At 42.4% G+C, this 72,089-nt stretch overlaps 1 protein-coding gene across 1 annotated transcript; it reads left to right on the top strand.

Annotated features, from left to right (window-relative positions):
• The first annotated feature begins 2,925 nt into the window (after window positions 1–2,925).
• On the top strand, window positions 2,926–21,824 carry tmc2a (transmembrane channel-like 2a). The gene is made up of 20 exons (XM_020707858.3): window positions 2,926–3,099; window positions 7,491–7,529; window positions 7,611–8,022; window positions 8,920–9,075; window positions 9,160–9,250; window positions 9,349–9,430; window positions 9,506–9,612; window positions 9,701–9,799; window positions 12,196–12,338; window positions 12,696–12,843; window positions 12,926–13,114; window positions 13,198–13,377; window positions 17,157–17,315; window positions 17,482–17,610; window positions 19,761–19,828; window positions 20,220–20,459; window positions 20,765–20,890; window positions 20,972–21,050; window positions 21,289–21,406; window positions 21,495–21,824. The coding sequence occupies exons 1-20, from the start codon at window positions 3,066–3,068 to the stop codon at window positions 21,689–21,691; spliced, it is 2,796 nt and encodes a 931-aa protein (XP_020563517.1). The 5' UTR covers window positions 2,926–3,065; the 3' UTR covers window positions 21,692–21,824.
• Window positions 21,825–72,089: the final 50,265 nt, after the last annotated feature.

Here is a 72,089-nt window from a genome sequence, read left to right on the forward strand (position 1 = left end):
AAAATGTTCCGACGCAATGCATTGTGGTATGAAACTGTGGTATGGCCCATGTATGACAGAGTGCAATATAGCACCACCCCTAATCTGTCACTATGTGCAAACTGCAGAGGATCTTGGTCATGCTGTTCCTGTGGTTTCAGCTGCTGCAGCTCCAACCACTCAAAGGTCTTCATTACTGGTGAGGTCAGTGAACAGGCCGGTAGTCATTATTGTCCTTGGGTTTCCTGACCTTGGGGAGAGGAATAATGCATGAGGGCTTCAAAAGTGATGAAACATGTTCCAAGAGTAAACTCAGATTGAGGACATGGGACCTCTGCCTCATTTGCACACATTCTAATTAGTCGTGGGTACACTTTATCTGGACCTGCTGCTTTTCTAAAGCACAGTCTGCTGTTCCCCTCTCACCCGATGTTCTGGGATATAATCTGGAGCTGAAGGGGATAATGAATGTTTTTTTTCTTAAGGGAAAAGAGAAGGAGCAGCCAGGATATCAGCTCTCTGGTCATCCAAACAAGCCCAGGTTTCACACTGAGAAGTGAGAAAAATTAGATTGTAAATGATGTTTATTTATGTAGCACTTTACCCTCCTTGAAAGTCCAAAGTGCTTTACAGTCACAATCCCATTCACACACTAGTGCCAACCTATAACCACCAGGAGCAATGTGGGCTTCAGTGCCTTGCTTAAGGACACTTTGACACATGGGCGGGCAAGGCGGGAACCGAACCTGCGATATTCCGATCAGAGGTCGACCGCTCCACCTCGTCATTCAATTCGTAATTCAATTCAGATTGTAATTCAAGATACTTTAACGAGACCAACACACACCAAAAAGGTTTTTCCATAAACACACTATGTAATCAATGCATGTCCAAAGTCCGGCCCTCAGGAAATTAATAAAATGCCTGTGTGTTTGCATGAATGGGACTGAGACTGTGACACGCTTTGGGCCATGGGAGAAGGTAGAAGAGCGTATGACCTGCAGATCTTTCTAAGAAGTGTGTGTACGATTTCTTGATTGTGATTGGCTAAACAACGCTACAAGCCGTTGTAAACTGTGACAACAACCTGTGGCCCCTTGACCTTCAGAGCCTTAAGAGCCAAATGAGATAAACAGATGTACTTGTTTTTTAGTGATCATATGTACTTCTGAATGAGATACTGTTTGGGTTATTTTCCTGCTCATGTGATGTAAATGTATAAGTTAACAGTAATTGTAAATACGGTAATATAGAAGATTTTTTTATGAACCTAGATCTTAAGTTGATGAAATTCTTTTTCAGACTTAATTATTTTATTTCTGGTCTTTAAATATGAAATTCACAGTGATTTGGGTAAAAATATACTTGTATAAAAATGTATTTTTATGTATTTTCATAAACTAGTTGTTTTGCTTTTGCTGTTATGTGATTGGTTGGCCCTCACACGGTCTCACCTCACTAAATCGGGCCCTCCTTGCAAAACGTTTAATGTAATCTGAAATGGAATCTGTCATGGGTTTCAAATCAAGCAACGATGAGACCCACTAGAGGAGGTCCAGCACCTAACAGGATGGTGTGCCGACAAAAACCTCGTCCTGAACACCTCCGAGACCAAGGAGGTCATTGTGGGCTTCAGAAGGTCTAGAAAGGTGGTACACCCCCCCCCCTCCCCTCGTCAATCATAGGGAGGAGGTGGAGCGGGTGGAACATATCAAATTCCTGAGGATCCGCATCACATCTGACCTCACCTGGTTGCTGCACACATCCCACCTGGCGAAGAAGGCTCAACAGAGACTCCTCTTCCTTAGGTAGCTAAAAAGGACTGGACTCTCAAAACAACTTCTGGGAAACAGAGCAGCCATTGAGAACATCCTCTGTCTGAGTGCTTACTGTGGGTTACGGGAGCTGCACCGCTCAAGACAGGAAGGACTTGGCCCGGGGGTGGTGAAAACCGCACAGGAGATTGTGGGAGGACCTCTCCCACAACAGCCGGGTCCGACGGGAGGCTGGTGGTATAGCTGCAGACCCCGCCCACCCGGGACACCAACTTCCCTCTGGAAAGAGAAACGGGAGCATCAGAACCCACACGAGCAGACTGAGAAACAGCTTCTTCCCCAGAGCTGTGAGGTCCATCCACCCCCTCCATCCCCCCAATCACACAATTGTGCCCCCCCCTCCACACACACAGACTAAATATAACCCACTAATCCCCCATCACTACTCTGTCACTTTAGATTTGTGCAATTATTTAATTATTTATTGAGAAAGAGCTTCTGAAACCAATTTTGTTGTGCGCTGCATAATGATAACAAAATACTCTGATTCTGATTCTAATAGGCTTTGGGATGGTGGGGGTTTGCTGGCGTTTTTAAGGGACTGGTTTTTCTTTCACACTGATCACATGTTCAGCTTCTCGTGTCTCCCTGTCATCCGTCAGTTCACCTGTGTGGCTCTAAAGAGGCTCTCACCTGAGGGAGTACACGAGCGTGTAATGGGATCATTATGGACGGAAAAACGAGCTCCACTGTATTATTCAATGAGGTGGAGACGTTAGGCTGCGGGCTGAGCCGATCCGCACCTTCTGCTGTCAGAGTTCCCCTCACCCCCCACAACCCCCCCAGCCGTGTTTCCAGGAAACTCCGATTAGAAAGAAGGAAAACGTTGCACCTGTGCACGTGGAGCTTGAATGGGCTTGGCCCGAGGAAACCCAAACCTTCATTAAATGTTCAGCACGTCTGGAGTTCTCAAGTGTTTGGTCTCCAATAACCACATGAGTGAGAGTGTTTAATGGCACATTTAGAATAGCACCACTCCTGGAAAAGCATCCCGTAGGATCCAGAGCCTGGAAATCCATCACAATCCCACAGACTGTCTGCTCACCTCCAAAGATTTGGGTTGAAATTAAAGTCGGAGCTTTCATCTCTCAGGTGTGGAAGCTCCTGATTATCCATCAAGTGAGGAGCTGCAGCCGCCGTCTCCATGGAGACAGACCAGTCAGATACTTGAGTTGGGTGTTGGTGGGGAGCCAGAGCAGAACAGACAGCACACAAACGGACCCGGAGGGAAGCTGCTTTTGACGTTCCACCATGCCGAGGAAGGGAGCTGTGCGGTCTGATGATGGTGAGCTTCCTGTTTGTGTCAAAACTGGACTTTTCATCCACTTGAACAGAGTTGAGTTGGAACGGGGGTTTGGTTGTGTCAGACCCATTTGAAATGGGCAGCAGAACCTCCAGAACTTTACTGTATTCATTTTTTATCCAACTTTGATGTATACATTAGTGAACGTCAGGGCTGAAGAAATACATGTCTCAATCTGGTAACAAAAAATTAGGTTTTGCATCTAATCCTCTAACCAGCATGGAGACGGCTGGACAGCACAGGTTTCCACGTCTTCCTACTTCTAACACTTGAGGAGAAGCTAAAAAAATAAATAAAAAGATCTCATTCGGTCACAGAGAATTCCTGTGGGGAAAGGGGCAAATCCTTCCTGTAGCAGGAGAGCAGCTGCAAGAAAAGCAACTGTTTGTAGGAAAGTCAGTCCAGTCTGACAGGATATTAATTCATCTGGAAGGTTTGTAGTTTAAACTGAAAAAAGATTAAAAACTGGTGACTGCATCACAAAGGCACAGCAAGGAGGAAGAAAACATTTGGCAGAAAGCTCATCACCGGGAATAAAACACCACGCAGCTGGGACCTCAGGGGACCCTTAAAAGTTTTGATTTTCAGAATGTATTTTTACTTTAAAAAGTCAGAAAAATAGTTTTTATGCAAACTCTTTGGTTTCCTTTGATATTTATTTTCTGTACACAGGAACATCTTGTCGGTTTAGAACAGGGGTGTCAAACACACGGCATGGGGGCCGGATCCGGCCCGTCAGATGGCTTCATCCGGCCCAGTCGTGAAGAGAAAAAAATCACAACGATGTTTAAAAAAAAAGCATATTTCTATTCCGTTCCTGGGGCGAATTATTTGTTGCTGTTTTTGTTTGTTTGAGAAATATCCAAAATGCGCAATTTCGCCACTAGGGGGAGCAAAGAACGGCCTGACAACCAAGATAATACAACGTCTTTGCAAGCGCGTGCCACGTCTAAACTTCAAACTTTATTGATTTGTATAGCGCCTTTCATTTTAGTTAAAACACAAAGCGCTTAACATAAAAGCAGATAAAATAGTCATAAAGTATGAAAATTATTTAAAACAGAAAACACAGGACAATCACACACAGATGGGACCCCTCCCTCACCAGATTCCTACTTCCACCCACCCAGTTCCCCCAGTAGAACGAAAAACGAAGAACCGCAGCATAAAGAAAAGGTCTGGCTCGGTTCTGCTGTGAGGAAACGGTATCATGGGGATCCATTCATTCCACGGGGGTCATTACCACAGCGCCCGCCCAACACAGAGCAGCCTAGGGCCCACTCCACGGCTATTAGACCACAGAGCGGGACCCCAGGCGGCCCAATGAGAACGGGCACTGCAGCAACAGCACCCCCTACAGGCGGAGGCGGTAGTGCCCCAAAACAATTGATCCACAAGAGGAAACACTGGATTATGAAACATCAAAATAAGTATTTGTATTATATTCATAAATAATATTAATTATTAATTATTTATATTTATTAATATATTATAATAAAATAACAATAACAACAATAATATAAGACATATCAATATTAGTAAATGTGAAGAAACTGATTTTGCTAGATTGGACTGTAAATGATAAAAAGGTTAGGTTCGTACCCTGTTCAGTTTCTTGCACACAGAAATGAATGAATAATGACTCAGTGACAGTTACTTATCTTTTGTGGACGTTTTACTTCGTACAAACACGAAGGGGACAGACAGATGAACATGGTGCATTCAAAGTCTGAACCACGGGGCTCAGAGATGGGCTTGGTATATAAACCCTGTATTTGCATTTTCAGAAGATCATACACTGGACAATGGTGTGAAAATCACACCCACAGGTTGTTGCTGGAGAGAAGCTCCAAGGTTGCAATGGAGTTATCTCTGAGGCATCACACACACACAGAAAAAGGGAGTATGAGAAGAAACTGTGAGAAAAATAGCTTGGCTGTGCTGTCTTCAAATGTAATATAATTTTGAGATGATAATACACGATGAATCAAGTTTAAACCATTAGTGTAATAAAAGTAAGAGTTAGTGTTAAAAGTAAAAAGTAAACGGGAGTTTCTAACTATTCTGTTTCTAATTATTCTTAACAGTAATTTAAAAAATACAATAAAAAATATGTAAAATGATTAAAATGTAACCTTAAATATCATAAATATAATAGTAAAAAGGGTAGTATATTCATTCATTCATTCATTCATCATTCATTCAAATTCAAATTCAAATTCATTCAAAAAAATCATTATAATAGTCCTTACACAATTAAAAAAAAAATAAATAAAGTAAAAACAAATGTATTAAGTAGAGACAATAGATAAATCAATCAATAAATAATGAGTAAAAGAATTAAGCATTTACCAAAGTCCTGTAAAAGCCAGATTGAAAAGCTGGGTCTTGAGCCTCTTCTTAGAAACCTCTGTAGACTCTGCAGCCCTGAGGTTCTCCGGCAGATTGTTCCAGAGACGAGGACCCTAATGGTGGAACAAGACCTCACCCTGTGTTTTGGTCCTCACTTTAGGAACAATAAGAGGCCAGTGCCAGAGGACTTCAGGGTCTGCTAGGGCTCATAGTTTGATTTGAAATTTTTGATTTGTTTTGAAATGGTTTATTTCAAGCAATCAAATAAGAATAGTACACAAAAAACATTACAATCATCAGTTATACATTCATACAATGACGTATCAAACTTAGGATAATTAGACATATTAATAAATATTGCTGAAAAGGGAGTGGAAGGAAGTGAATTTATATAATCCCAGCCCTGTTCTACTGTAACCATTTTATTACATGATTGATCATTATCCGATCATTATCATAACTTTATCAGACAGAATTAAGAATCCTTAGGTATCAATAAAGCTTTAAAATAACATCATTGAAATAAGAATTCCCAAGACCATTAAAACATTTATAAACCATTAAAATAAATTTAAAATCAATCCTGAAACGCACAGGGAGCCAATGGAGCGATTTTAAAATGGGTGTGTTTTGGTCCTTGCCAAAAGTAGTGCCGCTGAGTTCTGTAGAAGTTGTAAGTTTGAAAGTGACTTTTTTGGTAAGCCAGAGAGCAGGGCATTACAATAATCTAAATGACTAAAACTAAAAGCATGCAGTAGCACCTCTGTGCTGGCAGGAGAGAGTCTAGGCAAAGCGCAGTTTGGTTCCTTGGCAAGCCTCACTGCTGTTAAGTTGCCTTAAAAACTAATCAGATGTGACACCCTAATGACCAAGATGTCGTTGTCAAAAAGAAGAAAGGTGGACGTGGTGTCCAGAGCTTTACAGCAAAAAAATGGAAAGAGTATGATTTATTTATTTAACCCTTGTGCTATCCTAGGCACTTTAACGTTGGGAGTTGGGTCATCTAGACCCACTAGACAGTGCTCTGAACCTTTTTTCTTCAATGATTTGTGATCTTCACTGGTGTCCATGGATTAAATGAAATCTTTCCACCTTTATCCACCTTTGTCATGGTAGGGAGAACACGTCAATGTAAGGGTGGGGTCATAGGATAGCACAAGGGCTAAGGACCTGGATGCCAAACCCGCTTGTTTGGTATGTCATCTACAGGTCACAGTGCTCAAAGAATATAACATTCAGCACCACTATGAGACTCACCAAAAAGAAAAGTTTCACCATTTGCATGGGCAGTTAAGAAAAGAGAAGATAAACCAACTGGAACATCAGCTGGACTGAAAAATAAACAACCGTCTGCATTACTGCAGCTGTGACATCAGTGATGGAGCAGTGAAAGCTACCTTATTGCAAACAAGTTGGTGCAAATATCCAAACCATTTTTGGTTGGTAAACTTGTGAAAGAAAAAAAAAAAAGCAAAACCCGACGTTTTTGAAGCTGTTCTTCCATCTCATTCCATTCTTTCTGGATGTCTGCAGGTTCTTGAATCTTGTCCTTTTGGTAATCTGCTAAAGTCCACAGTCGTCTCTTTTCCTGCCACGTTTGGTCCTTCCACTAGACTTCCTGTTGATCTCTGTGGACACAGCGCTCCGGGAACAGCCAGCCTTTTTATTGGAACTTTTGCCTTCCCCACATTGAACCAAACTAAACCAATTTAATGCCATCTGGAGGACCTGTGCAGGTGCTTTGAGTTTAGTAGATGATAGGCTGATGAATCTCGGTTTAAAACATTCATGTCCTGAAAATTGTGGGCATCTTCTCCAGTTTTCTAATTTTTTTGAAATCTTTTTTTTTTTTTAGCATGAGCTCCAATTTATATATAAAAAAAGATCAAATACATAATTGAAATCAATTAAACAGTGTACCCTGAATCTATAGTACAAAGGGAACACTAAGGTCTGAGCGTTCAGGAAAAAGCTGATGAACGCTATTTGAGCTCCTGACTGTTCTCTGTGCTCTTCCTCAGTGAGTGTGGATGTAGAAGATGAGCAGAGCGACAGCGACGGTGAGGGAATCCAGCAGCTTTCATCAAGATTCATGAAAGAATGAGATGATAAATAAACTGATCTGCATGTTTGTGATGCAGACGGGGACACCAAGAGGAGAGGAAACAGGAGACAGGCAGGGGGGGGAGGAAGAGGAGGAGCCAGAGGGCGAGGTCGAGGCAAGAAAGCAGACAGTGATGAGGAGGACGAGGAGGATGAAGCTCCCAAAGGACGCAGAGGGGCACAGAACAAGAGACCAGCGAAGAAACGAGGTGGCAAAAATGAGGATGATGAGAGTGAGGAAGAGGCTCCCAAAAACAAGAGAGGAGGCGCAGCCAACAAGAGGAAAGGAGGCAAGGGCCGAGGAGGAGATGATGAAGACAGCCCGGCTGAGAAAGGAAATAAAGGGAAGAAAGGAGGAAAGAAAGGAGGAAAAGAGGAAGAAGACAACAAGGGCAAGAAAGGAGACAAGGGAAAAGATGAGAAGAACAAGAAAAAGAAGAAGGATGACAGGTATGATGATCACACAACCAGAATCTGTGAGAGAAAAAAACTTTCTTGTCACTCAGAAAATGCAAAGGTTGAAAAAGTTTGGAAATTAGAAAATTGGGCTTAAAATCGCATTTCTGAGTGTTTCTTGACTTGATCATTGTGAATCAGTTACAGACAAAAAAGGGTTGTTTGAAAAAGCTTCAGTTGGGACGCAGAAGCTACAATCTGCAGATAAGAGGCTCCCTGCTCTGCTCCATTCTGATGCATCCACTGTCAGACAAATAGATCCATGTACGTCTCTGTTTTCCTCATCTGAGCTGGAATCTGGATCTAGACTGTACGGCTGGATAGCTCTGATATTGCTTGACATTTTTCGTTGCACTGCTAATGTTAGGTTGATGTTGTGAGGGGCTGCAAGCTAGTGGGAGATACAGACAGGTAGTTCACGGAAAGTGGGCTTACTCTGCAGCAACAGTCTCTCAGAGGTGAATTTCCTATGAACTCCCGCCGCTCTGCAGAAACTACATCCAAGAAAGCAACACAGGTTTTTGGCTAAAAACGACATAATTGTACTCAAAAGACCACTGGGTACGCTTTTACAATAGATCAAACGAATGTCGGAGAGTCTCTTTAACCTTTGTGCCATCTTGTGGGGTCCAGATGACCCCACTCCCAACGTTAACGTGCCTCTGGCTGCACCAGACAACACTTCTGCCCCTGTCCAGAAGGTGGCAGCAAACCCTCCAAAAGACTGTTCCTAGAAGGTGTTTTCCTTTGGCTCACCCCTCATTGTCATGGTGCACTTAAGAAGGGTCCTTGGGCCCTGTCTGTGAACCCCTCCTTATTTTCTGAGTCGGTCTGCACATCCTAGTCCAGAACCTTGGGTCCATCTCACTCAGTGTGTCCTCTCTGCTCCAGCTCCTCTGATTCCAACTCAGACTCAGATGAGGAGGAGGACTCCATGTCGGAGGGAGAGATGGCCCGGTTGATGGAGGAGGTAGAGGAGAAGAAGAAGCTGATCGCCACCATCAGAAACAAGCCATGGAGGATGAAACGAAGGCTCGTCCTACTGAGGTAACCCCGTTCTCGAGGGTCCACACTGTAACTATTAGACATTTGTTGTGTTGGTCCAGTAAATATCTGACTGTGTGCTGACAGGGAGGCCCAGCAGTTTGTGGATAAATTTGAAGGAGCTTTGGGGAAAGGCAAAGGCAGGAAGTGGTACGCTTACAAAGTGATGATGACAAAGGTTTGCAGCAGGAGTTCAGCCATCTCTGGTTTTTCTCAATGTTCTCAGCTTTCTTAATTCCTTAATAATTGTGATTCTGTTTCGTTTTATTATCTTAGAAATGGATCAAGTTCCAGAGAGATTTTGAGAACTTCAGGACGGCGTGTATCCCTTGGGAGAGGAAGATCAAAGAAGTGGAGAGTAAGTTTAGTCAGAGCTCATCACAGCAGCAGAAAGAGATTCCGGGGAGATCTGAAATATTCCTGTTCCCTTCAGGCCACTTTGGCTCGTCCGTGGCGTCGTACTTCATCTTCCTGCGCTGGATGTACGGCATGAACCTGGTGCTCTTTGGTCTGACCTTTGGACTAGTTGTCATGCCTGAGGTGAAGTGATGCACATCATAGATGAACCACAAAGAGTCAGACCGTCCCGAAACAATTGATTTGATGACCACAGCGCTTCGTTTTCCAGGTCTTGATGGGTCTTCCGTATGGGTCAATTCCCAGGAAGACTGTGCCCAGAGCCGAGCAAGACACCGCTCAAGACTACTCCGTCCTCATGGATTTCAACGTGAGTCTGACTCTTGGAATTATTGTATTTTTATGCAGACCTTTACTTAACGCTGGGATTTGAAGACGGAAAACCCCAAAACAGCAATAGATTGTGACATTTTGAGAGGTAAAAAAAAGTGAATATTTGTTTAATTGGAACACCATTAGCTTCCACAGAGTGGTCGCTAGTCTTCCTGGGGTTTATAACCATAAATTGCATAGATTTGACCAATTTCACAAAAAACGAAAATGATTTAACAAAATTCACAAACCAATTCATCATATTTACCTTAAAAGCTTTGCATGTTAAAATAAGTTAAAAAAAAATTCATTTTAGTACTCAAAAAACACATACCAGCATATCAACACCACATACATTTCATAGCAGCAAATCATATAAATCTTTAGTTATTGTCAGCAGTCCATGTATTTAGTTTTATAAATCTTTTTCAAATGATATTTGTTACTAATAAGCCTTGTCCTCCCAGAAAGTTGATTCCATGCAACAGAAGATTGAAATAGCAATTGGATGTTGGAAAAGGAACCATCAAATCACCAGAGCTGACCTGACGAGTTTGATATTGATGACAATACCCACTGTATAATACTTTATTTAGCAAAAATTGTGGACATTTTTTAAAAATGGCGTTATGCATTAAGCATAGAAGACTTAGTTGTCATTTGTCTTTTACCCTCAACCAACCTAATGACTCCGATCCAACCTAGTGGTGTGAATCTCATTCACATTGGTCCAATGAGTGACACCAATATGACTTTCAAATTTAATGAGGCAAGATTTCATTTAATTGTTTCTCTCATCCATTAAATGAACTCATTTCTAACCTGAAACCACATCTCTGATGACAAAAGCCAAAGACCCTGAAAGGTCTCCTCTTCGTCAGCTTGGAGGACACAGTGTCTGTGGTTACCACCAAGACTCATCTGACCTAGAACCCCGTCTCCCTTTGACACAGTCCATTTGTAGGGAATCTGGGTCCACAGGACACCACGGTTCTTCTGGATTAAGTTCAAAGATGGCTTCCATTCTGAAGACAAAACCTCAGTTTCAACTGCAGACAAGGAGGATGGAGTTAACCAAAGGAAATTTCAGGAAGTTTGCTGGATTATTCTGAAATGCCCCCGACACCATCATATCCATGAGTGATGCAGAGCCCTCTGAGGGTCCAAAAACCACTGACATGTCCCTGACACAGAGATTTCTCCATTTTCCCACAAACTTCTGCCCTGTAGAGGATGAGATTTGAAAAGCCTTTGCAGTTTGATGTTGAAGAACTTTGTTTTCTATATACAGTGATCTCTCGCTATTACGCGGTTTACTTTTCACGGTTTCGCTACTTCACGGATTTGCATCGTGCATTGTGTTCTGCATTCTGATTGGCTAAAAAGTCACTCCGCTTCTTTTCTACCTGTGCGTCAATAACGTTGCAGTTTAATATGTACACGTATGTAAAACAGCTTGCCAAATTTACATTATGTACGTGCAAATCATCTTGCAATTTCGAGTTTCTCTAAAACCCATAGAAAAAGAGCGACAACAACTGCCTATCACTATGTTCTTCTCCCAAACAAACACAGCTGCACCGCGGGCTTCAAAAGAAGAAAACACTGCAGAGCGGAGTCAGGATGCAGCGGCTCAGTCTGTAGAGCAGTGAAATACACCTGAGTCACTATTTGTCTGACTGTACTTTGTATTTTTTTCATAATCATTTTAAATTTTCTCCTGTTTAATCCAATTACTTGTGTCGCGGTGGGCGGGGCTAATCTCCACCATTTGAAGCCTTCTGTTCACATTGAGGATTAAAATTATTATTTGACAGTACAGTACAGAAGTTATTTGTTGAAAAAAACGTTTCTAAAGTAATTTTATTTGTGAAAGAAATGCTTGAGCCTGTAAAATGGTTTGTTCTTTCTTTTCAATGTATAATAGAGTATTTAATTGAATAATTGTAAAAAAAAATAGAGGTTTCTACTTCACGGATTTTGCCTATCACGGATTCTTTTTAGAACGTAAGCCCCGCAAAAAACAAGGGTTTACGGTATTCAGAATCTTTTCACTTGATGGGTGGAATTTGAACACAAATTGAAGATCATCTGTTGTTCTTTACTATTTGGAGAATCCGTCTCTCTCGGACATTCTTGTATTGATAATCATGTTACAGACCTGATAACTGCATTATTTTAGATATTTGAGCTAAATCTTTGAAACGTTTTTGGCTTTTTGTCCATTTGTCTCATTTGTATTCTGAGACCTGCGTTTTAAAATAGTTCATTTGGTGGATAAAAACGTTCACATTTTTAATATTTGGGAGGTCGTCTATGTGTTGGATAAAATGTTTTCAAAGTGTGACTTGCACATGGACATGACCAGAAGAATAACTGTTCTTTCCTTCACAGGGCTACTGCAAATATTCAGTGCTGTTCTATGGTTATTACAACAACCAGAGGACCATCGGTCTGTTGAAGTTCAGGCTGCCTCTGGCCTACCTCATGGTGGGGCTCGGCACATTTGGCTACAGCCTGATGCTCGTCATCCGCACGTACGTTTGCAGCTCAGGATGACTCATTTTAAACATTTAAAAGATGTTTGAGCAAAATCCGTTGACTGTGTAAGAGACCTGGACTGAGTGAGTGTCACGTCAGCGTAGAAAATGACTTATTTACGGCTCCAATTTAGTCGCCGTTTTTTCACAACTCGGATGCCGCCATGTTGGAACCAGTAATGATGAGTAGGCCGTGATTGATCAGAGTCAGTTTTAGTCATCGTTTTTATGGCAACCACTCTCACCAATCAGGAGTGGGCTTGTTGGAAAGCCACACCCTTTCCATTGACAGGGAGAAGTCAGTCCTGACAGAAACTTCCCTGTTGGTTTGAATTTTCTTTGGGATTTTTCCAGAATGGCAAAAAATGCGGATGTTGGTGGTGGAGATGGAGATGAAGGAGAGTTCACGTTTGCCTGGAAGATGTTCACCAGCTGGGATTATCTGATCGGCAACGCAGAGACCGCTGACAACAAGTATGCCTCCATCACCACCAGCTTCAAGGTAACCACGCCCAAATTTCGTCTCCTTTCTTCTCCTCCCCTCTCAACGACGCTTCATCAACTCTCCTTTGCGATGACAACAGGAGTCCATCGTGGACGAGCAGGAGAACCAGAAGGATGAGAACATTCACCTGCGCAGGTTCCTCAGAGTCCTGGCCAACTTCCTGATCACCTGCAGCCTCGGTGGAAGCGGCTACCTCATTTACTTCGTGGTCAAACGGTCTCAGGAGTTCGCCAACAGGGATGACCTCAGCTGGTATGAGAAGAACGAGGTACCAGGGTCCACACGCCAAAGTCTGGAGCTTCAGTCAAAGCTGCAGCGGTCCATCATGTTGATCTCCGCCTGTCTTTGCAGCTGGAGCTCATCATGTCTCTGCTGGGCCTCGTTTGTCCTCCTCTCTTTGAGACCATCGCCGAGCTGGAGGACTACCATCCTCGAATCGCCCTCAAGTGGCAGCTGGGACGCATCTTTGCTCTTTTCCTAGGGAACCTCTACACCTTCCTGTTCGCGCTGTTCGACGAGGTCAACACAAAGGTACTGAACATTTGCACATTTGCATTTGCAAACATTGGCAGAATGTTTGTACAGGAGAAGCAGCTATAAAGTCTGTAAAGATGAGGTGATAGAACTGCAACAGAAGAATTTCAAAGGTTTAGTCATCCCATCACAAACTTCTAGCTGTTTCGGTGTCCCGCCCCCATCCCCCTGTTCCTGTGCCCCGCCAACCGCTCATTGGTGTTAGTGCCCTTTTCCCAGGGCAAAACGCCACAGCTGTTTCCAGCTTTTCCCCTGAACTCTCCCCAAACTAGCTTTAGTGCTATCCTGTTATTCTAAATGGGCGAACACAGTATGATGCTTCCGCCACCGTGCCCCACAGTAGAGATGTCCAAAAGTTCCTCTTTTGTGTTGAAATTCCAAAACTATTTCCTGTGAACTACTAACTAACTTTTTGCATTTCTTTTGGAGGGAATCACCCCTTTCCCCCCAAAATCACTGTTACCGAGAGAGAGCAGTTATGTGCACAAGAAAAGTCTGTTTTGGACATGTTGTAACTTTAAAGACAACAAGAAAATGCCACAGTACATTCAGTGATGTCCGTCTAATCTAGCCACAGGGGTTGCAAGCCAGTTGCCTCTGTGCCGGTCCCAAGCCCGGATAAATAGAGAGGGTTGCGTCAGGAAGGGCATCCGGCGTAAAAATTGCCAAAATAACCATGCGAATCATCCACACCACTTTAGACATACCGGATCGGTCGAGGCCCGGGTTAACAACGACCGCCACCGATGCTGTTAACCTACAGGGTGTCGGTGGAAATTTGACTACTGTTGGTCGAAGAAAGAGAGGAGGCAGAAGGGTCCGTGGCCAGAGAGAGAAGGGAAAAGGCAGGAACATAGGTTTGAGAATAGGGACTCTTAACGTTGGCACAATGACAGGGAAAGGCAGAGAGCTGGCAGACATGATGGAGAGAAGGAAGGTAGATGTACTGTGTGTGCAGGAGACAAGGTGGAAGGGCAGCAAGGCACGTAGTATTGGAGGAGGATACAAACTTTTCTATCATGGTGTTGATAGGAAGAGAAACGGGGTAGGAGTGATTCTGAAGGGGGAGTTTGTTAACAGGGTTCTAGAGGTGAAAAGAGTCTCAGACAGGATGATGAGCCTAAAGTTAGAAATCGAAGGGGTGATGGTGAATGTAGTCAGTGGGTATGCGCCACAGGTTGGCTGTGACTTAGAAGTGAAGGAGAGATTCTGGAGTGAGTTGGATGAGGTCATAGAGAGTATCCCCAGAGGAGAGAGAGTTGTTATTGGAGCAGACTTTAATGGGCATGTTGGTGAGGGCAATAGAGGTGATGAGGAGGTGATGGGCAGGTTTGGTGTTAAGGAAAGGAATCTGGAGGGACAGATGGTGGTGGACTTTGCGAAGAGGATGGAAATGGCTGTAGTCAACACTTACTTCCAGAAGAGAGAGGAACATAGAGTGACATACAGAAGTGGAGGTAGGAGTACTCAGGTGGACTACATCCTATGTAGACGAGGTCATTTGAGAGAGGTTTTTGACTGCAAAGTGGTGGTAGGAGAGAGTGTAGCCAAACAGCACCGCATGGTGGTGTGTAAGATGACCCTGGAGGTCAGGAAGAAGAAGAGAGGGAAAACAGAAAAGAAGACCAAGTGGTGGAAGCTACAGAATGAAGAAACTTGTGAGGAATTTAGGCAGAAGTTGAGACAGGTCCTGGGTGGTCAGGATGAGCTTCCAGATGACTGGGAAACTACAGCAGAGATTATCAGGGAAACAGGTAGGAAGGTGCTAGGTGTGTCATCTGGAAAGAGGAAAGACGGTAAACAGACTTGGTGGTGGAATGAGGAAGTACAGGAATGCGTCCAGAGGAAGAGGTTGGCTAAAAGGAAGTGGGATGTAGAAAGGACTGAGGAAGGTAGACAGGAGTACAAGGAAGCGCAGCGTAGAGTGAAGAGAGAGGTGGCAAAGGCCAAACAGAAAGCTTACGATGAGCTATATGACAGGTTAGACACAAAGGAAGGAGAGAAGGACTTGTACAGGCTAGCCAGACAGAGAGACAGAGATGGGAAGGACGTGCAACAGATAAGGGTGATTAAGGACAGAGATGGAAAGGTGCTAACAACCCAGGAGAGTGTACAGAAAAGATGGAAGGAGTATTTTGAGGAGCTGATGAACGAGGAAAATGACAGGGAAAGAAGGGAGGAAGATGTGGTTGTTGTGGAGCAGGAAGTAGCAGAGATTGGAAAGGATGAGGTTAGGAAGGCTCTGAAAAGGATGAAGAGCGGAAAGGCCGTTGGTCCTGATGACGTACCTGTGGAGGTATGGAAGTGCTTAGGAGAGACAGCAGTTGAATTTCTAACGAGGTTGTTCAATAGGATTCTAGAGAGTGAGAAGATGCCCGAGGAATGGAGGAGAAGCGTTCTGGTTCCGATCTTTAAGAACAAGGGTGACACGCAGAACTGCAGCAACTATAGAGGAATAAAGTTGATGAGCCACACAATGAAGCTGTGGGAAAGAATAGTGGAAGCCAGGCTTAGGAAGAAGGTGGAGATCTGTGAGCAGCAGTATGGTTTCATGCCCCGTAAGAGCACCACTGATGCCATTTTTGCTTTGAGAATGTTGATGGAAAAGTACAGAGATGGTCAGAAGGAGCTGCATTGTGTGTTCGTAGATTTAGAGAAGGCGTATGACAGGGTGCCGAGGGAGGAGCTGTGGTACTGTATGAGGTCGTCTGGAGTGGCAGAGAAGTATGTCAGAGTAGTTCAGGACATGTATGAGAGAAGTATGACGGTGGTGAGATGTGCTGTAGGTCAGACAGAGGAGTTCAAGGTGGAGGTGGGACTACACCAAGGATCAGCTTTGAGTCCTTTTTTGTTTGCTATGCTGATGGACAGGCTGACAGACGAGGTAAGACAGGAATCTCCCTGGACAATGATGTTTGCAGATGACATTGTAATTTGCAGTGAGAGTAGAGAGCAGGTGGAGGAACAGCTAGAGAGGTGGAGGTTTGCTCTGGAAAGAAGAGGCATGAAGGTCAGTCGTAGTAAGACAGAATACATGTGTCTGAACGAGAGGGATCAAGGTAGAAGCGTTAGGTTACAGGGGGCTGAGGTGAAGAAGGTGCAGGAGTTTAAGTACTTGGGGTCAACAGTTCAGTGTGATGGGGATTGTGGAAAAGAGGTGAAGAGGCGAGTGCAGGCAGGTTGGAGCGGGTGGAGGAAAGTGTCAGGAGTGTTGTGTGACAGAAGAGTGCCAGCAAGACTCAAAGGAAAGGTGTACAAGACAGTGGTGAGACCAGCTCTGCTCTATGGGTTAGAGACGGTAGCAGTGAGACAGAGACAAGAGGCTGAGATGGAGGTAGCGGAGATGAAGATGTTGAGGTTCTCCTTAGGAGTGACCAGGTTAGACAGGATAAGGAACGAGTACATCAGAGGGACGGCTCATGTTGCCTGTGTTAGGGACAAAGTCAGAGAAGCCAGACTGAGATGGTTTGGACATGTTCAGAGGAGGGATAGTGGATATATTGGTAGAAGGATGTTGGAGATGGAGCTGCCTGGCAGGAGGGCAAGAGGACGGCCAAAGAGGAGATATATGGATGTCTTAACAGAGGACATGAAGTTGGCTGGTGTTAGGGTAGAAGATGTCCATGATAGAGTGAGGTGGAAAAGGATGATTCGCTGTGGCGACCCCTGATGGGAAAAGCCGAAAGAGAAAGAAAGACATTCAGTGATGTCCGTCCCTGCTGCTTCTTCAGAAAAACAGAAACCTCCTGGCTGACTGTCTCATTTGGTCTCCTCAGCTGGAAGAGGAGGGATCCATTAAGAACGCCTCCATCTGGGCCATGAAGGAATACTATGCAAACTTTTCCCTGCCGGTGAATGACAGCGAGGCCACCCCACCCCCCATGGACCCAGGAGACGTGATCCGAGGGCCCTGCTGGGAGACTGCTGTCGGCATAGTAATGAATTTGAAGCTGATTTGAGCTTAAATACGTGTGGTTTTCTTGTTTCTAAGGCTAGAAGGAGTTTAAAGGTGAAAGGAACTCCTCTGATGCCGTTACACTCGGACGTACAGAGCTGGTTTCGGTGTAAAAAGAGAAGAAGCATGAGTCTGTTGTGCTGCAGGAGTTTGTGAAGCTGACCGTGTCGGACATTCAGGTGACTTACCTCACCATCCTGATTGGTGACTTTGCCAGAGCTGTCATTGTTCGTTTCCTCAACTACTGCTGGTGCTGGGACCTGGAAGCTGGATTTGTAAGTCTGAGCGCTGACACATAATTTTTACTGAAATAGATGATCTTTTCCTCATGTTACACTGTCATGTAACATGTAAACTTTTCTCTAAAACAAAGTGAAGTACATGAAACTTGTCCTCGTTTTTGTACAAGTGATTGTGTTTTTGCACTTAAATATTTTAGTTAAAGACCTACGACTAAGATCTAAACCAGGGGTCGGCAACCTTTTTTACTCAAAGAGCCATTTGGGACCGCCCCTAACGGAAAAAAAAGCACCCGGAGCCACAACCCGTTTTGACATCATTATATATATTATGCATGTATATATTATATCAAGGGTGCTCATTACGTCGATCGCCATCGATTTTCAAGGACATAAGTGTAGATTGCGGGCCAGAAAAGATAAAAAAAAGTACTTCTTTCTTTTCATCTTCATGTTTATTTGTTACATGTTTATTTCAACATTATTGTTTATGTACTGATGATTAAAAACTACACAGTGAGTTTACATAAAGATACTTTTGTATTAACAGATGAGGCGTTTTATTACAAAGACAGAAAGCAGCGACCATCGTGTTCATGCTCTGCTGTAAACGGTGCAATGCGGGGAGCGTGGCATATTGTGAGGCATTTGGCGCTGCTGGCTCCGTATTGATCAGTATTGATGGGGAACAACGACTACTAATTTAGTGCTCCGTCCTCCGAACACACAATATATTTCACGCACACACCTCCGCTCCGTGCTCACACCCCCATCTCCACCTGCACGCGCCCCTCCCTCGTGGCACGCGCGCCGCTCAGCACAAACACACACTCCGCAACAGTATAAAGCGCGTGCCTCACAGCTTCCTTGATGAGCTCGTATTAATCGGGCGAGGACTGCAAAGCTTACAGCAGGAGGAGAAACGCGGGGCGGCTTTAATAAACTCCGGTTGCTGGACTTCTACCGGAAGTGGAGAAAAAGACGTTCTGAAGGCAGAGTTTGCGCTGAGTGGATTTAAACTCGCGTCTGCAGTGACGTATGTGTCAGAGGATGTCCGATTGGCCATTCTGCATGTCAATCAAGTCCCGTACTTTTCGGTGAGGATTTTGATTGGCTGGTGGATTTTCAAGAAGCACTCTCTTCCCCTTCAATCTCCCCCACGTCCCCGAAGATGACCCGTCGATCGCGACCGACGCAACGAGCTCCCCTTCTCTGAAACACACATCACCGCACACGGGAGTCCAAAACACCGGCGCAAACTCTCCGTCACCAGAAAGCCGCTCCCCGTTCCGCGCCACGCCAAGCCCCCGGCAGAAAATCACTCCAGACCCGGAGTGTTTATTGAAGCCGGCCCGCATGTCTCCTCCTGCTATCAGCTCCGCAGCCCTCGCCCGACAAACACAAGCCCACCAAGGAAGCTGTTTTTTACGTGGCACGTGCCTCGCACGGAGCCAGCAGCGCCTTTGAAATGCCATGAAAAATGAACAAACTAAAATAAACTTGAATTTTTATAAAATACTCATTTTATAAATACTCATTATTTTCCAAAGTCATGGGAGCCACAACAGAAGGATGAAAGAGCCACATGTGGCTCTGAACCCATGGGTTGCCGACCCCTGATCTAAACTGAATAACTCCAATATTGTTGACCATTTTTGTTGTAATGCTAATGTTAGGTTGGGGTTGTGAGGGGCTGGAGGGAGAGCGTGTAAACAGAGAGCTCTCAGTAGAGGGGAAGGGAAGTGGGGTCAGGCGGCAACAGTCCCGCCCACAACTGGGGACGCTTTTACAATAGATCCAAAGATGATCAGAGTTGGACTTCAATGTTGCATTCTATTATTCATTTAAAAGTTTTAATAACTGTTGAAAAGTTGACAGTCAGCCATGACTTGTGGCAATTAAATTCTATCCTAAACTAGATATATTATTCTTAACGATTTCGGTCATTTACTTGTTTTAGTAAATTTACTAACAAAAATGAAACAATATAAAAATAAACAGAATTTACAGTCTATCAATTTCATAGTCAACAGTGTCTATTTGAGTATTTTGACACCTTTTTCATTAAAAGCTTTCAAAGTTGTATTTTGTTCAGCTCCAGGCTGGTTTGTGGTTTCCTCTGGGTTTTCTGAGGCTGTGCCTCCTAAAGCTCTTACGGTGTTCCTGTTGTTTGGTGTCATTTTCAGCCGTCTTACGGAGAGTTTGACATCAGTGGGAACGTCCTTGGTCTGGTCTTCAATCAGGGGATGATCTGGTAAACCTTCACTCTGCACATGCTCAGTCTCCTCCCTGCCTCCAGGTGCATGAGCTCAGGCTGCAGGTCCAGGATCTGTGGGGACAGGATGATGCAGCAGAACCATTCTGTGTTGGAACAGAGAAGAAGGCATTAGTTATGTATGAGGCATTGATATAACAGTAGCTGTAGATTTGACCACATTGCAGTGCAATGTAAGTTCAGTCATGTGATAATCGGTGTTTTTCTGCAGTGGTTTACCTTTCAGCTGTTTGCTTTGTCTTTGAGTTTGACTCCTCGTTGATTTCTGAACATGAATAGATAGTCATGAATATAAAAAAAAGGTTGTTTAAGGGATTTCTCAGAACCCTGAAGATGAAAGCGGGGTGACGTCATGATGGTTCTGTTTCAGGATGGGAGCGTTTTACGCCCCCGGCCTGGTGGGAATCAACGTGCTGCGCCTCCTCAGCTCCATGTATTACCAGTGCTGGGCAGTGATGGCCACCAATGTCCCCCACGAGAGAGTCTTCAAGGCCTCCAAGTCCAACAACTTCTATATGGGTCTCCTGCTCCTCGTGCTCTTCCTAAGTCTGCTGCCTGTGGTCTACACCATCATGTCCCTGCCCCCCTCCTTCGACTGTGGCCCCTTCAGGTTGTACCATCACGCCGTCTGTGGCAGGGCTGCTTCGTCCTGGTCTTCGAGATCTACCACCCTGCCTTTTTCCAGCTTTCCCTGCACTGCTTGCTGATGATTACCTGGACCAGGTGTGTTCATTGTATCAAAATGTGGAGGCATCTGATTAAGCAACTGCTAATCAGCAACTAGCAGGGCTTGGAGGCCTGGAAAACAGATCTCCAAGTGGTAGATCTCGAGAATCAGGAGAGCAGCCATGGTCTGTAGAATCCCATCTGTGCCAGCAAGCATGCTGATATGAGGCTGTGTGTGTGAACGAGCAGCGGGAAGGAGAAGATGTTTGACGTGATCATGGAGACCATTGACCTGGATCTGCCGGCCTTCATGGGAACGCTTTTTAGCTACGCAGCCAACCCCGGCCTGATCATCCCAGCCGTGCTGCTCATGGTGTGAGTGTGCACAGACATGTTTGCACATCCTCTCAGGGTTGCATATGTGCCAGACTCTAACTGCAGCAAATGATCTTCCAGACTGGCCATCTACTATCTGAACTCGACGTCAGAGGCTTACCAGAACGCCAACATGGAACTGAAGAAAAAGATGCAGATGGTGAGTAAAAGAATATGTGGAGTCCCTTCAGATGAGGACTTCAAGCAGCTCTGTCTTTGATAGAGAGGAACATCCAAACAGTCAGCAGCAGCTCTCAGAAAAGCTGTGGAATGCTCTTCTGTAATACCTGCAATGATTGGATTATTCTGGAAAGTTAGATTGATAAAACATTGACTTCACTTTGGGATATCAAAAAACCTTCAGCTCTTTAGGTTTTTTCGCTCTTTTCTGTGCTCAGGCTCGAGATGAAGAGAAGAACCGAAGAAACAACACAGACAGCACCAACCAGGTGATGAAGGACCTGGAGGACCTGCTGCCCAATCGCTCCCTGGCCCCGCCTGCCCCGCCGGAGCCTGGTTAGTATCCAGTCGAGCTTTGTGCCGCTGTGGGACTCCAGAAACAGGGACAGACCAACCTCCTGCCCTTTCTTTGTGGTCTGAGCAGAGAAACCCAAGGAGCCTGAAGGAAAACCGACCAAGACCAGAGGCGGAGCCGCCGGGAAGGGTGTTGACCTGCAGAAAGACGTGAGCCTGGCTTCATCCAACCCAAACGCTAGAGAGCCCGTGACCCGCGCTCCCGGGGCCAGAGGCCGCGGACAGCCTCCCGGGGGCCGGGGAAGAGGAGGACCCCCTCCAAGATGACATCCTTTTTCTTGTACTGGCAACAGTTACACCGTCAGATGAGGTCAATTTAGAATCTACAGTCTTAAAAAACAGAAAAAAAACTGTTATGTATATTTTAAGATCCACTCCAATGAAAATTGTGTTTTTAACATGTTTTTCTGGCATTTTTTTCTGACGATGGAGGTGATTTGTAAACAGTGGCGGACTTAGCAGTTTGGGGCCCTGGGTGAACAATAACATAGGGCCCTCTGTATTAATCTTTTTTTTTTTTTAATCCTTACCTAGGGTAAATGTCCATCCAATAACTTCACTGGTCTACTTTTAACCTATGTTCACACTTTCAAGAACGCCTGTTTAGCCCATGGTGTTCACACTGGTCAGGCAGGGAGGGACTTCATCATTCTTTCTTTTTGCTTCTGTTTACTAGCACATGACCACCACCTACATTTGGAAGTGGCTTGGTGCGACATGTTGATGTGGTGCAAATCTTGCAATTTGGGGACAAAACTGAAACGGTTTAGTTCAAATCAAATCCAACTTTATTTATTAAAACAAAACGCTTCTCGTGCATTGTAGAACTTGAAGCACTTTAACATTTAGAACAAAAAACACAATAATACGATAAAAACCCAACCCACCCTTCACCCTTCCCACTCCCCTCCATTAAAACATACGACCCATGACCCCACATACATTGAATACTGATAAAAGTAACTTCTAAAAGAAATGTAAGGCTTGGCTCTGCTGTGAGGAAACAGTATTTGGGAATCTCTTCATACCAGGAGTCAGCTCGGCCGTGGGAACATCGCCACAGTGCCCACCCAGACCGGGACAACAAGGGGTCCAATTCCCAGCCGTGAGGCTCCAATGTTAAACTCCAGCTGCCCCAGCAAGGGCGACAACCGCGGCAACAACCACCAACCCAGCTGGCAAGTCCTGGCAGAAAAGATCCCCACAAGAAACACTGGAGCTAAAATCATGACAAAATACTAAAATTAAAGACATACAATGAATATGAAGACATAAAATTTAGAAAAAAGCATTTATAAACCATTAAAAGAATGCTTGATGAATGAATGGACATCAAGAGGGTGGATGTGTACAGGTGTACAAACTGGACTGGTCAGACAACAAAAGGGTCCTGCACAAAAAGGGTCAGAGTCGCCTCCACCTCCTGAGGAGACTGAGGTCCTTTGGTGTGTGTAGGCCACTACTTAGGACTTTTTACGAAACTGTGGTTGCATCCATGACTTTCTATGCAGTGGTCTGCTGGAGAGGAGGAATTACAGACAGGGACGAGAAGAAACTGGACAAGCTGGCCAAGAGGACTGGCTTGGTCCTGGGCTGTCCCCTGGACTCAGTGGACTCTGCTGGTGAGAGGAGGATGCTGACCAAGCTATCCAGCATGCGGAACAACCCGTCTCACCTTCTGAATGAGGCGGTGAATACCATGAGCAGCTCGTTCAGCCGCAGACTGCTGCAACCTCAGTGCAAAAAAAAACGCTAAAGGAGGTCCTTTGTCCCAACAGCAAGACTGTACAATAACTACTGAAACCGCTGCTGTATTTACTTATTTATTTATGATGTGTACTTTTACCACCATTTTCACTATTACTTTGGTCTTTTTCTCTTGCTATTTGTTTTCCCAACTGTTATATTTCTTTTTTGGTGCTGTAACAACTGAAGTTCACACTGGGATCAATAAAGTCATATCTTATCTTATTTCTTCTGAAAAATGGTGGAAGTAATATCATGAAAAATGTGTTAAATCAAACCAGGAAGTAAGAAATAATGGATGATTATTTTCTGCTAATTAATCTCTGATTAATATTTTGGGTGGTTTTTGTTGGGTCTTATGGTCTTTAGAATTCTTTTAGGCTGGAATACCTTGACTCTATCTGGCAAAACTGGCAGAGATTAAATGATGATTTAAAGCAATTTCTAACAAGTTGTCAAATGAAGCAGAGTGATCCGAGGGGCTGTGAAAAGAGGAAAAGGCAAAGATGAAGCAAGACTTCTGCTGCGATACTTCCGAAAGTGCTGGAAGACATAATATAGGAAAAACAAGAGCAAAATAAAAAAACTCTGTTCTTTTGCTTATTTTGTAAAAACTGAAGAAAAGAAAGAAAACTGTTAGTTTTCCCTACTAAGAAGTGAGGGATTAACAAATTAGCACATTTAATAAATGTAATATTTTTCCAACTAAAATAAAGTATATAAAATACATTACTTTAACATTTAAATGTGATTTCAGAAACGTACAGTCATTGTATGTTTCTAAATAGGAGGTAGAGAAAATTGATGGCTTGTTGATTGACAACAGAAGACACATAATTTCCATAAACATTATTAATCAGCTACGGCTCCTTCCAGGTGCCAGTGGTTAAAAAAATAAAAGATCAGATAAACCAAGCGCACAGATTAATCAATTGTGCTCGTACTGTTGCGCAATCGTGCACGTGCACACGCTGCATGAGCATGTCTCTGAGCAGAGCAGCTGGACTAGTACCTCTTACCCACCAGCTGGACACCCCTCTTCACCTCCAGACCCTAAAGTCCTCCACCTTCTCCGCCTCTGCTCCCCAGAACCTCCACCTCTCCAGTGGAGCCTCCCAGGTGTTGTTTTGTTTCTCGTAGAGCTTTTGCCTGGCGATTCTCCAAATGTTCGCCGGTCAGGGTTGGGGGAGGGGGCTGCATCATGTGTTCCTGGTCTGTTGTGCCAGTCAAGGATAGAGATGTTTTCAGCATTCAGAGGTTCAGTGAAGGTCATTCAGCAGGAACTCAGCCTATGCAGACTATTCAGTCATGTTGGCTATGAAGAGGAGTTCATGTAATCCATGGACACCAGTGAAGATCGCAAATCATTGAAGAAAAAAGGTTCAGTGCACTGTCTAGTGGGTCTAGATGACCCAACTCCCAATGTTAAAGTGCCTAGGATAGCACAAGGGTTAAGGAGGACAGGTGTTTCAGTATTGTTCCTTCCAGCATTAACGGGTTCAGGTTTTTCTACTTTGGTTGTTGTCCATGGTGCTGAAACAAACCAATACTGACAGATAATAACTACATAGATAACCCATAGAACATTTGAATAAACAGATGTAGCCAATATATGCAGAAAGACGACTAAACCTGTTACTGAATATTTGTCTTTTCTTGAGTTAAATCCCTTCAGAAATCAAAAAAAACTTCTTCAGTCTTACTATAGTCTAGTAGACTATTAAAATTATGTCAAACTGGACTACATATGTACACAATACCTTCCCTGCATTTAATAAAAGTCAAACTGTTCAAAGAAAAGCTTGACATGAATTGAAAATTAAGCAAATCATGTTTGTTTAAAACGTCATTTGCTGTAAATTTTTAGTTTTGAACAGATGAGTTGGTAAGAAATTGCTCTCTTCTGCCACCAGTGGTCTTTTAAGGAAGTCCATCAGATCTTTCTGGGTTTGTGTTGAGTTCAGGCCATCAAGAAAAAACAAGAGTTGTCCAAGAATAGAGCACTGAAGAAGATCTGAAAAAATGCTACCACATGTTTGACAACAAAGTGACAGAGATCTTTGGCCATTTTCTAGGATCTGAATCAGGTTCTAGCATCTCTGCCTCTGTGCTGCAGCGTCTGAAGGCTCTGGGCCACATGGAGGTGGCGGCAGACAGCTACAGCAAGGTGGTGGAGATGGTGCCGCAGCATCTGGAGGCACAAGTGTCCCTCGCAACCCTACAGCAGCAGCTGGGCAACCTGGACTTAGCCCTGAAAGCCCTGGAGTCCATGTATGACAGCGACACCCCAGCACAGGACTCCAACGCTGCACAGAAAGTGGGCTGGACGCTCAGGAGACCTTCAAGCTGCAAGAAAACATCAGTCAGGATCAAATAAACACAGAGGGAACCGACTCACCAGCAGCAGAGTGCTTTCCCCAAGAGACTGTCACAGAATCTAGGGAAAATGTTGCTGAGGAGCTTTCTGAGGAAATGACAACACTGCAAGCATCTGTCCAACCTGAGGAGTGTGCTGGCCCAACCGAGGGTTTGCTTGAAGAGAGTGTCCCACAACCACAAAGATCTGAGAATGTGACAATAGATGCATCATTGGATGTTACAGTTTCAGATCCACAAGCAGTTCCAGAACCTTCCAAGAAGCGCAAGAAGCGTAAAAATAAGAAGGGAAAGAAAATTCCTGCCCTGGAGGAACTGGAAACTTGCGAACCAGTCAGCATTCCTCTGGCTGACCAAAAAACCCCACAAAACAGCAGTCTGGATCAAATAAACTCAGAGGAAACCGACCGAAACTTGGACCAGGCTCTAGTCCAAGTCCAAGTTTCAGACCAAGCGTTTGCTTCTGAACAACCAGTGACTGCAGAACCTTCCAGAAAGCGCAGGAGACCTATGGAGATGGACACAACAGAATGTCCTCCCATCAAAAAACAGAGGATCTGTAAACCAGTCCTTGTAAGGACTCGTCTGGCCAAACGAAGGAGTGCAGTCAAGGCCAAACTTGAGGAGACAACAGACAAAACTGCCTTAGGACTGCCATGGACCTTTATCAGTGAGAATGACCCTGAAACAGAGGAATCAGTTGTGTCTGAACTTCTCAGAGAAGAAGCAGACGCTTCCAGTCAACCAGAGCCACCCAAAAAAGAAAAAATCTCCCTGTGGAGGAGATTCAAGAAGGCTCTCACACCTGCAGGATGGCGCAAGTACAAGAGCAACACTCCTGTGGTCATCCCAGATGAAAGATTGACAGACACTGCAGAGGCAGTTGAACATCTGCCTGAAAGTCCATCTGTGGATGATCAAGACAGTGACTCGCTCACCTCTCTGTCTACTGATTCTGGACTGACTGAAGAGGAAACGTCAGATGAAGATGAAGCTTCAGCTGATGAGGACGAAACTTCATATGATGAGGACGAAACTTCAGATGATGAGGAAGAAACTTCAGATGACCAGAGAGTCATGCCAGATGAAGAGGAAGATGAGTCTTCTCATGGTCAGAGGATTTCTGTGTGGAGAAGATTTAAAAAGGCTCTCACACCAGCAAGCAAACGCCAGTATAAAAATAGACTGGAAATCTAAATTTTAGCCAAAACAAACTTGGGTTTTCTCCTGGTGCTCAGGTTCCCCCTTAAAAAAAAATCTTCATCATTTGTATTATTTTTATTGTTAAGAGATGAAGAGCAAAACCTTTTTTTTGTTATTTGTGTTTTATATGTTTGGGTTTTCTCCTGGTGCTCAGGTTCACCCTTAAAAAATGTATTATTTATTTCAATGTTATTCATAAATGTTGTTGTGTTTTGTTGAAAGATGAAAATGTAAAAAAAAAAAGTTTTATTTAATGTTTGTGGAGTTTCTAATGGTGCCTTTATTTCACCCAAAAAATGCATTATTCATACATCAATGTTGTTGTGTTTGGTTAAAAGATAAAAAAATTGAAAAAGAAATGTTGAAAAAAAAGTTTTTGTTTAATGTTTGTGGGGTTTTCTAAAAAACAAAAAAAAAACAGTGTGTGTGCGGTTGTTAGTCTTTGTGTGTCCCTGTGATTGGTTGGAAAAAACTACAGTGTCAATGAATGAATGAGTAAATAAAGAAATGAATGATGGAATGAAAGTGTTTTGTAAAAAAATAAAAAAGTGAAAAAAACATTTTTGTTTAATGTTAGTGGGGTATTATAAAAAAATAAATAAACAGGGTGTGTGTGGTTGTTAGTCTTTTTAAATAAAGGAATGAATTAATGAATGATTGAATGAATGTGTAATGCAACCACAAGGGGGAACAATCCAGTGCCCACTTGTGCCGGTCCCAAGTCCGGAAAAATGCAGAGGGTTGTGTGAGAAAAAAACTCAAACTGAACATGTGAACCACAGAAATGAGTTAATGTGTGTGTGTCGGTGTGTGTGTGTGTACATACATGTGTGTACGCATACATTAACTCATCGTGTGTGTACATATATGTATAGGTATGTACACAAGTACATATATGTGTGTACATACATATATACAATATGTACCGGCATATATACACACGGCAAGGCACAGGGAGTGGATGAAGTCCCCCTGGGGAACCCCCTGGTATTTCTCTAGTTTCTCATGTTCCTTCTTATGATTCCATCACTTGGTACGACCACATCCTCCACAACGGCTTTCCTCTGTTCATTATCCACTGCAATGTCAGTTTGGTTCACCATTACCATCCTGTCTGTTTGTATCTGGAAGTCCCACAGGATCTTTGCTCTCTCATTCTGTACCACTTTTGGAGCTGTTTGACACTCTGACTTGGGGTTTTCAGACCATATTAAAGTTTAAAGTTTAATATTCATTAAAGCTATAAATGACATATCCGAATCCCTTGATGACGAACACCACTGTGCCGCGCTCTTCATCGACCTCTTCCCCCCGCGGTGGAGGGGAAGCGGTGAGGAACCCGGGGCCGCAAGGTGCGTTTGAAGTGTTGTCGATGCATCTGGCGGGCACACAACGGACAGCCAGGGAAAGACAGCCTCCCCCACCGCAATCGGTCCTCCGCGTCCGGCCGTCACAGAGGCTCCTTGTCATCCCTCGGCGGAACAGCTGAAGCCGGTCGGGCGCCATGGCGGAGGAGAGGGGGAATTGCGCGGTCGTCCGGTGGTGGCGGCCAAGCCTGCAAAAGTAGCTGCCCGGGGGCAGCCCGCTGGTTTTCCCTGGGCCGTGTGTGAGCGCGCCGTCGAGTGCCGGGGCTCCGAGAGCTGAGGGCAGGCGAGGAAGAAGGATGAGAGTCTCACCGCATCTCCGTCTGTGCTACCGCTGGAACCCGGACGCCCTGGGCACGGGACCCGTGCGTTCAGCCAGCAGCGAGAGGGGAGCGGCGGCTACTGCTCCACGCCCCCTGCGGCAACCCGCGTGGGCTGCCTTGGCGGGCGGCGGAACCCCTGGGGGGCCCCACCTATGTAAAGACCTTGATAAAGGTATCATCGATAACCTGCACCTATGCTGATGATACCATCTTGTACACTTCAGCACTTTCAGTTGAGCTCGCCATATCAAAGCTCATATCAGCTTTTAATCCACTGCAGAACACTTTTTATTATTTAAAACTGGTTTAAAACTCTAACAAGACTAAATATCAGCTATTCTCTTAAAGCAAAGCCAAACTCCAAAAAATGCCCCCAATTACTACAAAAGAAGGACATTTCAGTCAGACAACTCTTGCAGAAGAACATTTATTTCACGACATCTTTAGGTTTTCACAACATCTTTAGGATGACATTCACAATTTGATTCACAACTTCGTTTTGGCATAAGGCTCCGTTCAATTCCTTGAGACAATTATTTTTCCATCCACTTTCGGGTAACAACCCCCGTAACGGAGCCCACAGGTGGAAGCCGGGGAGGAGGGAGGGGCAAAGAATGAGCGCTGAAGGTAAGAGAGAATGAACAATTGTACACCTGACTTAAATAGGACGCTAAGCAGGTGGGTTAATTAACAGACCCGCCCTAGGGGAGTAACCTGCAATTCTGCCGAGTGTCTGCCCGAAATGCGACGAGTCGCTTATTTAATTGAACTGGTAACAGAAAACAGCTACAGCCTGCGCTCTAAGGACATGCTCCTGCTCTCTGTGCCCAGAGTGCGCACAGAGATGGGAAAAAAGGCTTTTAGATTTGCTGCAGCACAGTTTTGGAATAAACTCCAGAAAGAGTTTGAATTGAAAGAATTGATCTCCTTGGGCTCTTTTAAAAAACTTTTAAATGAAAATGAGACAAAGCTTTCAAACTGTAAATGCTTTATTTAAGACTGTCTGTTATGATTGAGTGTGAGTGTAAATAAGAGTTGTGTGTTATTGTTTGCTGCCTCCTCTTGGCCAGGAAACTCTTGCAAAATAGATTTTTAATCTCAATGAGTTTTTTATCCTGGTTAAATAAAGGTGAAATAAAATAAATAAATAAAAATACTATATTCTGCACAAATGTTCCTTAAGGTATCCTCTGCTCTCCATTGCCTGAGACATTCACCGAGCGCACTGTCAGTTGGGGCATTGTCCTTGCTGTTTTCATGCATCTTGGATGTTTCATCCAAGATAGGGGCTTCCATGGTTGTTTTCAAAGTGGCAACAGCAGAAAATTTCACAAAGATAGGACGTATTATGGAAGCAGAATGCCCACAGCCTTCTTTCCTATGAAAGGATGCTCCCCCACCAGGCCCAGCCGAATTCAGGGAGTGTCTGTGCTGTAAACTTCATCCTCAGGGGGGAGTCTGACGTGATTTCAATGAACTGATCCTCCTCAGCAGAGCTGAAATCAGCAGCTGCTGTGTTAAATGGATCTCCAAATATTGAGCACTGTTGTCTGGGAAATACTTGAGAAAGAATTCTGGCAGGGAAGATAAATTAAATAAAGGATCATTAACTTTGCGTGCGAGATCAGACACCCTGGTTTCAGCTCACATACACACACAGTCATTTTACATCACATGCATGAGAAAGGCAGATAAAGGTATCCAATCCGTACCTGTCGCGTGTGCAGAATCCGGGCGGCATTACCGTCTAAAGACATAATTGAGGTGGCCAAAAGGTGCAAGACGCATTTACTTTTAAGATACGACCAAAAAATGACCAAATACCGAATCACAAAACCAATCTCGTTACAAGCACAACAATGAAAGTGGAGAAACAGCTTCTAACAGTAAAGGAACGTCCTGAATCCCGGAAGTAACGTAATAAAAAACTCATTATATATGATTTTTTTAAAGTATTTTATTGCTGTTTTTTATGTGGACATGTTAAATACATGAGACAGTACAAAAACATTACAACTAATTACAATAAAAATTGCAACAATGTTTAGCAAGGCAAAGTTTTTTCCGTCCAGCTTGCAAAACACCACAGCAGAAAGAGAAAATATGAACAAAAGCGAGCAGCTGCTAAAAGAAAGGGATTACCCTTACTAATGAATGTGATGCGAAAACACAAACAACATTTGATTTCTTGTTTCAGGGTTCTGTTAATTGTTTTATTGTTTGCTGTTGTGTTTCGGTATTTGTTCTGGAATTTTTTGTTGTTGTATCTTAAATGTAAGCGTGTCTTGCACCTCTCAGCCACCGTACCTAATTAATGTTGTTCAATCAATCAATCAATCAAACTTTATTCTCATGCATTGCACTCGAAGTGCTTTTACATTTCAAACAAAAAACAAAAACACAATATTACAATAAAAACCCAACCCACACTTCACCCTAAAATAAATTTAAGGCTTGGCTCTGCTGTGAGGACCATGGTTACAACCACCAACCAAGCTGGCAAGTCCTGGAAGAAAAGTTCCCCACAAGAAACACTGGAGCTAAAATCATGACAAGATACTCAAATTGAAGACATACGACCAGTGTGCCACGACAGATGGTCAGGTGTGCTGTGGAAATTACCCATTCACTGATCTGAAATCATTTACCTCCTCCAGGTTGTTCATCCAAACAGGCCCTGATAAAACACTGAGTAGTTGGGAATATGAAAGATCACAAAATACTTTTTTTCTTTGTGTTTATTTGATTCTATTAAAGACATTTTGATAAGAATGGTGGAACCGCGATTTAGCCGCAGCTTCAGCTCTGTTTTAGGAAAAGTCCCGCCCTTCCAACTGTCTCCACCAATCATTCTTGGAGGCTTAATCACATGTCATCAGTCTGACCAATCAGAAGTGGTTAAAGTTTTCACTTCCTTGTTTCGATTCTGCTCATAAAGTCTCTCATTTCCAACAAAAATACCAGCTAAAGCTCGTCTTTGGCGGTGTAGCTTTCCACAGAATCCGGTGTCAGACCGTGGAACAAGTGAACAAAACACAGAAGCTCAGAGAAGAGAGTCTGTCTGCCACTACATCTCCCATGATGCATTGTGTTAAAGTGAAAGCCACTCTGCGCTACAATGAGTCTTCCCTGTTAAACATCTTAAAAACCACAACAAACACACATCAAACAGTTTTTAAATCTTCTTGATGAAATCGGAGGTCAACTGTTTAGTTCTCCTTCAAGGTTTGTGTTTATTAACAGCCAAACATCCCAGAGTTTGGTCCAAGTCATCTTTCTAACTGAAATGACGATTTATCGTATTTCGGGCAGATACTCGCTGCAGTGTTTTACAGGTAAATACTCTAGGGCGGTTCAGTTAATTAACTCACCTGCTCAGAGTCCTATTTAAGCCAGGTGCGCAGTTGTTCATTCTTTCTTACCTTCAGCGCTCATTCTTCGCCGGTCTCAGTGCCCGCGGGTCTCCGTCTCTTTCGGCGTCTTGCTGTGTTCCCACCGTTCTTCGGATGGATGATCCCCGTTTTTTTTATGATGTGGGGTTTTCGTTTCGCCGCGTCTGCTCTGCTTTGCAGTGATCCGCGGGCGGCTGACGGCGCACAGCGCGTTCGTTTCGCCGCGGTCGCGTGCATTTGCAGGGGGTGTGCTTTCCGCGATGTTCGGGATGTCCATGGCCCCCGATCAGGAGCAGTCCGGGTCTTCTCGTCTGCCGTGGTCAGCCGACTTTCTGCGGTGAGCGGCAATCAGTCCTTTCCCGTGTAGTTTTCTAAGGCTGCGTTTTTTCTTCCTGTTTACTTCGGTGACGTCACGCCCCTAAGGACCCTGGGAATTGTAGTTTTTGTCTCCGGGTCCTTCTTGATGCACTTCTGATTCCTTTTCTGCTGCGTAGTTCTGCGTCGTCCGGTTGTTTTTTTTCAGGGGTTGTGGGGTCCTTTCTGTGGTTGTGAAGGCTGGCAGTCCTCGTTTGGACAGGTTTCTCATGCTGGCTGAATTTATCGTGGCTTTTAGCATTTGTTTTCTGTTGCTGTTTTGTTCTTTGGGAGCTGTGTGTAAATCTTATCTTTAATTTGATGCTGGCTTTATTATTATGGCGGTTCTTCTGTTTGTTTTCTTCGTTGTTGTAGCTGCTGGTTAGTTAGAATGTGAATCGGTGTCTCTTGGACCCGTCTCGGCTCTGTGGATATTTTTCCCTATGATTGGTCTCTCTTATGCAGCGTCTATGGCTCATTTTATTCACTCAGCGATCCTCTTTCATTGCCCCCGCACCTTCTGCATCTGGTTCTGCTCCGCCTGTGTTTTCCCTGCTCTGTGTACCCCAGTGGGTCCTGCCCTGTCCTCAGGGACTTGCGTCGGCCGCATTAGTGAGCGTGTCGGTCTCGTCGCGGCCTTGTTTTCTCGGCTGGACAGTTAATTTGTTATTCTCTCTCTAGTTTGGTTGGAGGTTTGTGGGTTCTATGTGATGGATTCTTCCGGGGCATCGTTTTCAAAGCCGCCACTGAGGGTGGCCCCTGGGAAGTGTTCAGGTTGACGTGACTTGATCTGGACCTGTTAGCGCCTCGCAGTTTATCTTCTGGGCATCAGTGGCCTGGTTCCCCATGCGCCTTCAGGATTATTATATGTTTTCTTCAGCTCCCCATGCTGTCTCCACGAGTTTCCTCCGAACGCGATATAAGGCTGAGGATGACTGTCACTGATGGTCTCACTGTTCTGCCTCTATGCCTCTCAGTGGCGTCTCTTGGCCTTCAGTTGGCGCTCGAGGTGTTTGCCGGTTTACCTTTCCGTTGTCGTGGCAGTCCTCATAAAATCGACTTTATCGCCCTGTACTGGATATTTGTAGGCGATGGGTGCCCTTCATTTTGCATGTTACTGATGATTTCTTGGTGGCCAACTTTCCTCTGTATCCCTGGTCTTTTGAATCTCTGTGGAAAACTTTATTTTCAAAATTGGGTTTCCACGTTATCTATAATGTACGGTCCTCCACCCGTCCGGATTTATTTTTCTTCTATAGTTTTTGGTGGTTCATTGATGCTTGTCTCTCCCCATTATGTCATCTCTAGCTTTTGTGCAGCATGTCGTTTATTCAAATTCTGGTTGGATATAATTCGTCAATGATTGGGCCACCTGACATTTGCTGTAGCTTTGGTCCTATGGTCATCCGTTCATTTTGTGTTCTTGTTCTGGGTAGTTCGATCCTGGGCCACGTGTTCCTGTTCTGGATTTTCGTGTTTTGCGCTTGATCTTTCCCTCTCTATGCCTGGAGTGGTTTTGTGATACCTGTTGTGTCTTCAGGCTCCCTCCACTTGTTCTCCTGAGTCTGCACCTTCTGGTTTGGGGGACAGGATTTAAGAAGAGTGGTTTGTGTTTGTCCGGCCGCCAGAATCTACAGCTCTGATGGTTCTTAAGGGGTCGTCCGGTTATTTCATCCTTGGAGATTATATTAAGGCTGTTTCAATATTGAATAATAGTATTGTGTCATCGGTTGACTTGGTTAATGTTTAAATAACACCTTGAGCAACTTCTACCCTGACCGTAGGAAATATATCACTTGCGCTCTCAAGCTTAGTTCAAGGGTTAAATCTTGTGTCCACAAGTCAGTCTTCTATCTGCCTTTTTTAAGCAGATGACACTCTGCTAGATGCATCCCCATTTAGAGGCTTGTTATACTCCGCCTCTAAATGCTTAAGGTTCAGTCTAGCAAAAATACTATCAAAACCTATGATCCCTCATGGCTCTCAAGTTCTCTTTTGCAGTATCCAGTCACCCTTGGCTAATTAAAAAATTTGAGAACCACTAATATCATATACAAGGCATCAAATCCAGCCGAGCTGTAATCCTCTGCTACGTGGGATGTTGACCTTCCTCATCTACAAATCTCCTTGGCTACTCTTCCCATCTACTACTCCTCGATGGCCTCCTGAAGGTGCGTCCCTCTGAAACTGTCAAAGGTTACCTTTCTCATCATTGGAATATATAAAAAATTGGTGTTAAGATTTCGTGCAGGTCATATATTTTACTATCATTTCACTGTTGGAATTTGTAATTATGGTGATTTCTAGGGTGCGATAAATCCACAATGGGTCTTTACCTTAACTATCTACTAAATTTCACTTTCTCAGATTTGTTTTTTTTTAAAGCACTGTTATTTAATTTATCTCAATCATTTTGAAACTGATCAGTTTCTGGGTTATTTATATATTCTTGTCAAGACTAATACTGCTTTGTTTTTATCTATGCATCGCATCCTGAGCCTGCAAACCCCTACGCCCCGATCAGCTTCTCCGTTTCCAGGAAATGATGTCACCCATGCATTCCTTGATTTGATGCTGCAACGATGACTGCTCGACGTACCTATTGCTGCACTGAAAGTGAAAGGGCGGTGGACCTCCTCTGCATTCCAATGACACTTCTGACTGAATGAATTAATCAATGTCAACCGCAGAATGAATGTAAATTCTTCGATTATAGATGTTAAAAGAAAATTATAGCCAGGTGGAAGCCTCAAAATTTGGGTTGCTTTAAGTTGTATCATAGTATCCGCGGAGCTCGAATCTGGTTCTTAAGCTCATTTGTTTGTAGTATGCCAATGAAGCATAGTAAATATGGGCGTTGAACTCGTTCTTAATATTGGGATGGAACCTCATTTATATGGATGTTCCTTGAGCGCTTATAATTGGTATGCCAAATGGAGAAAATTATGGCTATTAAGCTCGTTCGTGGTACTGTCGTTGGGAGCTTCAAAATAATGGATGTTACTTAAGCGCGTGTATATATAGTTGCCCAAATGGAAGAGTTTATGGCCATCAAACTTGTTCTTAGTTTAATAGAAGTTTGAATAATGGCTGTTAAGCATGTCATACGCCATCGGAAGCTTTGGATTGGATGTTAAGTTAGTGTATCATACGGGTTGTTTGGCGGTTTAAATTATAGTTCTGCACAGCGTTTTGCGGAAGTGAGCTTACGTTCTAAGATCAGGTATAAGTAATTTTATGTTGGCTCCCCTTTTATTTCTTTCCCTCTCTCTTTCAGATAGTATGTTCATCTAGTGGTTTCCACGAACGGGAGCGACCCTACGGTCAATGGTGCCGGGTCACACATAGCAGATCCACTAGATAGCATGTCCCCTTCGTGGCGCTGTACTCGAACGGGGCGGCCCAACGGTCAATGGTGCCGGGTCACACATAGCAGATCCACTAGATAGCATGTCCCCTTCGTGGCGCTGTACTCGAACGGGGGCGGCCCAACGGTCAATGGTGCCGGGTCACACATAGCAAATCCACTAGATAGCATGTTCCCTTCGTGGCGCTGTACTCGAACGGGGGCGGCCCAACGGTCAATGGTGCCGGGTCACACATAGTAGATCCACTAGTTAGCATGTTCCCTTCGTGGCGCTGTACTCGAACGGGGGCGGCCCAAACGGTCAATGGTGCCGGGTCACACATAGCAGATCCACTAGATAGCATGTTCCCTTCGTGGCGCTGTACTCGAACGGGGGCGGCCCAAACGGTCAATGGTGCCGGGTCACACATAGCAGATCCACTAGATAGCATGTTCCCTTCGTGGCGCTGTACTCGAACGGGGGCGGCCCAAACGGTCAATGGTGCCGGGTCACACATAGCAGTCATACTGGGAAATGAAATGAAAATGGAATGCTGCCGAAAACACACCCCATTTTATTACACATTGATTATACATTCACACTTTTCTTCTTCTGGATGATTTTAGTGTTGGGGGTTTTGTTACCCGAAAGTTTTATGGAAATTTTATGGAAGTTTTATGGAATTGAACGGAGCCTTATGCCAAACGAAAATATGTGAATGCCAACTTAAAGAATGTGGAAAAATGTCAAATAAATATTTCTTACTGCAAGAGTTGTCTGACTGAAATGACGATTTATCGTATTTCGGGCAGATACTCGCTGCAGTGTTTTTCAGGTAAATACCCTAGGGCGGTTCAGTTAATTAACTCACCTGCTCAGCGTCCTATTTAAGCCAGGTGCGCAGTTGTTCATTCTTTCTTACCTTCAGCGCTCATTCTTCGCCCCACCCTCCTCCCCGGCTTCCACCTGTGGGCTCCGTAAAGGGGGGTTTTGTTACCCGAAAGTTTTATGGAAATTTTATGGAAGTTTTATGGAATTGAACGGAGCCTTATGCCAAACGAAAATATGTGAATGCCAACTTAAAGAATGTGGAAAAATGTCAAATAAATATTTCTTACTGCAAGAGTTGTCTGACTGAAATATAAATTTAAAGTTAGTCTTTTGGTGTAAAATTTATCAAACATATGATGTGATCATATGATTGTTCAAAAAATACAGTTGCCTTTGCACTAACATTGAAAAAATATATTTTTTAGAAATATATAAAACACAATTTAGAAAGAATATATGTGTTTTTTTTAGATTACATAAAATTCCATGTTAATAAACTGAAGGGAAAAACAACTACCAGTGTAAAATGTCAAATAATTTAGTTGAAAATTATTACTGAAAACTAACTTTACTTTTATTACATCTTTTAGAAAAAACATTGCAGAGAGACTGTACATCAATAAAGACCATAGATTTTCTCCTTTTTTAATTTTTGGATGCTGGTGTGCCGTGGGATTTTTGTCAAGGATAAAGTGCCTTGGCTCAGAAAAAGTTAAAAAAACATTGATCTAAACAACTAAAAATAAAAGCATGCATCAGCATCTCTGTGGTGGCAGGAGAGAGGAATGGACGGACTCTGGCAATGTTTTTAAGATGATCAAATCCTGTCTCAATCTCTTGTAACATATTCTGCCAATCAATGTTGAGTGTACTATGTAAACAGGCTCCGTGTGAGAAATCACCTGTTGCAACAAATCCATATTAAAAGCAGGGGCCTGTTTCAGAAAGGAGGTTCAACCAAGTCTGAGGTTAAACTTGAACTCTGAGTTGGTCAATCGAGAGATTAACAACTCTGAGTTTTCTGTTTCAGAGAAGCTGATCGGAGTTAGGTTAATCAATTCTGAGTGGACTGATTCGGAGGTAAGCGTGCGCACCGCGACTATAAGAAGCCATTATCAATGGAGCTCAGATATCACGAGTCACAATGGCAACCGTGGAAAATAAGAGGTCTGCATATTTTTCGCCAGCTGAACTTGAGGTGCTGCTGCAGAGTTACAGTGAATATGAGCACAGATTCCAGAAGAAAAGCAACACCGCTGCATCTGCAAAACAGAGACAGTTAGCGTGGGAAAACATAGCTGCTCAAGTTAATGCGTAAGTTTGCATTTAAATCATTGTTATAAAATATTGGCTGTAATAACTTTTTAAATAGCGTAAGGTGTGAAATAAAAAATGGCGATATTTAGGTGTACTTTTGAAGTGTTATTCCTGGTGTAATTGCATGAAATGCTGCATAGTGTACAGAACCAATCTGGGGGAAAATGCATTTAACGTCGGTAATGTTTAGAGGACTTTTTTGTCAACCTTCCCCTCTTGCAAACGTTGGTCAGTTTTATATTAATACATGCAATTGTGTTTTTTTTTTTTACTTTTTTTTTTTTGAACTTTTGTCTACCCTTGTATTGATCAAGTGGTATAGGTTTATATGGGATTAAGAAAGTAAGCAGTGCTAGCAAATTGTGTTTCCAAAAAGTAATTGTTACATTAATCTAATTCAATGTCCCTGATTTCATTTTCATGTAGATGCAATCCTGCAGGAATTAAAAGAACATGGCAGCTGCTAAAAATAAAGTATAAAAACATAATTCAATCAGGTCAAATTTGAGCATGTCATGGATGGTAGGCTTTGTTGACAATATTTGACATATGAAACATCTACATAGCAATACATATCTAATGTGGTTTTCATTGTATATATGTAATTGACTGCAACGAAAAACGGTAACGCTCAAACAAAAACATATGGGGAAATGACAAAAAATCGAGTCTAGGTCTCAAAATCTTCGCACAACGTAAATGTAATTCTCTACGAATTAATGCAGCCTCCTCGTCTATTGGGTCCTCCAGAAAAGGACAAGCCATTCTTGTCACTTAGCTTGTCTCTGTGTGACGGAAATGTGGGCAATGAAGGTTAAAGCGAAAAATACCGCTTCATCTTTAAAAAAGGGAGGGGACCGGCAGAAACCTTGAGTTTAGAGGATAAAACCTGCTCCCGACCAGGTTAGGTTCACAGCGTAAGTAACCATGGACACTGACTCTGAGTATAAGTTACCTCTCTTTCAGAAACGGGTTTGACTTACTCTGTTTACTCTGGTTTAACAAACCTCCCATTCTGAAACGGAAAACCCAGGTTTTCCCTGATTTCAGGGTTAACCCACTCAGAGTTTACACTTAACCTCCTTTCTGAAACAGGCCCCAGGACTCCTGGTAGCCTGCTGTTGTTATTTTTTATTTTGTCTTGAAGTCGTGGCCCGTTCTTCCATCTTTTCTTCTGTCCTTGCGCTTATCCCTTATCCATTTGCAAGGAAACGTTCCACATACAACTTTTATCGTGTAGCACGCCGCCAAACTACTTTTAGCGCTCAACTGACTGAAATGTGACCGACGAATTCCTGTCCATTTTCAAAACCAACTTTTTTCAGAATAAAGATCGTTCAAATGTTGTAATTTTTCCTCCACTAACCCATTTTACAGCTCAAGTGATAGAAGGTGTGGCTGAGTGAATCCATCCATCCATCCATCAATCATCCATCCATCTATCCATCCATCCATGAGTATAACCATCCATCATCCATCCACCCATCCACCCATCCACCCATCCATCCATCTTCTTCTACTTATCCAGGATGAGGGATTACTTTTAAATAAGAATTCTGTAATGCATTACGGTTTAAAGGTAACTTGCATAATACTGTTAATGTGTATATACATATTGCTAATAACTGTATTGAAATTGCCTTACACTACTTTTCTTCATAGTAATCTGGTTCTGTCATAGTTACTTCGGTAATATTAGGTAAAGACATAAACTGTAGTGCAAAATGTATGAATTATTATTTGTCCCATTAAAAGGAGAAGAAAATTCAGTTTGGAAATCAAATTTTTTTAAATTCCGAACAAAATGTTCATGTTTTTTGTTTGCAGTTTGGGAACATTTTATTTCCAATCTGACTTTTGTTCTCATTTCAGTGACGCAAAATTTTACTTTTTATTAAACAAGGAAAAAAAGAACAATTTAAACACTTCTTCTTTGTTTGTACCATAAAATAAGTCAGTTAAGCAAATTGATGTAGTAGAGGGCTGCAGACCAAAAGTGAAAGCTTTTGACCCTTTGTCTGATACTTCTAGTCAGAAACAGAACAAGACTTATGAAAACTATTCAAAGAAAATCCTATTTAAACGAAAATCCTGTTTAAAGTATAATTATTATCTAAAAGGTTTTCAAACGGCAATTTTTCGTCTGCTCCTCATTCAACGATTTGAAAGAAGACTCATAAAGAGGCTCCCAAAAGCTTTGCTTGTGTTATTTAGCTTAAAAATAATTATTCATAAGAACTTCAGGTCTCCTGCATGAAGCTAAATGCTTCTCTCTTCTGGTTTAAACACTGAATTGTTTTAGTTTCATCTTCTGATTAACAAGCAAAAGTTTCTGACTTTTTCCATTAAAGTCTTTGTTCTTACTTGACTTTAGAATTGACAAACTGACAGAAACCTTTAAAAACAGAAAGGTTCTTTGGTTGTGGCTTCTAAAATAGACGTTTAAGGTCTGGAAGAGACCAGTTTGTGTCGTGGAAGAACGTGGTCTACCTGCAGTTTTCAGGAAACCTGCATGGCTGCATTTCGCCTGTCTTCTCTCCTGCAGCCGCATGGATGGATGGGCGGTTCCAAAATATTTCCAGAAGATTGGTTTTCATTTCAGAAATCCCGCTCAGCGTGTCCGTCTCCAAAATCAGTAAAATGCTTCTGGAAGCTGCTGTTTCCCCACACGCGTGCTTTTCAATCCGACTCTTCACGTGTTTACCTGGACTGTACCACTTCGGTCACCACCCCCCTTCCCATTCTCAAGTAATGGCATGATCCTCGGCTGTGCTCACACGTGATTGGCTAAATGCTTTGGTTCTCCTCAGTAGGAGTCAGCTCTTTCATCCGCATTGAACGGCACAATGACGTCAAATGACATCATCGGTGATGAAAGACACAATGATGTCATTTGATGTAATTACATCATCAAATGACATCACTGAGCAGTGGCCAAAAAGTTCCTAAATATGAGTCAAGAGTCCTGTTTCAGAACTCAACAGAGACTCAAAGATCTCAAGAGATTTCACACACGTTGGTTTTAAATCGGTTCTCACATTTACATTTTCACCGACTTACACCTCAGAGACATGAAGAAAAACGGCAAAACGACTAAACCTGTGGCATCTGAAACCAAACCTCCAGCGGTTCCACAAGTTCAGAAAATGTCTGATGAGGAAAAACCAAAAGGCCCGTCTGTCAAAAAGGATTTGTCTGCTCTGATCCGAGAACGGGACCTTTTACTGAATAAACTGTATGAAAGGAATGAGCAGTTATCTGAACTGAAACAGAGAAGAATTGCCACTGAGGAGAGCTGTGTCCTGCACTGGGAGTTGCTGCAAGACATGGAAGTGGCCTTGGAAGAAAAACGCCGACTCAGACAAAGACGTGAAAAAGAACTCCAACATTGCAAACGGTTGATGAAGGCAAAAGCCCAAAAAGTCAAGCAGGATCTGGAGGAACAGGCCAGCTTCAAGCATCAACTGTGTACAAAATTGCAGTTGGAGATGACACTGGCAAACCAACTTGAGTCCCAGGTGGCAGAGCTTTCTGAGGAAATGACAACACTGCAAGCATCTGTCCAACCTGTGGAGTGTGCTGGCCAAACCGAGGGTTTGCTTGAAGAGAGCGTCCCACAACCGCAAAGATCTGAGAATGTGACAAAAGATGCATCATTGGATGTTACAGTTTCAGACCCACAAGCAGTTCCAGAACCTTCCAAGAAGCGCAAGAAGCGTAAGAATAAGAAGGGAAAGAAAATTCCTGCCCTGGAGGAACTGGAAACCTGCGAACCAGTCAGCACACCTCTGGCTGACCGAAAAACTCCACAAAACATCAGTCAGGATCAAATAAACACAGAGGGAACCGACTCAACAGCAGCAGAGTGCTTTCCCCAAGAGACTGTCACAGAATCTAGGGAAAATGTTGCTGAGGAGCTTTCTGAGGAAATGACAACACTGCAAGCATCTGTCCAACCTGAGGAGTGTGCTGGCCCAACCGAGGGTTTGCTTGAAGAGAGTGTCCCACAACCTCAAAGATCTGAGAATGTGACAAAAGATGAATCATTGGATGTTACAGTTTCAGATCCACAAGCAGTTCCAGAACCTTCCAAGAAGCGCAAGAAGCGTAAAAATAAGAAGGGAAAGAAAATTCCTGCCCTGGAGGAACTGGAAACCTGCGAACCAGTCAGCATTCCTCTGGCTGACCAAAAAACCCCACAAAACAGCAGTCTGGATCAAATAAACACAGAGGAAACCGACCGAAACTTGGACCAGGCTCCAGTCCAAGTCCAAGTTTCAGACCAAGCGTTTGCTTCTGAACAACCAGTGACTGCAGAACCTTCCAGAAAGCGCAGGAGACCTATGGAGATGGACACAACAGAATGTCCTCCCATCAAAAAACAGAGGATCTGTAAACCAGTCCTTGTAAGGACTCGTCTGGCCAAACGAAGGAGTGCAGTCAAGGCCAAACTTGAGGAGACAACAGACAAAACTGCCTTAAGACTGCCATGGACCTTTATCAGTGAGAATGACCCTGAAACAGAGGAATCAGTTGTGTCTGAACTTCTGAGAGAAGAAACAGACGCTTCCAGTCAACCAGAGCCACCCAAAAAAGAAAAAATCTCCCTGTGGAGGAGATTCAAGAAGGCTCTCACACCTGCAAGATGGCGCAAGTACAAGAGCAACACTCCTGTGGTCATCCCAGATGAAAGATTGACAGACACTGCAGAGGCAGTTGAACATCTGCCTGAAAGTCCATCTGTGGATGATCAAGACAGTGACTCGCTCACCTATCAGTCTACTGATTCTGGACTGACTGAAGAGGAAACGTCAGATGAAGATGAAGCTTCAGATGATGAGGACGAAACTTCAGATGATGAGGAAGAAACGTCAGATGACCAGAGAGAAATGCCAGATGAAGAGGAAGATGAGTCTTCTCATGGTCAGAGGATTTCTGTGTGGAGAAGATTTAAAAAGGCTCTCACACCAGCAAGCAAACGCCAGTATAAAAATAGACTGGAAATCTAAATTTTAGCCAAAACAAACTTGGGTTTTCTCCTGGTGCTCAGGTTCCCCCTTAAAAAAAATCTTCATCATTTGTATTATTTTTATTGTTAAGAGATGAAGAGCAAAACCTTTTTTTGTTATTTGTGTTTTATATGTTTGGGTTTTCTCCTGGTGCTCAGGTTCACCCTTAAAAAAATTTATATTTTATTTCAATGTTATTCATCAATGTTGTTGTGTTTTGTTTAAAGATGAAAATGTAAAAAAAAAAAAAAAAAAGTTGTTTAATGTTTGTGGAGTTTCTAATGGTGCCTTTATTTCACCCCCAAAAAAATGTATTATTCATTCATCAATGTTGTTGTGTTTTGTTAAAAGATGAAAAATTAAAAAAGAAATGTTGAAAAAAAAAGTTTTAGTTTAATGTTTGTGGGGTTTTCTAAAACAAAACAAAAAAAAAAAACAGTGTGTGTGTGGTTGTTAGTCTTCGTTTGTCCCTGTGATTGGTTGGAAAAAACTCTCCAGTCTCAATGAATGAATGAGTAAATAAAGAAATGAATGATGGAATGAACGTGTTTTGTAAAAAAAATAAAAAAGTGAAAAAAACATTTTTGTTTAATGTTAGTGGGGTTTTATAAAAAAAAACAAAAAAAAAAAAAACAAAAACAGGGTGTGTGTGGTTGTTAGTCTTTGTAAATAAAGGAATGAATGATGGAATGAATGAATGATGGAATGAATGTGTAATGCAACCACAAGAGGGAACAATCCAGTGCCCACTTGTGCCGGTCCCAAGTCCGGATAAATGCAGAGGGTTGTGTGAGAGAAAAAAATCAAACTGAACATGTAAACCACAGAAATGAGTTAATGTGTGTGTGTGTACATACATACATGTACACACACATTTACTCATCGTGTTATTACATACATGTACAGGTATGTACACAAGTACATATATGTGTGTGCATACATATATACAATATGTACCGTTATATATACACACGGCAAGGCACAGGAAGTGGATGAAGTCCACCTGGAGTCCCCCCTGGTATTACTCCAGTTTCTCATGTTCCTTCTTCCTGATGTTTCCATCACTTGGTACGACCACATCCTCCACAACGGCTTTCCTCTGTTCTTTATCCACTGCAATGTCAGTTTGGTTCACCATTACCATCCTGTCTGTTTGAATCTGGAAGTCCCACAGGATCTATGCTCTCTCATTCTGTACCACTTTTGGAGCTGTTTGACACTCTGACTTGGGGTTTTCAGTCCATCTTACTGTACTGTTGTCTGGGAAATATTTGAATGGCGTAAATGGCGTATACTAATATAGCACTTTTCTACCTACAAGGCCCAATGGCTTTACAGTCACAGACCCATTCACCCAGTCACACACACATTCACACACTGGTGGCGGCTCCGCTGCCGAACACAGGCGCCCACCTACCACCAGAGGCAAGGTGGGATTCAGTGTCTTGCCCAAGGACGCATCGTCTCATGGGCGTGCAAGGCGGGAATCGAATCTGCAATATTACGATCATGGGTAAACCGCCCTACCGCTGCACCACAGCTGCCCATGAGAAAGAATCCTGGCAGGGAAGGCATGCAAAGAGTGCAAAGTATAAATCAATTAAATAAAGGATCATCATAGTAAAACAATAAAAAAGATTGGTTTTGGACTGTCCCATGTATTTAAAATGTCCATATAAAGAAAACCGCAATTAATAACTTTAAAAAATCATACACAATTTGTTTTATAGTACGTCCCTTTCTGTTAAAAGCCGTATCTCCGCTTTCATTGTTTCTCATTTGTTTGGTCATTTGTAACAGGGTTGCTTTTTTTGCTATTCGGTATTTGGTCATTTGCACCCGGATTTGCTTTGGTGTCTTAGGATTCTGTAATTTGTTTCATGATTTGCTGTTGTGTTTCGGTATTTGTTCATTTGTTCTGGGATTTGTTGTTGTTGTATCTTAAATGTAAGCGTGTCTTGCACCTCTCGGCCACCGTACCTAATTATTGTTGTTCAATCAATCAATCAATCAATCAATCAATCAATCAATCAATCAATCAATCAATCAATCAATCAATCAATCAATCAATCAAACGTTATCTTTATAAAAAAATTAAAAAGCGCATGTCATAGATTGCACAACTTGAAGCGCTTTAACATTTCAAACAAAAAAAAATATTACAATAAAAAATCCATCCCACCCTTCACCCTTCCCACTCCCCTCCATGAAAACATACGACCCATGACCCCACATACAATGAATATTGATAAAAGTAACTTCTAAAAGAAATGTAAGGCTTGGATCTGCTGTGAGGAATCAGGATTTGGGAATCTCTTCATACCAGTAGTCAGCTCTGCTGTAGGAACATCGCCACAGTGTCCAACCAGACCGGGACAACAAGGGGTCCAATTCACAGCCGTGAGGCTCCAAAGTTAAACTCCAGCTGCCCCAGCAAGGGCGACAACCGCAGTAACAACCACCAACCAAGCTGGCAATTCCTGGCAGAAAAGATCCCCACAAGAAACACTGGAGCTAATATCATGACAAAATACTCAAATTGAAGACATACGATGAATATAAAGACATAAAATTGAGAATAAGATTAGATGCATAAAATGAAATTAAGTACATACAGTAATATGTACTAAAACTATTAGAATCAATAAGCAGATTAGATCAACTAAAAGAAAAATTAAAAAGGTGGGTCTTGAGCCTCTTCTTAAAAACCTCTACAGTCTCTGTGGCACTGAGGTTCTCCGGCAGGCTGTTCCACAGGCGAGGACTGTAATGGTGGATCAAAGCCTCACCATAAGTCTTGGTCCTCACCTTAAGGACAACAAGAATTCCAACACCGGAGGACCTCAGGGTCCACAAGGGCTCATAGTTTGAAAGAATATCATTTACATCACATATATAAACCATTAACAGAATCTTAAAATCAATTCTCAAACGCACAGGGAGCCAATACAGCGATTTTTAAATGGGTGGAATGTGTTCCCGCCCCCTAGTTCATCAGAACTTGTGCAGCTGAGTTCTGTAGAAGTTGTAAGTTTGAAAGAGACTTTTTGGGTAAACCAGAGAGCAGGGCATTACGAGAATGTAAACCAGTGTTTTTCAACCAGTGTGCCGCGACAGATGGTCAGGTGTGCTGTGGAAATTACCCATTCACTGATCTATAATCATTTACCTCCTCCAGGTTGTTCATCCAAACAGGCCCTGATAAAACACTGAGTAGTTGGGAATATGAAAGATCACAAAATACTTTTTTTCTTTGTGTTTATTTGATTCTATTAAAGACATTTTGATAAGAATGGTGGTACCGCGATTTAGCCGCAGCTTCAGCTCTGTTTTAGGAAAAGTCCCGCCCTTCCAATTGTCTCCACCAATCATTCTTGGAGGCTTAATCACATGTCATCAGTCTGACCAATCAGAAGTGGTTAAAGTTTTCACTTCCTTGTTTCGATTCTGCTCATAAAGTCTCTCATTTCCAACAAAAATACCAGCTAAAGCTCGTCTTTAGCGGTGTAGCTTTCCACAGAATCCGGTGTCAGACCGTGGAACAAGTGAACAAAACAATGAAGCTCAGAGAAGAGAGTCTGTCTGCCACTACATCTCCCATGATGCATTGTGTTAAAGTGAAAGCCACTCTGCGCTACAATGAGTCTTCCCTGTTAAACATCTTAAAAACCACAACAAACACACATCAAACAGTTTTTAAATCTTCTTGATGAAATCGGAGGTCAACTGTTTAGTTCTCCTTCAAGGTTTGTGTTTATTAACAGCCAAACATCCCAGAGTTTGGTCCAAGTCATCTTTCTAACTGAAATATTTTTCTAATAACGTCTGAATTATTTTACATGTTAAACTTAAGAAGAAGTCATAATGACATTTAAGATACAGGATTAAGGTGAAGTGGCCAACAGACACAATTAAACTAAACTGAAACAATTTAATCTTCTAAAAAGAAATGAAACATTATGTTAAAGTTTTCAAAGACTTCATCTTTGATTAAGACAAAAGAAAAACTAAGAAAACTTCAACATGTTCACTTTTTGTGTAGCTACAGAAAATATAAATTTAAAGTTAGTCTTTTGGTGTAAAATTTATCAAACATATGATGTGATCATATGATTGTTCAAAAAATACAGTTGCCTTTGCACTAACATTGAAAAAATATATTTTTTAGAAATTTATCCAAATTTATCTTGGTGTGCCGTGGGATTTTTGTCAAGGACAAAGTGCCTTGGCTCAGAAAAAGTTAAAAAAACATTGATCTAAACAACTAAAAATAAAAGCATGCATCAGCATCTCTGTGGTGGCAGGAGAGAGGAATGGACGGACTCTGGCAATGTTTTTAAGATGATCAAATCCTGTCTCAATCTCTTGTAACATATTCTGCCAATCAATGTTGAGTGTACTATGTAAACAGGCTCCGTGTGGGAAATCACCTGTTGCAACAAATCCATATTAAAAGCAGGGGCCTGTTTCAGAAAGGAGGTTCAACCAAGTCTGAGGTTAAACTTGAACTCTGAGTTGGTCAATCGAGAGATTAACAACTCTGAGTTTTCTGTTTCAGAGAAGCTGATCGGAGTTAGGTTAATCAATTCTGAGTGGACTGATTCGGAGGTAAGCGTGCGCACCGCGACTATAAGAAGCCATTATCAATGGAGCGCAGATATCACGAGTCACCATGGCAACCGTGGAAAATAAGAGGTCTGCATATTTTTCGCCAGCTGAACTTGAGGTGCTGCTGCAGAGTTACAGTGAATATGAGCACAGATTCCAGAAGAAAAGCAACACCGCTGCATCTGCAAAACAGAGACAGTTAGCGTGGGAAAACATAGCTGCTCAAGTTAATGCGTAAGTTTGCATTTAAATCATTGTTATAAAATATTGGCTGTAATAACTTTTTAAATAGCGTAAGGTGTGAAATAAAAAATGGCGATATTTAGGCAAGGCAAGGCAAGGCAAGTTTATTTGTATAGCACAATTCGTACACAAAGTAATTCAAGGTGCTTCACAAAACAGAAAAATGCATTAAAATCACAATACATCATTGAAATCAACGTAAAATTTACTTTAAAAGAAAAGAAAAAATTTGAAAAATGATTTAAAAATAAAGGAAGGAAAGGAAAGAAAAGTGCAGATAGGACCTTTCAGTCATATACACGGCTAAACAGAAATGTTTTAAGTCTAGATTTGAACATGAACACAGAAGAGGCCTGTCTTACGCCTTCAGGGAGGCTGTTCCAGATTTTAGCTGCAGAATATTGAAACGCTGATTCCCCTTGTTTAGTTCTGACTCTGGGAATCAACAGGAGGCCGGCCCCTGAGGTCCTCAGAGTACGAGATGGTTCATATGGCACTAACATGTCAGAGATGTACTTTGGTGCTCGGCCATGGAGAGACTTGTACACAAGCAGAGCTGCTTTGAAGTCTATTCTTTGAGGTACAGGGAGCCAGTGCAAAGACCTGAGCACAGGACTAATGTGATCATACTTCCTGGTTCTGGTCAGGACTCGAGCAGCAGCATTCTGGATGTACTGAAGCTGTTTTACAGCTCGTTTGGAGAGGCCGGTGAGCAGGCCGTTACAGTAGTCTAACCTGCTGGAGACAAATGCATGAATAAGTATCTCCAGGTCTGGTTTTGACACTATGTTTTTGATTTTGACAATGTTTTTCAGATGGTAAAATGCCGCTGATGTTACTGACTTGATATGGCTGTTAAAGTTCAGGTCAGAGTCCATGATTACCCCTAGGTTTCTGACTTGATTTGAGGGTTTAAGAGACAGAGAATGAAGGTAGCTACTGACTCTTTCTCTTTGTTTCTGTGGGCCAAAAATAATAACTTCGGTCTTGTTTGAGTTTAGCTGTAGAAAGTTGCTCTGCATCCACGCACTGATCTGTTGGAGGCAGTGGCTGAGTGAATCCACCGGCCCATATTCACCTGTTGTCAGTGACACATAGATCTGAGTATCATCTGCATAGTTGTGATAAGATATGTTATTACTGCGTATTAACTGCCCTAGTGGTAGCATGTAGAGGTTGAACAGAAGGGGTCCCAGGATCGATCCCTGGGGCACACCACTAGTCAAGGCCATGTAGTCTGAGACACAACTCCCAATTTCAACAAAATATTTCCTGTCTTCTAGATAAGACTTGAGCCAACTTAGGGCAGATCCAGAGATGCCAACCCAGTCTTGGAGTCTGTGCAAAAGGATCCCATGATCAACAGTATCAAAGGCAGCACTCAGGTCTAGCAGGATTAAGACAGAGACTTTGCCATCATCAGTGTTCAGGCGGATGTCGTTGGTTACCTTGATAAGAGCAGTTTCTGTGCTATGATGGGGTCTAAAACCTGACTGGAAAACATCAAATGAATTGTTTAATAAGAGAAAATCAGTGAGCTGTTGGTAGACAACTTTTTCAAGGACTTTTCCTAAAAATGGCAGATTACAGATAGGTCTGTAATTATTCAGTACAGTGGGATCAAGACCGCTCTTCTTCAAGAGAGGTTTAATGACTGCAGTTTTTAAGGCCTCTGGAAATATTCCAGATTGAAGAGACATGTTAACTATTTGAGTAATTGATGGCAACACACTGTTCAGGACAGACTTTAGAAATCTAGTGGGTAACACATCAAGGCAGCATGTAGACGAGCTCAGACGGGTGATGGTCTCTTGGACAGTTTGGTCAGTGACAGGTACAAAGTGAGTCAGCTTAGAGTGAGTAGGTGGCCGTTCGATAGTTATATGTGTTGTGGAGTTGATGGCTTTTTTAATGCCCTGAACCTTGTCATTAAAAAATACAGCAAACTCATTACATTTAGGTGTGCAAACTAGTTCTATTGGTAGCTGGGTTGGAGGGTTAGTTAATCTGTTAACTGTTGTGAACAGGACACGAGAGTTGCTGCTGCAACTTCCAATGATTTCAGAGAAGTACCTTTCCCTTGTTCTGCATAAGATCTGGTTGTAAGCGTACAACTCCCCCTTATACATTTCATAATGAACCTGGAGTTTTGACTTGCGCCACTGTCGTTCAGCTCTGCGGCACTGTTGTTTCTGTGCCCTGACTAGATCATCGTTCCTCCAGGGAGCTTTCTGTCTATGTTTTCTCAATTTAACCTTCATAGGGGCAATGGCATCCAGAACATTCAAGATGCTAGAAGTAACAGAATTCAGCATTTCATCAACATTGGCACCAGAGGCGTTTTCAAGGTCTACCATTTCTACAAACTGTGCCCTAGTGCTCTCATTTATTTGTCTCCTTTGGACAACTGCAGGGCCAGGCGGTGGTTTGGGAGAAACAGACAGGTCAAAGAATACACAGAAATGATCAGAGAGGGCGACATCAACCACACTGACATTGTGAATATTAACCCCCTTTGTGATGAGCAGGTCCAGAGTGTGCCCTCTGCTGTGGGTGGGGCAACTCACATGCTGAATTAGATCAAAGGTTTCAAGGACAGCATTGAGCTCTTTTGCATTTTTGTCATTGACATTGTCAACATGAACATTAAAATCACCTGTAATGACTAGACCATCAAAGTCTGTGCACACAACTGAGAGCATTTCAGTGAAATCATCAATGAAACTTTGGCTGTGCTGAGGAGGTTTGTACATAACTATGCAGAGTAAGGGAGGAGTTTGTTTTAACTCAATCTTAAAGGACACATACTCAAATGATGAAAACACACCAAATGATAGTCTGCGGGTTGCAATATTATCTCTAAACAGTGCAGAAACGCCTCCACCCTTTTTATTTTCTCGTATTTCCGATTCATGTTTGTAGTTTGGGGGAGTTGATTCAACTAGAACTATGTTTCCTGTGTTTTTGTCAAGCCATGTTTCAGTTAAAAACATAAAATCAAGATTAAAAGAAGAGATAAGATTATTGATTAAAAATGATTTGTTGCATAAAGATCTGACATTGAGTGCAGCAAGTTTAAGATTAGTTTCCTTGGGACTGGTCAAAACCTTGCAAGGGATATCAACTAGATTTCTGTGATTGGACAGTCTAACTGCCCTTTTTTGCATTCTACGTGGTGCAACTACAGGTATAGCACCAGAAGGAAGCTGTTCATCACAGGGCCCCAGTTTGACATAACCTTTCCTAGGACACTGGGGGCCCGTTTCATCCTAGCTCTGGGGGATAGCACGTCTAGAGGCGCGCAGGGGAGGTCGAGTTGAGGGTAGTTTGGGTGATGGACCAGGAGGAGCGGGAGCTGGACGGGATTTGGGTGAACGACGGAGGGGGCGTGTTGGAGGGGCTTTGGATGAAGGACGTGTTGGAGGGACTTTGGGTGAAGGATGTGGAGGGGGCGCTGGAGGGGTAGGAGAGCTCCTGTGTGGTGTGAGGCTCACAGGTGTTAGGGGAGCCATCTTAATTCCTGACTTAATCAGGCTATCAAAATGGCTAGGTAGGGCCATGGGTGAAAGTGGGGGGGATGAAAAGGAAAGTGAGTCTTCACTGGGAGTAGATGTAGCAGGGGGCGCCCAGAGCTGGTCAGATGGTGGTATTTCTGGGGCCAAATCTGGTGGTTGTTGTTGTGGTTCTGCGATTGGGTCCTTAGCTGGCGGTGGTTGTTGTGATGCTGGTGCAGCTGAGTCCTTAGATGGAGGTGGTTGTGGTGCTGGTGCTGCCGGATCCAAGTCTTTGACCGGTGGTGGTAGTGGAGGTAGTTGTTGTTGCCGTTGTGCTGTGGTTCCTGGGACACTGGCTCGGTCCTTCCTTACTGCCTTTTCAGGGCCTTGGCCTCTATGCCCCAGAGCGTGGAGGAGGTTCTTTACTAACTCTCTTGCTCCACCTCTGTTCAGGTGTGGGCCTCTTCCCATGAATAGGTCCTTTCGTTTCCAGAATGTATTGAAGTTCTCAATGTAATGGAATCTTCTGGAAGCACACTCTCTGGAGAGCCAATTGTTCAGCTGAAACAGACGGCTGAACTTGAGTGACACCCCATCGATGTTAGGAAGAGGTCCACTGATGAATGCTTCAACCTCTACTTTGTCGATCTCTTCAAATAACTTGATGAAGTCTTTTTTCAGACGTTCAGATTGTTCTTTTTTGATATCGACAGCACCTACATGGATGATTATTCGTTTAACTCCTTGGTACAAGACTTTAGATAAGAGTCCTGTAATCACTGGAACAGTAGAACTTGGGCAACATAAAGTTTGCATTCTTCTGTGGCTGACTCCACTGATAGCGCCATCTCCAAGCAGCAGCGTATCTCTGACCTTGACGTTTGGCACAGATTTTCTTTCTGCGTGTTCTTTGTTTCCAACATTATGACTCCTATTCTGTGGTCCAATTTCACTGTGTTCTTCAATATCACATTGTGTTAGGGGTAAAAATCTGTTTGTGAGCTTTATTTCGGATGTTTTGTCATCTTTTCGCTTTGGCTTAACACAGAGTTCCTCCGCACAAAGTTTCGGAAAAGACACAACATCACTCAGGTCTATGTCACTGTTATTCTTCTCGTTTGTAGTAAGAGTGGGCTTCTTACCACCCGATGTCACTGGAAGGGTCTTGTGAAGTCCATTTTCAGTTTCCAAAGTAAATATCCGTGTTTGTAGCTCTTTTATTTCTTGTTGGTAGATCCGACAGCGTTCACAGTGGGAGTTTGTTTTTCTTCCTCCTCCGGACATGTCGCTGGCTTGTCAGACGTAAAAATATTGATTTGTATAGGTGGAAGTCACAAAAAAGGATGACCAGTCTGATATTCCAGGAGTTGTGGATGAGGTAAAATAATTAAAAATGATTAATTAAATGATTAAAAAGCAAATAAAGCAGGAAGCGGCAGGAGCAGGGGAAAAAGCGTCTGCACTCTTTTGCAGGGGGAGGTGTACTTTTGAAGTGTTATTCCTGGTGTAATTGCATGAAATGCTGCATAGTGTACAGAACCAATCTGGGGGAAAATGCATTTAACGTCGGTAATGTTTAGAGGACTTTTTTGTCAACCTTCCCCTCTTGCAAACGTTGGTCAGTTTTATATTAATACATGCAATTGTGTTTTTTTTTTTACTTTTTTTTTTTTTTGAACTTTTGTCTACCCTTGTATTGATCAAGTGGTATAGGTTTATATGGGATTAAGAAAGTAAGCAGTGCTAGCAAATTGTGTTTCCAAAAAGTAATTGTTACATTAATCTAATTCAATGTCCCTGATTTCATTTTCATGTAGATGCAATCCTGCAGGAATTAAAAGAACATGGCAGCTGCTAAAAATAAAGTATAAAAACATAATTCAATCAGGTCAAATTTGAGCATGTCATGGATGTAGGCTTTGTTGACAATATTTGACATATGAAACATCTACATAGCAATACATATCTAATGTGGTTTTCATTGTATATATGTAATTGACTGCAACGAAAAACGGTAACGCTCAAACAAAAACATATGGGGAAATGACAAAAAATCGAGTCTAGGTCTCAAAATCTTCGCACGACGTAAATGTAATTCTCTACGAATTAATGCAGCCTCCTCGTCTATTGGGTCCTCCAGAAAAGGACAAGCCATTCTTGTCACTTAGCTTGTCTCTGTGTGACGGAAATGTGGGCGATGAAGGTTAAAGCGAAAAATACCGCTTCATCTTTAAAAAAGGGAGGGGACCGGCAGAAACCTTGAGTTTAGAGGATAAAACCTGCTCCCGACCAGGTTAGGTTCACAGCGTAAGTAACCATGGACACTGACTCTGAGTATAAGTTACCTCTCTTTCAGAAACGGGTTTGACTTACTCTGTTTACTCTGGTTTAACAAACCTCCCATTCTGAAACGGGAAACCCAGGTTTTCCCTGATTTCAGGGTTAACCCACTCAGAGTTTACACTTAACCTCCTTTCTGAAACAGGCCCCAGGACTCCTGGTAGCCTGCTGTTATTATTTTTTATTTTGTCTTGAAGTCGTGGCCCGTTTTTCCATCTTTTCTTCTGTCCTTGCGCTTATCCCTTATCCATTTCCACTTTTTTCAGAATAAAGATCGTTCAAATGTTGTAATTTTTCCTCCACTAACCCATTTTACAGCTCAAGTGATAGAAGGTGTGGCTGAGTGAATCCATCCATCCATCCATCCATCCATCCATCCATCATCCATCCATCCATCATCCATCCAACCATCCATCATCCATCCATCCATCCATCCATCCATCCATCCATCCATCCATCCATCCATCCATCCATCCATCCATCCATCCATCCATCCATCCATCCATCTTCATCTACTTATCCAGGATTACTTTCAAATAAGAATTCTGTAATGCATTACGGTTTAAAGGTAACTTGCATAATACTGTTAATGTGTATATACATATTGCTAATAACTGTATTGAAATTGCCTTACACTACTTTTCTTCATAGTAATCTGGTTCTGTCATAGTTACTTCGGTAATATTAGGTAAAGACATAAACTGTAGTGCAAAATGTATGAATTATTATTTGTCCCACTAAAAGGAGAAGAAAATTCAGTTTGGAAATCAAATTTTTTTAAATTCCGAACAAAATGTTCATGTTTTTTGTTTGCAGTTTGGGAACATTTTATTTCCAATCTGACTTTTGTTCTCATTTCAGTGACGCAAAATTTTACTTTTTATTAAACAAGGAAAAAAAGAACCATTTAAACACTTCTTCTTTGCTTGTACCATAAAATAAGTCAGTTAAGCAAATTGATGTAGTAGAGGGCTGCAGACCAAAAGTGAAAGCTTTTGACCCTTTGTCTGATACTTCTAGTCAGAAACAGAACAAGACTTATGAAAACTATTCAAAGAAAATCCTATTTAAACGAAAATCCTGTTTAAAGTATAATTATTATCTAAAAGGTTTTCAAACGGCAATTTTTCGTCTGCTCCTCATTCAACGATTTGAAAGAAGACTCATAAAGAGGCTCCCAAAAGCTTTGCTTGTGTTATTTAGCTTAAAAATAATTATTCATAAGAACTTCAGGTCACCTGCATGAAGCTAAATGCTTCTCTCTTCTGGTTTAAACACTGAATTGTTTTAGTTTCATCTTCTGATTAACAAGCAAAAGTTTCTGACTTTTTCCATTAAAGTCTTTGTTCTTACTTGACTTTAGAATTGACAAACTGACAGAAACCTTTAAAAACAGAAAGGTTCTTTGGTTGTGGCTTCTAAAATAGACGTTTAAGGTCTGGAAGAGACCAGTTTGTGTCGTGGAAGAACGTAGTCTACCTGCAGTTTTCAGGAAACCTGCATGGCTGCATTTCGCCTCTCTTCTCTCCTGCAGCCGCATGGATGGATGGGCGGTTCCAAAATATTTCCAGAAGATTGGTTTTCATTTCAGAAATCCCGCTCAGCGTGTCCGTCTCCAAAATCAGTAAAATGCTTCTGGAAGCTGCTGTTTCCCCACACGCGTGCTTTTCAATCCGACTCTTCACGTGTTTACCTGGACTGTACCACTTCGGTCACCATCCCCCTTCCCATTCTCAAGTAATGGCATGATCCTCGGCTGTGCTCACACGTGATTGGCTAAATGCTTTGGTTCTCCTCAGTAGGAGTCAGCTCTTTCATCCGCATTGAACGGCACAATGACGTCAAATGACATCATCGGTGATGATGATGTCATTACATCAAATGACATCACTGAGCAGTGGCCAAAAAGTTCCTAAATATGAGTCAAGAGTCCTGTTTCAGAACTCAACAGAGACTCAAAGATCTCAAGAGATTTCACACACGTTGGTTTTGAATCGGTTCTCACATTTACATTTTCACCGACTTACACCTCAGAGACATGAAGAAAAACGGCAAAACGACTAAACCTGTGGCATCTGAAACCAAACCTCCAGCGGTTCCACAAGTTCAGAAAATGTCTGATGAGGAAAAACCAAAAGGCCCGTCTGTCAAAAAGGATTTGTCTGCTCTGATCCGAGAACGGGACCTTTTACTGAATAAACTGTACAACAGGAATGAGCAGTTATCTGAACTGAAACAGAGAAGAATTGCCACTGAGGAGAGCTGTGTCCTGCACTGGGAGTTGCTGCAAGACATGGAAGTGGCCTTAGAAGAAAAACGCAGACTCAGACAAAGACGTGAAAAAGAACTCCAACATTGCAAACGGTTGATGAAGGCAAAAGCCCAAAAAGTCAAGCAGGATCTGGAGGAACAGGCCAGCTTCAAGCATCAACTGTGTACAAAATTGCAGTTGGAGATGACACTGGCAAACCAACTTGAGTCCCAGGTGGCAGAGCTTTCTGAGGAAATGACAACACTGCAAGCATCTGTCCAACCTGTGGAGTGTGTTGGCCAAACCGAGGGTTTGCTTGAAGAGAGTGTCCCACAACCGGAAAGATCTGAGAATGTGACAAAAGATGCATCATTGGATGTTACAGTTTCAGACCCACAAGCAGTTCCAGAACCTTCCAAGAAGCGCAAGAAGCGTAAGAATAAGAAGGGAAAGAAAATTCCTGCCCCGGAGGAACTGGAAACCTGCGAACCAGTCAGCGCACTTCTGGCTGACAAAAAAACTCCAGAAAACATCAGTCAGGATCAAATAAACACAGAGGGAACCGACTCACCAGCAGCAGACTGCTTTCCCCAAGAGACTGTCACAGAATCTAGGGAAAATGTTGCTGAGGAGCTTTCTGAGGAAATGACAACACTGCAAGCATCTGTCCAACCTGTGGAGTGTGCTGGCCCAACCGAGGGTTTGCTTGAAGAGAGTGTCCCACAACCACAAAGATCTGAGAATGTGACAGTAGATGCATCATTGGATGTTACAGTTTCAGACCCACAAGCAGTTCCAGAACCTTCCAAGAAGCGCAAGAAGCGTAAAAATAAGAAGGGAAAGAAAATTCCTGCCCCGGAGGAACTGGAAACCTGCGAACCAGTCAGCACACCTCTGGCTGACCAAAAAACTCCAGAAAACATCAGTCTGGATCAAATAAACTCAGAGGAAACCGACCGAAACTTGGACCAGGCTCCAGTCCAAGTCCAAGTTTCAGACCAAGCGTTTGCTTCTGAACAATCAGTGACTGCAGAACCTTCCAGAAAGCGCAGGAGACCTATGGAGATGGACACAACAGAATGTCCTCCCATCAAAAAACAGAGGATCTGTAAACCAGTCCTTGTAAGGACTCGTCTGGCCAAACGAAGGAGTGCAGTCAAGGCCAAACTTGAGGAGACAACAGACAAAACTGCCTTAGGACTGCCATGGACCTTTATCAGTAAGAATGACCCTGAAACAGAGGAATCAGTTGTGTCTGAACTTCTGAGAGAAGAAGCAGACGCTTCCAGTCAACCAGAGCCACCCAAAAAAGAAAAAATCTCCCTGTGGAGGAGATTCAAGAAGGCTCTCACACCTGCAAGATGGCGCAAGTACAAGAGCAACACTCCTGTGGTCATCCCAGATGAAAGATTGACAGACACTGCAGAGGCAGTTGAACATCTGCCTGAAAGTCCATCTGTGGATGATCAAGACAGTGACTCGCTCACCTCTCTGTCTACTGATTCTGGACTGACTGAAGAGGAAACGTCAGTTGAAGATGAAGCTTCAGATGATGAGGACGAAACTTCAGATGATGAGGACGAAACGTCAGATGATGAGGACGAAACGTCAGATGATGAGGAAGAAACTTCAGATGACCAGAGAGTCATGCCAGATGAAGAGGAAGATGAGTCTTCTGATGGTCAGAGGATTTCTGTGTGGAGAAGATTTAAAAAGGCTCTCACACCAGCAAGCAAACCCCAGTATAAAAATAGACTGGAAATCTAAATTTTAGCCAAAACAAACTTGGGTTTTCTCCTGGTGCTCAGGTTCCCCCTTAAAAAAAATCTTCATCATTTGTATTATTTTTATTGTTAAGAGATGAAGAGCAAACCCTTTTTTTTGTTATTTGTGTTTAATATGTTTGGGTTTTCTCCTGGTGCTCAGGTTCACCCTTAAAAAAATGTATTATTTATTTCAATGTTATTCATAAATGTTGTTGTGTTTTGTTTAAAGATGAAAATGTAAAAAAAAAAAAGTTTTATTTAATGTTTGTGGAGTTTCTAATGGTGCCTTTATTTCACCCAAAAAATGTATTATTCATACATCAATGTTGTTGTGTTTGGTTAAAAGATAAAAAAAATTGAAAAAGAAATGTTGAAAAACAAGTTTTAGTTTAATATTTGTGGGGTTTTCTAAAAAACAAAAAAAAAAAACAGTGTGTGTGCGGTTGTTAGTCTTTGTGTGTCCCTGTGATTGGTTGGAAAAAACTACAGTGTCAATGAATGAATGAGTAAATAAAGAAATGAATGATGGAATGAAAGTGTTTTGTAAAAAAATAAAAAAGTGAAAAAAACATTTTTGTTTAATGTTAGTGGGGTTTTATAAAAAAAAAAAAAAAAAAAAAAAAAAACAGGGTGTGTGTGGTTGGTAGTCTTTGTAAATAAAGGAATGAATGAATGAATGATCGAATGATGGAATGAATGTGTAATGCAACCACAAGGGGGAACAATCCAGTGCCCACTTGTGCCGGTCCCAAGTCCGGATAAATGCAGAGGGTTGTGTGAGAGAAGAAATTAAACTGAACATGTGATTCACAGAAATGAGTTAATGTGTGTGTGTGTGTGTGTGTGTGTGTGTGTACATACATGTGTGTACAGACACATTAACTCATCGTGTGTGTACATATATGTATAGGTATGTACACAAGTACATATATGTGTGTACATACATATATACAATATGTACCGGCATATATACACACGGCAAGGCACAGGGAGTGGATGAAGTCCCCCTGGGGAACCCCCTGGTATTTCTCTAGTTTCTCATGTTCCTTCTTATGATTCCATCACTTGGTACGACCACATCCTCCACAACGGCTTTCCTCTGTTCATTATCCACTGCAATGTCAGTTTGGTTCACCATTACCATCCTGTCTGTATCTGGAAGTCCCACAGGATCTTTGCTCTCTCATTCTGTACCACTTTTGGAGCTGTTTGACACTCTGACTTGGGGTTTTCAGACCATATTAAAGTTTAAAGTTTAATATTCATTAAAGCTATAAATGACATATCCGAATCCCTTGATGACGAACACCACTGTGCCGCGCTCTTCATCGACCTCTTCCCCCCGCGGTGGAAGGGAAGCGGAGAGGAACCCGGGGCCGCAAGGTGCGTTTGAAGTGTTGTCGATGCATCTGGCGGGCACACGACGGACAGCCAGGGAAAGACAAACCCTCCCACCGCAATCGGTCCTCCGCGTCCGGCCGTCACAGAGGCTCCTTGTCATCCCTCGGGGGAACAGCTGAAGCCGGTCGGGCGCCATGGCGGAGGAGAGGGGGAACTGCGCGGTCGTCCGGTGGTGGCGGCCGAGCCTGCAAAAGTAGCTGCCCGGGGGCAGCCCGCTGGTTTTCCCTGGGCCGTGTGTGAGCGCGCCGTCGAGTGCCGGGGCTCCGAGAGCTGAGGGCAGGCGAGGAAGAGCGTCTCACCGCATCTCCGTCTGTGCGACCGCTGGAACCCGGACGCCCTGGGCACGGGACCCGTGCGTTCAGCCGGCAGCGAGCGGGGAGCGGCGGCTACTGCTCCACGCCCCCTGCGGCAACCCGCGTTGGCTGCCTTGGCGGGCGGCGGAACCCCTGGGGGGCCCCACCTATGTAAAGACCTTGATAAAGGTATCATCGATAACCTGCACCTATGCTGATGATACCATCTTGTACACTTCAGCACTCTCAGTTGAGCTTGCCATATCAAAGCTCCAATCAGCTTTCAATCCTCTGCAGAACACTTTTTATTATTTAAAACTGGTTTAAAACTCTAACAAGACTAAATATCAGCTATTCTCTTAAAGCAAAGCCAAACTCCAAAAAATGCCCCCAATTACTACAAAAGAAGGACATTTAATTGAACTGGTAACAGAAAACAGCTACAGCCTGCGCTCTAAGGACATGCTCCTGCTCTCTGTGCCCAGAGTGCGCACAGAGATGGGAAAAAAGGCTTTTAGATTTGCTGCAGCACAGTTTTGGAATAAACTCCAGAAAGAGTTTGAATTGAAAGAATTGATCTCCTTGTGCTCTTTTAAAAAACTTTTAAATGAAAATGAGACAAAGCTTTCAAACTGTAAATGCTTTATTTAAGACTGTCTGTTATGATTGAGTGTGAGTGTAAATAAGAGTTGTGTGTTATTGTTTTGCTGCCTCCTCTTGTCCAGGACACTCTTGCAAAATAGATTTTTAATCTCCATGAGTTTTTTATCCTGGTTAAATAAAGGTGAAATAAAATAAATAAATAAAAATACTATATTCTGCACACATGTTCCTGTATAGTATCCTCTGCTCTCCATTGCCTGAGACATTCACCATCCAATCCGTACCTGTCGCATGTGCAGAATCCGGGCGGCATTACCGTCTAAAGACATAATTGAGGTGGCCTAAAGGTGCAAGACACATTTACTTTTAATATACGACCTACAGCAAATCTCAGTACTAACTAACGAATCATGAAGCACTAAAAACACTCTCGGAACAAATGAACAAATACTGAAACACAAAAGCAAATCATGAAACACAAAAGCAAATCCGGGTGCAAATGACCGAATACCGAATCACAAAACCAATCTAGTTACAAGCACAACAATGAAAGTGGAGAAACAGCTTCTAACAGTAAAGGAACGTCCTGAATCCCGGAAGTGACGTAATAAAAAACTCATTATATATGATTTTTTAAAGTATTTTATTGCTAGTTTTTATGTGAACATGTTAAATACATGAGACAGTACAAAAACATTACAACTAATTACAATAAAAATTGCAACAATGTTTAGCATGGCAAAGTTTTTGCATCACTTCCGTTATTATGGGAATCCCTTTCCGTCCAGCTTGCAAAACACCACAGCAGAAGGAGAAAATATGAACAAAAGCGAGCAGCTGCTAAAAGAAAGGGATTACCCTTACTACTGAATGTGACGCGAAACTTTACCTTGCTAAACTTTGTTGAAATTATTATTGTAGAAATACAATAGAAAATAATGCTTTTGGACTGTTTCATGTATTTAAAATGTCCACATACAGAAAACAATAATTAAGAACTTTGGTTTTATACTTTGTCCCTTTCTGTTAGAGCCCATGTCTCCGCTTTCATTGTTGTGTTTCTGTTTTTTTGTAATGGGGTTGTGTTTATGTAATTCGGTATTTGGTCATTTGCATCCGGATTTGATTTTTTGTTTCAGGGTTCTGTAAATTGTTTCATTGTTTGCTGTTGTGTTTCGGTATTTGTTCATTTGTTCTGGAATTTTTTGTTGTTGTATCTTAAATGTAAGCGTGTCTTGCACCTCTCAGCCACCGTACCTAATTAATGTTGTTCAATCAATCAATCAATCAAACTTTATTCTCATGCATTGCACTCGAAGTGCTTTTACATTTCAAACAAAAAACAAAAACACAATATTACAATAAAAACCCAACCCACACTTCACCCTAAAATAAATTTAAGGCTTGGCTCTGCTGTGAGGACCATGGTTACAACCACCAACCAAGCTGGCAAGTCCTGGAAGAAAAGATCCCCACAAGAAACACTGGAGCTAAAATCATGACAAAATACTCAAATTGAAGACATACGATGAATATAAAGACATAAAATTGAGAATAAGATTAGATGCATAAAATGAAATTAAATACATACAGTAATATGTAATAAAACTATTAGAATCAATAAGCAGATTAGATCAACTAAAAGAGAAATTAAAAAGGTGGGTCTTGAGCCTCTTCTTAACACTAGAACGTCCGTAGGGCAGCCATTTGGCTTTTCTACCTAAAATGTCCAAGGGACAGCCAAGTGCCTGGATTAGCTAAAATTTACATGCCCAAAGAGCAGCCTTCAACATAGTTTACACATGAACAGCACAGCCATTAGGTTTTTCTCTCGGCATGCAAAAAGGACAAGCCAAGTGGCTGCGCAAGTTTTCACTATTTCCCCTCACCTCTGTCATTTCTAGTAAGAGGTCACCACAGTTTGGTTTTTCTTTTTTGGCTTAGATTTATCGTTCATGCACAAGAGACACTTCTTTACCGACATAATACTGAAATGTTCAAGCAAAGAAATCATGTGGTCAAATTCATATCTTCAACCCACTACTTGTCTGCGCATACTTGGTACTGCCCCAAAATCTCCTTTCTGCATTTGCCACATGGTATACTTGTAGCAATCAACAAAGCGCACTCTGGCATGATTGTTCTTGCACTGACCATTCACCTGGCATATTGCCAGTTTCCCTTTGCCAGGTATGGGAGCTTGTCACCAAACACGGTATTCCTTTTACGCCTTCTCAGCTCCCGCATGTACCTGTGCAAGGTTTTTTACTGATTCTGGAAGCTCCCAGTGAATTTTGCCTGGGTTGAAAGTTTAATGCAGTTGGCAACAACAAACCCACAAACATTGGAGATTGCAGGAAACCTGTCAGTCCCAACTTGTTCCATGCGCGTGCCCTTGACATCAAAGTGTAAATGCCGCATGATATCTTTGAAGTGGTTTCTGACCATCAGTGGATTTCCCATTTTCGCCAGCCATCTTGCATCTTGCGTTTTGCTTGGATGGAAGTTTTATCCCCTCCTCACAAGGAGGATGGCAATGAACCCCATTAGTTCAGGGAGGGCCATGAACCAGCTGTCATCTTCTGTCTGACGTTCATGCTGAACAACACAGTCCCGAATAGTCTGAAGCATGTTCAGAGTGAGGAAACACAGGAAACTCTGTAAGCGAGTCGACACCGTACTTCTGACCAAAGCAGTTGGCTCTTCTTCAGCAGTGTAACATTCAATTGTGCTATGGAGAGGCCGCCCAAGCTTTTCTAAATGCCACATCGTGCCATCTTTTGCTTTTCCTGTTGGCACAGTGTGTCTCCTCTCTGTCGTCCTCTCTTTTCTGATGGCAATGAAATCTCCTCATCTGTGATCTGATTTCTTAGATCTGAGCGATGAAAACCTTCAGCAATGTAAAGATATATGTTGTTTCACTTGTTTAATTTAATTTCTTTTGTTTTTTGTTGAATTCTAGTTGCAACTATAAATTCCAAAACATGTCAAATAGGCCTCCTTTGCCTCCCCAGTCCAAGAAACGTGGTTAAATTAAATGACTAAATTTCTCATAGGTGTGTATGTGAGTGTGCATGGTTATTTATCTATGTGGCCCTGCAATGGACTGGTGACCCATCCAGGGTGTACCCTCCCCAGTTGCTTGTGACTAGCTGGGATGTGCTCCAGCAGACCCCTGTGATCCTGACCAGGATGAGCAGGCAGAGAAAATAAATGGATAGACAACTGCTAGAATCAGCAAATGAGAACAAGATGTTCATGAAATCTTATCAAAAGAAATATCAGTCTGAGTCCAGCTAAAGGACTATCTCTTCTCCCTCAGAGTCAAATGGGTTGACTTGCTCCAGGATAATTTTCAATGTCTGTTCAGGGTAGTAAAAATAAGGCATCTTGGTTTTTCAGTTGACAAACTGGCAGTCAAAGTTTGTCAGAGCTTGGAGGCTCTTTTGAAGCAGAAAAACCTCCCCCACCCTGATCTGAGTAAAGAATGTGGTTAGCTAGGACATGTCTTCATCCAGATGATCAGGTAGTTGGTGCTGCATTTACAAATGAAAGGTGGCTAATTGAAGGCTGTTGAATTAGTCATTTCGAGCCACCCAGCCATTTGGCTGTGCTCTGGACGCTGCAGGGGGAGTGAAAAATCCTGGGCGTTCTAGTGTTAAAAACCTCTACAGTCTCTGTGGCGCTGAGGCTCTCCGGCAGGCTGTTCCACAGGCGATGACCGTAATGGTGGATCAAAGCCTCACCATAAGTCTTGGTCCTCACCTTAAGGACAAAAAGAATTCCAACACCGGAGGGCTTCAGGGTCCACAAGGCCTCATAGTTTGAAAGAATATCATTTATATAAGAAGGCCCAAGACCATTAAAACATTTATAAACCATTCAAAGAATTTTAAAATCAATTCTCAAATGCACGGGGAGCCAATGTACCGATTTTAAAATGGGTGGAATGTGTTCCTGCCCCCTGGTTCTCGTCAGAACTTGTGCCGCTGAGTTATGTGGAAGTTTTAAGTTTGAAAGAGACTTTTTGGGTAAACCATAGAGCAGGGCATTACAATAATCTAAACCAGTGTTTTTCAACCAGTGTGCCGTGGGAGATGGTCAGGTGTGCCTTGGAAATGACGCATTCACTGATCTGAAATCATTTACCATCTCCAGGATATCAGCTCTGTGTTCATCCAAACAGGCTCTGATAAAACACTGAGTAGTTAGGACTATGAAAGATCACCAAATACTTTTTTTCTTTCTGTTGAGCATTGCAGCTGTGTTGCGACACTACTTTGCAGCTCTGCATTGCAGCTTTTCTGCTTGAATGGCTGCAGTTGTGCTGTGCCACCTATGTCAGGCTAGCTTTCGGAGTGCCGCTGGCTGCTCCAGACATCGGAAAGCTTCAGTCCTGTCTGGGGCTGTGCTCTAGAACAGGGGTTTTCAACCTTTTTTGAGCCACGACACACTTCAACCTTGACAAAAATCCCGCGGCACACCAGCATCCTAAAATAAAATAAAAAGGAGAAACTCAGTCTGTATTGATCTACAGTCCCTCCACAATCTCACATGCATTTTTGTGATAATTGTTGCAAAAAAACTGGAAGCTGCAGCTGTTTTTTCTAAAAGATGTAATAAAAGTTAAATTAAAAGATTTAAAAACTGTCTGATGTGTGTTCGTTGTTGCTTAAGACGTTTAACAAAGGAAGGCTCATTGTACGCTGAGACGCTGTCACTTTAACTCAATGCATCGTGGGAGCTGTAGTGCAAACAGCTGCCAAATGCAGAGAGACTAGCGTCTCTGAGCTTCATTGTTTTGTTCACTAGTTCCACGGTCTGACACCGCATCCTGTAGAAAGCTACACCGCTAAAGACGAGCTTTAGCTGGTATTTTTGTTGGAACTGAGCGACTTTATGAGCAGAATCTGAAGAGGGAAGTGAAGACTTTAACCACTTCTGATTGATCAGACTGATGACGTGTGATTAAGCCTTTAAGAATGATTGGTGGAGACAGTTGAAAGGGGCGGGACTTTTCAGAAAACAGCTAAAGCAACGGCTAAATCGCGGAACCACCATTCTTATCAAAGTGTCTTTAATAGAATCAAATAAACAGAAAGAAAAAAGTATTTTACGATCTATCATATTTCTAACTACTCAGTGTTTTATCAGGGCCTGTTTGGATGAACACAAAGCTGATATCCTGGATATGGAAATGTTTTTAGATCAGTTAATGAGGGCAATTTCCCACGGCACACCTGACCATCTCCCACGGCACACTAGTGTACCGCGGCACACTGGTTGAAATACACTGCTCTAGGGGTCTCGTGAGCTTTGCAGTGACACTAGCGTTACTTTTCCTTGGCTGTGAAGCTGAAAGTCCTGAAAAGACGTCCAGAATGAGGCAGAGGAGCTGGAGAATGTGAACACAAACACCACATGCCGGCAGTTGAGTCAGGTTTGGAGTCAGCGATGAAGCCCTCTGGTGGGTTTTGCATATGCTTTTCTGTGTGGACATAAAGCAGAGGGAGCAGGTACGACTGGGATCCATCAGAGTATGAAGAAATGAAGAGCTCAGTCAAACACATCCGTCTGCAAAACCACATTCTTTCAGATGAAAACTATCGCTGAACAAAAGCTGCAGATCTGTCCAAAAGAGAGCAGATTCATGAAGCTTTACTCACTGTGACAGTTCATAAAACTGTTCAACCAAACTAAAACTTGCCTATCTGGAACTGCCCAGCTTAGAAAAGAAACATGGAAGTTTAGTTTTTGAGTCAAATGGTCTTCAATCTTCTAATCTAATGGAGATACTAGCCGTTAGTTTGTCCACTTTCTGATCAGAACAGTCATCTTGGCAGAGCTTTGGCTCCCAAAAAAGCTAAAGTTTGCTGTAAAAAGTCTGCATTCTGTGAAACTGCAGTTCTGAAACAAACATTAGCTTCATCTCATTTTAGCTGCTGGTTCTGATACTAAAGACAGAAGTGGAGACGTTTGCCTCCACAGATCCTGTAGGAAGTCAACCTCAGGCCTCCAAACCCAGCATTTGATTCTGTTAAAGACATTTTGATAAGAATGGTGGTACCGCGATTTAGCCGTGGCTTCAGCTCTGTTTTAGGAGAAGTCCCGCCCTTCCAACTGTCTCCACCAATCATTCTTGGAAGCTTAATCACATGTCATCAGTCTGACCAATCAGAAGTGGTTAAAGTTTTCACTTCCTTGTTTCGATTCTGCTCATAAAGTCTCTCAGTTCCTCAATAGTCTTTAGCGGTGTAGCTTTCCACAGAATCCGGTGTCAGACCGTGGAACAAGTGAACAAAACACAGAAGCTCAGAGAAGAGAGTCTGTCTGCCACTACATCGCCCATGATGCATTGTGTTAAAGTGAAAGCCACTCTGCGCTACAATGAGTCTTCCCTGTTAAACATCTTAAAAACCACAACAAACACACATCAAACAGTTTTTAAATCTTCTTGATGAAATCGGAGCTCAACTGTTTAGTTCTCCTTCAAGGTTTGTGTTTATTAACAGCCAAACATCCCAGAGTTTGGTCCAAGTCATCTTTCTGACTGAAATATTTTTCTAATAACGTCTGAATTATTTTACATGTTAAACTTAAGAAGAAGTCATAATGACATTTAAGATACAGGATTAAGGTGAAGTGGCCAACAGACACAATTAAACTAAACTGAAACAATTTAATCTTCTAAAAAGAAATGAAACATTATGTTAAAGTTTTCAAAAACTTCATCTTTGATTAAGACAAAAGAAAAACTAAGAAAACTTCAACATGTTCACTTTTTGTGTAGCTACAGAAATTATAAATTTAAAGTTAGTCTTTTGGTGTAAAATTTATCAAACATATGATGTGATCATATGATTGTTCAAAAAAATACAGTTGCCTTTGCACTAACATTGAAAAAATATATTTTTTAGAAATATATAAAACACAATTTAGAAAGAATATATGTGGGTTTTTTTTAGATTACATGAAATTGCATGTTCATAAACTGAAGGGAAAAACAACTACCAGTGTAAAATGTCAAATAATTTAGTTGAAAATTATTACTGAAAACTAACTTTACTTTTATTACATCTTTTAGAAAAAACATTGCAGAGAGACTGTACATCAATAAAGACCATAGATTTTCTCCTTTTTTAATTTTTGGATGCTGGTGTGCCGTGGGATTTTTGTCAAGGATAAAGTGCCTTGGCTCAGAAAAAGTTAAAAAAACATTGATCTAAACAACTAAAAATAAAAGCATGCATCAGCATCTCTGTGGTGGCAGGAGAGAGGAATGGACGGACTCTGGCAATGTTTTTAAGATGATCAAATCCTGTCTCAATCTCTTGTAACATATTCTGCCAATCAATGTTGAGTGTACTATGTAAACAGGCTCTGTGTGAGAAATCACCTGTTGCAACAAATCCATATTAAAAGCAGGGGCCTGTTTCAGAAAGGAGGTTCAACCAAGTCTGAGGTTAAACTTGAACTCTGAGTTGGTCAATCGAGAGATTAACAACTCTGAGTTTTCTGTTTCAGAGAAGCTGATCGGAGTTAGGTTAATCAATTCTGAGTGGACTGATTCGGAGGTAAGCGTGCGCACCGCGACTATAAGAAGCCATTATCAATGGAGCGCAGATATCACGAGTCACCATGGCAACCGTGGAAAATAAGAGGTCTGCATATTTTTCGCCAGCTGAACTTGAGGTGCTGCTGCAGAGTTACAGTGAATATGAGCACAGATTCCAGAAGAAAAGCAACACCGCTGCATCTGCAAAACAGAGACAGTTAGCGTGGGAAAACATAGCTGCTCAAGTTAATGCGTAAGTTTGCATTTAAATCATTGTTATAAAATATTGGCTGTAATAACTTTTTAAATAGCGTAAGGTGTGAAATAAAAAATGGCGATATTTAGGTGTACTTTTGAAGTGTTATTCCTGGTGTAATTGCATGAAATGCTGCATAGTGTACAGAACCAATCTGGGGGAAAATGCATTTAACGTCGGTAATGTTTAGAGGACTTTTTTGTCAACCTTCCCCTCTTGCAAACGTTGGTCAGTTTTATATTAATACATGCAATTGTTTTTTTTTTACTTTTTTTTTTTTTGAACTTTTGTCTACCCTTGTATTGATCAAGTGGTATAGGTTTATATGGGATTAAGAAAGTAAGCAGTGCTAGCAAATTGTGTTTCCAAAAAGTAATTGTTACATTAATCTAATTCAATGTCCCTGATTTCATTTTCATGTAGATGCAATCCTGCAGGAATTAAAAGAACATGGCAGCTGCTAAAAATGAAGTATAAAAACATAATTCAATCAGGTCAAATTTGAGCATGTCATGGATGTAGGCTTTGTTGACAATATTTGACATATGAAACATCTACATAGCAATACATATCTAATGTGGTTTTCATTGTATATATGTAATTGACTGCAACGAAAAACGGTAACGCTCAAACAAAAACATATGGGGAAATGACAAAAAATCGAGTCTAGGTCTCAAAATCTTCGCACAACGTAAATGTAATTCTCTACGAATTAATGCAGCCTCCTCGTCTATTGGGTCCTCCAGAAAAGGACAAGCCATTCTTGTCACTTAGCTTGTCTCTGTGTGACGGAAATGTGGGCAATGAAGGTTAAAGCGAAAAATACCGCTTCATCTTTAAAAAAGGGAGGGGACCGGCAGAAACCTTGAGTTTAGAGGATAAAACCTGCTCCCGACCAGGTTAGGTTCACAGCGTAAGTAACCATGGACACTGACTCTGAGTATAAGTTACCTCTCTTTCAGAAACGGGTTTGACTTACTCTGTTTACTCTGGTTTAACAAACCTCCCATTCTGAAACGGAAAACCCAGGTTTTCCCTGATTTCAGGGTTAACCCACTCAGAGTTTACACTTAACCTCCTTTCTGAAACAGGCCCCAGGACTCCTGGTAGCCTGCTGTTGTTATTTTTTATTTTGCCTTGAAGTCGTGGCCCGTTCTTCCATCTTTTCTTCTGTCCTTGCGCTTATCCCTTATCCATTTGCAAGGAAACGTTCCACATACAACTTTTCTCGTGTAGCACGCCGCCAAACTACTTTTAGCGCTCAACTGACTGAAATGTGACCGACGAATTCCTGTCCATTTTCAAAACCAACTTTTTTCAGAATAAAGATCGTTCAAATGTTGTAATTTTTCCTCCACTAACCCATTTTACAGCTCAAGTGATAGAAGGTGTGGCTGAGTGAATCCATCCATCCATCCATCAATCATCCATCCATCTATCCATCCATCCATGAGTATAACCATCCATCATCCATCCACCCATCCACCCATCCATCCATCTTCTTCTACTTATCCAGGATGAGGGATTACTTTTAAATAAGAATTCTGTAATGCATTACGGTTTCAAGGTAACTTGCATAATACTGTTAATGTGTATATACATATTGCTAATAACTGTATTGAAATTGCCTTACACTACTTTTCTTCATAGTAATCTGGTTCTGTCATAGTTACTTCGGTAATATTAGGTAAAGACATAAACTGTAGTGCAAAATGTATGAATTATTATTTGTCCCATTAAAAGGAGAAGAAAATTCAGTTTGGAAATCAAATTTTTTTAAATTCCGAACAAAATGTTCATGTTTTTTGTTTGCAGTTTGGGAACATTTTATTTCCAATCTGACTTTTGTTCTCATTTCAGTGACGCAAAATTTAAATTTTTATTAAACAAGGAAAAAAAGAACAATTTAAACACTTCTTCTTTGTTTGTACCATAAAATAAGTCAGTTAAGCAAATTGATGTAGTAGAGGGCTGCAGACCAAAAGTGAAAGCTTTTGACCCTTTGTCTGATACTTCTAGTCAGAAACAGAACAAGACTTATGAAAACTATTCAAAGAAAATCCTATTTAAACGAAAATCCTGTTTAAAGTATAATTATTATCTAAAAGGTTTTCAAACGGCAATTTTTCGTCTGCTCCTCATTCAACGATTTGAAAGAAGACTCATAAAGAGGCTCTCAAAAGCTTTGCTTGTGTTATTTAGCTTAAAAATAATTATTCATAAGAACTTCAGGTCTCCTGCATGAAGCTAAATGCTTCTCTCTTCTGGTTTAAACACTGAATTGTTTTAGTTTCATCTTCTGATTAACAAGCAAAAGTTTCTGACTTTTTCCATTAAAGTCTTTGTTCTTACTTGACTTTAGAATTGACAAACTGACAGAAACCTTTAAAAACAGAAAGGTTCTTTGGTTGTGGCTTCTAAAATAGACGTTTAAGGTCTGGAAGAGACCAGTTTGTGTCGTGGAAGAACGTGGTCTACCTGCAGTTTTCAGGAAACCTGCATGGCTGCATTTCGCCTCTCTTCTCTCCTGCAGCCGCATGGATGGATGGGCGGTTCCAAAATATTTCCAGAAGATTGGTTTTCATTTCAGAAACCCCGCTCAGCGTGTCCGTCTCCAAAATCAGTAAAATGCTTCTGGAAGCTGCTGTTTCCCCACAGGCGTGCTTTTCAATCCGACTCTTCACGTGTTTACCTGGACTGTACCACTTCGGTCACCACCCCCCTTCCCATTCTCAAGTAATGGCATGATCCTCGGCTGTGCTCACACGTGATTGGCTAAATGCTTTGGTTCTCCTCAGTAGGAGTCAGCTCTTTCATCCGCATTGAACGGCACAATGACGTCAAATGACATCATCGGTGATGAAAGACACAATGATGTCATTTGATGTAATTACATCATCAAATGACATCACTGGGCAGTGGCCAAAAAGTTCCTAAATATGAGTCAAGAGTCCTGTTTCAGAACTCAACAGAGACTCAAAGATCTCAAGAGATTTCACACACGTTGGTTTTAAATCGGTTCTCACATTTACATTTTCACCGACTTACACCTCAGAGACATGAAGAAAAACAGCAAAACGACTAAACCTGTGGCATCTGAAACCAAACCTCCAGCGGTTCCACAAGTTCAGAAAATGTCTGATGAGGAAAAACCAAAAGGCCCGTCTGTCAAAAAGGATTTGTCTGCTCTGATCCGAGAACGGGACCTTTTACTGAATAAACTGTATGAAAGGAATGAGCAGTTATCTGAACTGAAACAGAGAAGAATTGCCACTGAGGAGAGCTGTGTCCTGCACTGGGAGTTGCTGCAAGACATGGAAGTGGCCTTGGAAGAAAAACGCCGACTCAGACAAAGACGTGAAAAAGAACTCCAACATTGCAAACGGTTGATGAAGGCAAAAGCCCAAAAAGTCAAGCAGGATCTGGAGGAACAGGCCAGCTTCAAGCATCAACTGTGTACAAAATTGCAGTTGGAGATGACACTGGCAAACCAACTTGAGTCCCAGGTGGCAGAGCTTTCTGAGGAAATGACAACACTGCAAGCATCTGTCCAACCTGTGGAGTGTGCTGGCCAAACCGAGGGTTTGCTTGAAGAGAGCGTCCCACAACCGCAAAGATCTGAGAATGTGACAAAAGATGCATCATTGGATGTTACAGTTTCAGACCCACAAGCAGTTCCAGAACCTTCCAAGAAGCGCAAGAAGCGTAAGAATAAGAAGGGAAAGAAAATTCCTGCCCCGGAGGAACTGGAAACCTGCGAACCAGTCAGCACACCTCTGGCTGACCGAAAAACTCCACAAAACATCAGTCAGGATCAAATAAACACAGAGGGAACCGACTCAACAGCAGCAGAGTGCTTTCCCCAAGAGACTGTCACAGAATCTAGGGAAAATGTTGCTGAGGAGCTTTCTGAGGAAATGACAACACTGCAAGCATCTGTCCAACCTGAGGAGTGTGCTGGCCCAACCGAGGGTTTGCTTGAAGAGAGTGTCCCACAACCACAAAGATCTGAGAATGTGACAAAAGATGAATCATTGGATGTTACAGTTTCAGATCCACAAGCAGTTCCAGAACCTTCCAAGAAGCGCAAGAAGCGTAAAAATAAGAAGGGAAAGAAAATTCCTGCCCTGGAGGAACTGGAAACTTGCGAACCAGTCAGCATTCCTCTGGCTGACCAAAAAACCCCAGAAAACAGCAGTCTGGATCAAATAAACACAGAGGAAACCGACCGAAACTTGGACCAGGCTCCAGTCCAAGTCCAAGTTTCAGACCAAGCGTTTGCTTCTGAACAACCAGTGACTGCAGAACCTTCCAGAAAGCGCAGGAGACCTATGGAGATGGACACAACAGAATGTCCTCCCATCAAAAAACAGAGGATCTGTAAACCAGTCCTTGTAAGGACTCGTCTGGCCAAACGAAGGAGTGCAGTCAAGGCCAAACTTGAGGAGACAACAGACAAAACTGCCTTAAGACTGCCATGGACCTTTATCAGTGAGAATGACCCTGAAACAGAGGAATCAGTTGTGTATGAACTTCTGAGAGAAGAAACAGACGCTTCCAGTCAACCAGAGCCACCCAAAAAAGAAAAAATCT

The sequence above is a fragment of the Oryzias latipes genome, chromosome 12 (assembly GCF_053564925.1).
Source record: "Oryzias latipes strain Hd-rR chromosome 12, Olatipes_Hd-rR_3.1".
NCBI classification, from domain to species: Eukaryota; Metazoa; Chordata; class Actinopteri; order Beloniformes; family Adrianichthyidae; genus Oryzias; species Oryzias latipes.

What these genes read in the sequence shown, in the direction of transcription:
- tmc2a (XM_020707858.3), top strand. Translation starts at nt 3,066, where the DNA reads ATGCCGAGGAAGGGAGCTGTGCGGTCTGATGATG. An exon ending in CCATCACCACCAGCTTCAAG is followed by an intron (nt 12,844 to 12,925) that starts GTAACCACGCCC and finishes CGATGACAACAG; the next exon opens with GAGTCCATCGTGGACGAGCA. An exon ending in GCCTGCCCCGCCGGAGCCTG is followed by an intron (nt 21,407 to 21,494) that starts GTTAGTATCCAG and finishes TGGTCTGAGCAG; the next exon opens with AGAAACCCAAGGAGCCTGAA.